Source organism: Magnolia sinica, chromosome 6, assembly GCF_029962835.1.
Source record: "Magnolia sinica isolate HGM2019 chromosome 6, MsV1, whole genome shotgun sequence".
In the NCBI taxonomy this organism is placed as follows: Eukaryota; Viridiplantae; Streptophyta; class Magnoliopsida; order Magnoliales; family Magnoliaceae; genus Magnolia; species Magnolia sinica.
In genome coordinates this window covers 104,433,470-104,505,558 of record NC_080578.1, presented here as the reverse complement: position 1 = coordinate 104,505,558, position 72,089 = coordinate 104,433,470, and the positions used below count along the sequence as shown (strand labels likewise).

Here is a 72,089-nt window from a genome sequence, read left to right as displayed (position 1 = left end):
GACATAATTTTAGCATTGTTCTTTGTTTTGTGGCCCACCTGAGTTTGGGAGTTTTTAATGGACAGATTGGACATGTAACAACAACATGTTAGGCTGCACAAAGCCTGGTTGTAACCACTTCCTAAAAAATATATAGCATTTCCTAGGGTATTTTAATCTGTCGTTTAATGTTATAGGGTAAAATCTAGACCATAGAGTAGGAAAAATCTGAACCGTGCATTGTTAAGTGTATTATAAATTTAATTAAATTACATAAATGCCCTTTACTTTATTTTTTTTTAAAAAATAATAATAAAAAATTCCCGTATCATCAAAATCAGGTAATGTAAAGTTTTAGGCATCTCAGGAAATAAATCTGCTCGCGCTGCACACTATACTGTAGAGATGCGCATAAGGGGTACCTTTGTAATTTTAATCATCCAGGGGCAAAACTGTAAATTTGCGAGGTACGTGTAATGGTTGCCCCGTCACATCGGGATCGAAACCCCGGGGGGCCCATGTCTTTAAATTCCATGGATGGCAACATCTAGTTAGTATACAAAGAGGTGGGCCCCACCTGAACGCCTGCAAATGACTGTAGGTTGGGAGGGAGAGGTGGAGAGAGTGATTGTGTTGGATGGGCCTTTTCAGGTCTTGGCTCCATCTCAGCCCGACAATTTTGGAGGCCTCCACAGACAAATTTAGAGAATCCTTCTTTATATTATATTTTAACAGCTTCTGCTAACAGAGAGAGAGAGAGAGAGAGAGAGAGAGAGAGAGAGAGAGAGAGAGATAAAAGAGAATGGTTACAAGACAAAAACACTCTGATATTTTAACAGCTTCTGCTAACAGAGAGAGAGAGAGAGAGAGAGAGAGAGAGAGAGAGAGAGAGAGAGAGAGAGAGGTTTGATAGGGAGAGAGATAAAAGAGAATGGTTACAAGACAAAAACACTCTGCCAGTACTACTGCAGCGGATACTCTGCTGCCTTCCTTTTTTAAAATAAAAAATAAAAAATTATCTTTAGCAATGTTGGTGATGAGAAACAAGAGCTGGACTCCTGTGTTAGTTTTGCACCATTAAAAAATGGTGGTTATTCTTTAAAGCTGTCAATGGGCTGGGTTTGGATAGGGTCTTATATTCTTAAGAACCATCAATGCATTGGGTTTGGATCTGATTGAGCCCTATAGTATCCTGACCCAATTGGGTTTGAGTCTTTCTGGGTTTGGATTTGTAGTAGAATATTCAACCTGGGTCTAACCGGGTTTCGGTACCTATCAAATCTTTGAAACTAAGTTTTTGAATTGGGTTTGGAACAAACAAGAGCATTTACAATGTTGAGCCCACCCAAAGGGTAGATTTGATTGTACATACATGTGCTACTTTGGTACATGCATGGTGTGTAGATGGGCTCTCTTTCATGGATGTGGCTTATGCATTCTCATTTTGTTGCATATATATTTATTTATATATTAGTATTATTAAAACTAAGTGGATTTGCCTACGCTCAATGTTATTCTCCGATACCTTAGTTTAATTGAGTCTAAGTTGAGGAACCTAACTCAAGCCTTATCTTATTTTAAATGAGTCTAAGTTAATAGACCTAACACCCAGATCCATATCTCAACTGGCAGACTGAGTGGAGATGCCTCGTTTCAATAGTTGAGGTCTTGGTATCGATCCCTAGTGGGGGTGGCTAACATGGAGTGTGTGTACTGACATGGGTGTGTACTAACAAGCCAACTGTTAAAAAAAAAAAGTTAATAAACCTCACTCAAATCTAACTTTTAATCTGGTCCAAAAAATTAAGACCTAAGCCTCAATCCAATTTCTCAAGGGTCTAAAAATTGAAAGACGAATGTGTTAAAATCAGGTCAAGTCCATTAGGTATCCATTAATAGAGATGTACACAAGCTGAACCTAGTCGAGCTTGGCCTAGTTCAGCTTGGCTCAGCTAGCAGGCTATCCTTAGATCAAACGCAGTTCAGCTTGGTCCCCAAGCCTGACCGGCAGCTAGGCTCGGCTTGGTCAATATCATGGGCCGAGTTTAGGGCTGAGCTTGAGCTTGGTCTTTCAATCCGAGTTCAAGTTCGAGCCTATATGCTAAGCTCGATTTTAGGTTTTATGGTTTTTAATATATAAATAATACAATATATAATATATAATATACGATTTATATAAATATATACAAATTATTTATACTAAGTGAATCCAATCCGAGTCGAATCGATTTGAACCGATTCAAGTTCAAGTCAAGTTTCCAGCTTGAGTCGAGTCGAGTCTGGTATAGCTCAGACTCAGTTTGAAATTTTTGGGAGCTTAAAAAATCAATTCAACTCAGTTGAATCCAGTTGTGAGCTAAGTTGAGTCAAGCTTTTCCAAGTCAAGTCGGGCGAGTTAACCAAGCTAACTCGGTTGGCAGCTCTGCCCATTAATTTGTACTATTCTCTATTTTACTTTTAGCCATCCATTTTTATAATCAATGATTGGATGGATGGGATTGGATGATTGGTGTGATTTTGAAGATATGCTCAATCCACAATGGGACCCACAATTTGGATGATCTGGATAGCTATTCATCATTGCTACATGTGAGAAGGACAAGTCACCACCATTTTCAATATCAGGGCTAACTAACATGGAGTATAGTCTGAGGAGGAATGAGAGCGTGAACGTAGGCGTGCACTGCCTACGTCATTATCTCATGCAGTCCCATGCGTTTACTGTTTTCACATCCTCGACTCACTTTCATTTCCTGTATTCGATTCCAACGTGCAAACAAATAGCTCTTATGATTAACAACACTAGTCCATCAGGAGATGATTCCTCACGATGGACGGTTACCATCTCTTAGAAATTGGTCAATCTGATGATTATTATCTGTTCCACATGGGTAAGTAAAATATGAACCGTTCTTTCATTTCTATCAACGGTTAATTTATTGTGAGAATTCATGGGCCACATGATGATTACATTGCCATGACTTTTCACATGTCCCATCTACCATGTGGGATTCCCATGATGAATGGCTCTGATCTTGTTAATCTGTTTCTCCTTTACACGTGAGTGGCAGTTCTCTTTCAAAGTGCACGTACGAAGGACTACACTTACTAACATCCCGCTTTTCTTTATGCATCTGATTCTACGCTGACCAAAAGCATCGGCTTTGTTTTTTTGTTCACACATCTCTCTCACCATTTGCTGACGTGTATGATTCGGTACACACGTTCAGTGATCCAAACCGTTCATCTGATGATCTGAATAGTTGATGGGGATCTAAACCTAAGATCAAAGGACCCCTAGAGTACGTACTCAGGATACATGGATATTCATATTAAATGGTTCATGATCAACGGTTTAAATAATCCAATCTGGGAATCATTTTTGGGTTTTACGATCCACATTGTAGCCTATCATATAGACGGTTGGGATCATTCAAGCAAGTCCTCTCTTGGACGGAATCCTAACATAGCATCATCATCTGTAATTCCTCTGGCGTTTGCTCTCGTCCTCTAATGAGGGTCCACCAACCTTTTCTAAATAACCGTATTACCCCCACATGTTGCACGAGCCTTTCTTTCTCTTTTTCTGTTCTAAATTCTATCCGCACCGTCTGTAGCTTTCATGATTTTCTTTTGTTTTCTTTCTCTTTTCTCTCTTTTCTCTCTTTGCTCTTTTTATCTTTTTCTCTTCAATTTGAGTGTGAAAACATGTACCAAGGGCATCCAAATATCGCTTATAAGGTTTATCAGCCTCGTGGGTGTTGTATTTTTCTCTAAAGAAAAAGGGGTAATTTAGAAAATAAAGTACTTTATTTTTAAAAGTAAATATATTTTTTATATGGCAACTATTTTCTTTAACCTTCACGTGATTTGATATAAAAAGTAGGTTATATTGCTACAAAAGACCTTGGTTCAAATATTCAAGTCTAAGTAGACTTGCTTATTTGTTGGTAGGGTGATTTGGGTGGTTGTTCCATGTGAATAAGCAGGCTAACCCATTGAGAACCCTATTATGATGTCTTTTACGAATTTTCATTCAGAACATTATCAACCTGGGTGTTTTTTTTTTTCATCCATTATTCATAATGGCAACCATCTCTTGAAGATTGGTTGAAGTTCGATTCAACACTTGGGAGTTTAAATTTTCATGTTTAAATTTGGATCTACACTTGCTTAAATATTTAAAAAAGGGAAACAAATCTTCCTCTAGATTATGATTTTATTCAAGCCAAGATGCTCACAAGCTAGTAATTTTTCTGCTCAAATTTCCTTATTTCATGAATTTATGTGCTACTTTTTCCCATAACAGGCACATGAGTCAAAGTGTTATGTATGTACATATCAGGATGCAATTGTATTTAGGTTAAAACAAAATTCAATCTCAATGGGCAAGCGTTTGTTCAATACAAATTATCTATTAATTGATAAGAATTGATGTTGACTCTATTCTAAGGACATGTACTTAAATATGACTTATTGAGAAGCTTTTACTAATCTAAAAATAAAGTACATTTCAAGTTGTGGTTTGGCACTGTCCCTTAATTATAATTCTTGAGAAAAATTCTTAGATCAAAAGGTAAAATTTAGAAAAAACTAATATATTACAATGAAGAAGATAGAGAAATGAAAATGATGTATAAAACTCTAATCTATTAATTTTCATCTTTAGAGTATCTAGAAGTACGTTCAAGCATACACGAGCACGAAGTATTCCGACAATGCCAGGGAGATAATACATCCAATGCATATAATAACTAAAGTGCCCTAATTAAGGGTGTACGACCTTCCTGGGAGATGTATGAGCTAAATCATGGATCTTAAGTAAGGGAAAAAGAACTCTATGTATTAGGGCGAGTCCTTGGATTCTTCCTTGTTCAACTTGTCTTATTATTGAGGGAGGGTGAAGAGTTGGAAGCAGGAGATCATGAATCACAAGCAAAGCAATAATAATTTCTCGAGAAAAAGATAAACAAATTGCATATGTTGTAAACGAGGTCTAAAAGGCTATTTATAGTGATAGGAAGCTTAATTTCCGTCCAAAACAAATCTTGGATGGCTATTTCCTACTCAAATGATTGTTACGGACATTTCAACACGTTTTTGACAAGCCATGCCACCTTGAGAGGGTTCTCTCCACATTTGAGAGTGTTATACCAATCCATTGTTGAGATGATCAAAGAATTTCATGGCTTGATTATCCATCCATTTCGACTTCCATCTACAGTCCACCAAGCAGATAACTTCTAACCTTTTATGTGTGCGACGTGGGATCTGTCCAATAGGTTGGCCCACCATGAGGATTAACCTATGCAAAAATCAACACATCCTCGCATTGAGTAAACCCCACTTATTGGTATTTATTAATGGCTAGACATTTTTTTCTATGGTGTGGCCCACTTGATGAGTAGATGAAGCTGATATTTGCACTAAGTTAGCCTCTTGGTGGGGTCAACCTGCTAGCAGCTTGGATTTGCATTCTCTTAATACATTGAAATATCCGCTATGTGGACAGTAACTTGTGGTACAACCGGTTGGACTTGAGATCTCACACACACACATGCCCGTATATGTGGCATGTCTGATGCATAAGATTTGGGAAAGATAAGTTGAGTTTATACTCTTGAATAGTGTGATGGTTGATGCTCAGACACTTTGAAATTGTATACATAAGCATATGTTAGCGCAATCAAACTGCCTAAATTGTTCGATAGGTTAGTATCTAAAATTCAATTAATTTAACATTTCTAACATTTGATTAATGACTATTTGTTTGTTGAATTTGGACCTTTGAATGTTTCAATAGGCTGTCCAATAAATGTTAACCAATCAAACGGTTAGAAAATGAAATCAATGTTATTTAAAATTTGTAGCTGGCCGAGCATATGGTTGTGGCTGCAAGAGAATATCGGTACTCTATTATAATCAATATGGATCATTCATTTGCCACTAATCATGTGGTGATCACAGTCATTAGATCATGGTGACTTTTAAGATTGATAGGCAAGCTAATGTGGGTCCCACATTGTGAACAATCTAGATCAATGATTGAACCTTCTCTATTGTAAATCAATATGAACAATCTATCGTCCTAGAAATTTATCAGATGGTTAGGATCTTCGTATGAATTGACTTTTATAGGCAATCAAAGGTAGGTCCCATGTGATGGACCATCTACATTGATGATTGGACCTACTCTATTTTGATCAATATGGACCATCTATTTTCCTACCCAATGGCTATGATAATCCTATCAAAGTGATTTTTAAAAACGTTAGTCCCATATTATGAACATTCCATATCAATCATTGGACCTTCTCTATTTTAATTAATATAGAGCATCTAATTTGATAGCCACTAATTAGATGGTTAAGATCATCAAATCAAAGTGTCTTTAAGAGGGATGGATGATCAAAGGTGCGCCCTATATGATGGATCGACTAGATCACCAATTGAGCATTCTTTATTTTAACCACTGATTGGATGGTTAGGATTATCAAATTGAGTGTCTTTTAAACGGGAAGGATAATCAAAAGTGGGCCTCACATGATGGATGTCTTGATCAATGGTTGGATCTTCTCTATTATAATTAATATGAGATTGCTGAATTATAACAAAAATATCTCTCCCACATTACAAGATTCCAGGACTTTCACACCACTCTGCAATTGTATCCTCTACTCTTCTCCAAGCTCAAAGGTGGGCTCCACTGATAGCCAATTTAAATAATTGATTAGATTTTTTTAGTATAATAAATATTGGCCATTCATTTTCCATACATTGATTTGATGACTAAGGTCAATATATTAAAGTGATTTTGGAGAGGGGTGGGCAATAAAAAGTGGCCCACTTGATGTACAATAATTAGTCCTTTTCTTAACATTGATAATATGGATCTTGCATTTCCTAATAGATAATCTAGTGGTTATGACTCTCTAATCAAAATGACTTTTTAGGAGGCATCAGCAATTAAAAGTGGGCCTCACTTATATCAATCATTATACCTTTTCTATTATAACAAAGATGGACCCTCCCATTTCCATCCATTGATCAAACATTTAACAACTTCATAAGTAATTGGCTTTTAAGAGGGATGGACAGTTAAAGGCATATGATATACAATAATCAAGCATTTTATAGTATAAAAATGGATCATCCATTTCCTAATCTTCGATGTAATGGTTAGGATGACGCGATCAAAGTGAATTGTTGGAAGAGATGGGTAATAGAAGGTTCTTAGACATAATGATGGTCTGGATTAATTATCAACTCTTTAGTATATTTAATATGAATTGTTTATCTTCATGACCATTAGTGGGTTGGTTATGATCATTAAATCAAAGTCACTTTTAAGAGGCACTTACAATGAAGGTGGCCCACATGATAGAAAGTTTAAATCAATGATCCAACCTTCTCTAATATAATCAATATGGCCCATTTGTCTTCCTAGCAACTGATCGGATGGTTTAGATTATTTTATCAAAGATCAAACATTTTCAATTTGACCACTCATGAGGTGACTATTTTTTTGGCCGTTGATCAGCTGTTACGTTAGTATGGCCCAAATTTTAGTCCAGATCATTCATTATGTGGCCCATTTGATGAATGGCTTAGATGAATTTCTTAGACTCAATCAAACATAATTTAACATTTTCTAAAAATTATTAACCCTTTCTTGGATTTCCTCATAAACTTTAAACATAAGAAATAAAATTAATGGTCCAGATTAAAAGATTCTAACCCTAAGGAACAGATTATTGAACCATGGGCCCCACATGGAAAATGATCAGAAGCATGAACTCAAGGATGGACACAAATAACTCAAATATAATCAGAGGCCCACTTTGATGGATGGTAGAGAAAGAGTTAAAGCAAACTGACATTCCATCTGGCCGACAGGTGGAAATCTAGACAGACGGTTAAAATGAAAAATATCTGTGGCCTGAGTTCAAGGAAAAATGTCCACCAATGAGAGGTTAGGTTCATTCAAGCGGTCTGATGTTGAAGTTTGTGACCTTACGTAAGGTGGATGGCATGATTTGGACGGTTCAGTTTTGAGTTATACACAAGGTGTACGACTTCTGACCGCATGCGCATGAACCATCATAATCTGCCAGAGTATCAAATGCTCGTGGAAACAACGTCCCTTTCGTGGTTGAAAGTTCGGAACAGCCATTTACCGTTGTGTCGTACGTACTAACGCGATCAGCGGTCCAAAACCATGTAAAACAAAACGGAGGGAATGATCACGTACATCCGGATGTACGGGAGTTCCCATATGTTCAAGCTTCTGTGGAGCCTAAAGTAGTGTTTATTTGGAATCCAAACCGTTCATCAGGTTCTCCATCCCATTTTCACCGTAATACCAAAAAATTCTGACCCAAAACTCAGTTGGGACAACAATTTAAAATCACACCTAAAACATCAATTTGCGTAGTGGGGGCTATCGACATTATGAAATCGCCTGAATTTTGGAGATTCACCTCATCCTGGAAATATGCGTCTGATGAATGGATTTGATGGTATATACAAAGCACGGTGTGTCCCACACACAACTGAAGTTTCTACGATTGGCATCCGCTCTCCATTGTCCCTATGATGTGGCCCACCTAAAGTTTTTATAGGTTGATTTTAGGCTCTGGTGGAATACGATGGACGAGTTGGATGATACAGATATCTTACAATTGGCCCACACTACTCGAACTCACAGAAACTCACACGTCCCAAAGTATGGGATCATCCATGCAGCTGGCTTGCACCTGAGTACCATGCAAGGACAGTACGCAGCATTGATCTGAACCGTCCATCAAATCCAACCCACCATTCATTGGCCACCATGTGTAAATCATACAGATCAAATAATCTTAACCTAATCAGGAACCCATTTTATTAGGATAGTTAGAAGCGTTGAATAATCATTAACCGTCCAGTAAATGTCCACCAATCAGATATTCTCATAAATACAATAAGCTTGATTTTGGTAATTTTGACAGTTTTAATTTGATTACTTGGATACCATGTGCACAATAGGTGAGTGTCTGCGTATCATCCATCACACTCTGCCAGAGTATCAAAGTTTTTTTATTTGGGTTAATGACTAATAATAATAATAATAACAATAATTACTAACGGGTCTATATAACCTCATTAGATAAACGGTCCAGATCATCAATTGGTGGGCCAGATTGGGAAACATGAGGCATGTGGAATGTGGGGCGTCGGTGTGTGGATGAAGTATTGTATTGAATGAAGAAGGCTGTATTTGCCCCAAGAAATTGAAACAATAGCACGTGAAATGCAGCTGTTAGTTACTGGAACGGCAGGGCTACAATCAGTCATTTTCCTGAAGGTGAGAACGTTCAGTTCTTGTCACTTGCATATGTGGCCAAAGCTTCTTATTTCCTCCCCACAATTTATAAATGAGAAACAAAATAAAATAAAAAAGAAGAAAAAATCTCATTGGATATTCTAGAAAATTCTAACTATAAAAAAGTTATTAAAACATTATTTTCATCATCAATGCTTATTTATTTTTATTTTTTGTACTAGAAAATTCTAACTATAAAAAAATGTAATATATTTTTAGTAAAATCTATCTTTATTAGAATTATCAATAAACAAATCTTACACTGGGCAAAACCCCTTCTTAAATAGGTGCGTCGGAATAGTTCAAATCTAACCCTATTTTAAGGCTGTCAATGAGCTGATACACCGGGCAAAGCCCATTTTTGAATGGGTCCACCTGAATGGTTCAAATCCGTGCCTTTTTTAGGGTTGTCAATGAGTTGATCTTACACCAAGTAAAATCCATTTTTGAATAGGCCCGTGGGAGCAGTTCGATTCCCTGCCTTTTTTAGGGTTGTCAATGATTTTATCTTAAGCTGGGCAAAACTCATTTTTAAATAGGCCCACCCAAATAGTTCAAATCCGTGCCTTTTTTAGGGTTGTCAATTAGTTGATCTTATGGCAAGCAAAACCCATTTTTGAATAGGCCCGCCCGAACAGTTCAAATCCGTGCCTTTTTAGGGTTGTCAATTAGCTGATCTTTTGCCAGGCAAAACCCATTTTTGAATAGGCTCGCCTGAACGGTTCAAATCCTTGCCTTTTTTAGGGTTGTCATTGAGTTGTTCTTATGTAGGCAAAACCATTTTTTGAATAGGCCGCTTGAACGACTCAAATCGGTGCCACAGAGAGAGAGAGAGAGAGAGAGAGAGAGAGAGAATCTTAATCTCTTCTCTATGCTTGCTAAATTGCACTAAAGAAATAAGCATTAGATAATTATTAAAAAAAATAGTTTTTACATTGTCCAAAACAAATAGTAAGAGAGGTGAGCATAAAAATAAAGATAAAATAAAGAGACATTTGGATACTTATAAGTTACTTTCTCTACTTACAACAATAGCTAAATAAGTTTTTTGAGATAAGTAAATTTAGTTAAAGATCAAGATAAACAGAAATGAAGATAAGCTATTTAAGGCATAAGTAATTTATTTTAAGTAAATTAGGATCCAAACACTTCTAAAATATCCTAGATCCATAACGCACCAAATGTTTTTAGCCATGAAAAATAAAATGCCTCTTAAAGAGAGTTGGTCAGCTAAACGCCTATGATAATTCATCGACCTTTTCCAACGAGGAACCGTTGATAGTCTCACAAAATGTGATTGATGATGTGAAACTAGGTTGATTTTAAAACCAAGTGTCCAGGAATTATTAAATAGTCTTATTTAAAATTATTTTAATAGCATTTATTTTAAAAAAGCTAGTGTCCAAGAATTATTTAATAGTCTTATTTTAAAATATTTAATGGTTTATTTTAAAAACAAGTATTAGAAATTAGATTTGTCTAACAAAATTTTATTTATTTATTTTTTTTTTTTTTTAAAAACAATAAGTGCCTATTTGGATACCATCAAATAAGTTACTCTTTAACTTGTAAGTTAATTTTTCTACTTAAGTTAGTTTTGTAAGCTTCTTAGTAAAAGTAACTTATTTACCGCCGTTTCCTTATCTTGATGAGTTTTTTTAATTTTTTTTTTTTTAAAAAAAAAACTTATCATTTACCTACTTTTCTCACATGATTGTTGTCAATGATGGACAATATCATTAATATCGGCCCCACATGATGGATATGAGCTATACATAATGGATGGTGAAAATTAAAAGCCAGACTCCTAATAATGAATGACTCACATTCACGGTAGGCCTTAAATAATAGATGACCCACATTAAAGGTGCACCACACAATAAACAATTCACATGGACGCTTGCCCTCGCATGGACAGTAAATACAAAAGTGAACTAAATAAACTTAGAAATAAATATTTACATGTTATTGAAAACAAAACAAACAAGTAGATAAGAAGATAAACTCCTAAAAGTGTAAGTTCTTTATCTAAAGAAACTTACCATCCAAATACCCTGTAAATTAGTAATATTAGCTTCCACAATTTAGTCAGTTTAATTTGGATATATATATATATATGCCACACCTGCAGTTACTAAGTGCCTGTATATCAATCATCTTAGACTGCTTAAGTATCAAATAACTCACCTTTAAAATGATGGCATAGTTAGATTGCAATCTTGACCATCTAAATCTCTGACTTAATTTTGGATGGAGCATATCTCAAAATTAAGCTTAGATATAGTGAGTTTTCAATTATTATTTTTTCCTCATAATTTGGACCATCTGCTATTTTACTTTTTAACAATCCATTAATTAAATGGTCAATATTACTTGATCAATGCAAATTTAGAGATATGCTCCATCAACAATATCCTCCAATATTTGGACGGTCTGGATGGATGTACTGACCGCTCTATTACAAATGGTGATACCATCCATCCAGCGGATATCTTTCAACACGGCATCTGTGTGAGACATCCAACTCGTCCAATAGGTTGGCCCCACAAAGAAGATCACCCCTATCCATTCATCAGATGACCCACACTTGTATTCTGTTCAATATCAGTGGAAATACAACATCTTATAGTGTGACCCACCTGATCAATGGATGAGGGTGATTTTTGGCTAACGTGATCCTCATGACCTTCCAAACATATTGATTGGAAATGATGTCAAACAAAAATGATAGGTTGGAAGTTATCCATTGGTCAGACCGTAACTTATCATCCAACCCGTCGATGAGAGAAAATTGTGGATTTTTTTTTTATTTATTATTTTTCAATTTTCTTTCCACGTGAAAGACTAGTTTGAGAATTTGGCGTTTGGCAAATGATCATAAGCCTATTCTCTTTTTATCTTTTTGCAGTCACCACCATAATAGGTTCCATGATTGGCAAGTATGGCTGCACTTGAATATTAAATAATAAATTTTATTTTATTTTTTATTATATAATTGAGCCAGAGAGAGATATATATATATATATAGGTGGGCCACAGGCATCTGATTATCATTATTGATGTAATGCCACGTGGACTTAAAATAAAACCTTACCTCTGCAACTCTCATTCCTTGTCTTCAAATGGACCCTACCAAGACCACCTTCCTTAGTACCATGTACCCAGCCTTACTCTCTTTTTCTATAATGACAAAAGTACCCCTTGACCACTACTTTAACTTGAATGGATCAATGGATATGATCCGTTCAAATTCCAAGCAGTTGTCAGGAGACAATATCTTGAATGTCCAGATGCATGTGGGACCCCTCATTTGATCATCGGGAGTGATGATCTGATGTGCACCGGTCTGGATGGGATTCCCATGATTAGAAACGTAGTTTAGAAAGCTATTTGACTCGGCCGAGTTGACTCGACTCGACTCGACCAGATTTCACCATAACTCATTAAAAAGATCGATCTCGTCACGACTCCGTTTGTAGATTTGGGGCCATTGTTCATATATCGAAGCCAATCGATCAACGGCTGTGGATGTGCCATTCCCAAGAAATCACCTCAATTGATCATTTAGACAAAAACTCAATGACTAAGATCTTCCAATTTGAGAGAATTTTTGGAATGGGCCATCAGATTGATGGTGTGGATAGACTAACCATTCAATCAATGCCAAATTACAGGGACCTGGTACATGGGATGCATGAGGTTGTTTTCCAATATCCTGATGGACCCTGTAATGGTCCATTGATCCAGACCGTTGGCTTGATGGGCCCACCATAGATGGGGAACCCCAAAAAATATTCTAAATTGGGAGATCCTAGGCATACAATATCTGGCATTGTTTTACTCAGTCGTAGATCCATTAGTTAAGAGCCTTGGAAGTGAGAGAGGTTTGCGACAAACAACTGTAGCCGTTCAATCCATGGGTAGTTAAAATCATAGAATGGTCAAAGGTCCACATTCAAAGCCCAAAATGGTCAAAATTTAGAACTAGTTTCCCAAAATAAGAAAAGGACCATTCATGACCTATCTAGCGTTGGAGATACATCTTGAATTCAACGGTCCACATTCCCCAACGGGCAAGCTATGATATCACTTCATTATTCCAAGGACCATCCACTTATAGGCCAGACATTGAAGGGTTGGGATCTTCCAAAATGAGATATTTTTAGAGGGCATTCAATGACCCATGGGCCCACTTGAATGGACTGTCAGATCAGGGAACTACTACTCATGGGTGAGAACATGTGATTAGGAGATATTTACGGGACAACCGGACCATTGATAGCTGGTCCATCATTTCAATGGTCTAGATCACAAAATCATGGGGACCACTTCATAGATGGCACAGATAGACCTAATAACTCCTCGACGGGTAAGATTGTCTAGAACATAGTTTAAAAACAAAACAAGAAAACTCGACTAGACTGAGTCGACTCAAACGAGTTTCAGAGTTTTGTACTAATAGACGGTGGATGCTCCAAATATCTAAATCATTGGCCTGATGGACCTCATTGTGGACAGTGGATGATCCAAAAATCTAGATTAGTAGATCCTATCCATCCAATCTTTGACATCTCTAGTTATGTATTTCTTTCTTATCTCTCTGTATTTGTCCACTTAATCAAGGGTTAATATCTTCCCAATGGGAAGTTGTTCGCAAAATCAAACCGTCTGATGTCCATATCCAGGGCCCACCAGTATGTGATGGGCCCATCAATTCATCTCCCAATGCATTGGAACCTGATACATCACAATTGAGTTAACTGAGCAGCCTGAGTAGAGAAAGGGTGGCACACTCGGATGTGTGGGTCCCACCAAATTAGACTGCTGTGATTCTGTGATGTATAGCGGGTCGCGGACAATTCCATGTCCAAGATGGGCTAGAGAAGCCCCGAGTGGAAGTGGAAGTGATTTGGAATGTCAGAATCTTAAAATAGGCTGATCTCATCTCGCAAAACTGAAATAAATTATTTGAATTGATATGTCGGGTTAGTCACGCTGAATTTGCGAGATTCTGACATTTCGAAAGTCTTTTTGAATTTCATTTTGATCATTTATAACAAGTTTTAGTCTGGTCATAACTTTTAAACCTTTAAATTTTAGGAGTTGAGTCTAACATGAAAAGTGCTTAGAAAAAAATAATAGAATAACATGGTTAAGTCAAATAGAACACTTACTATTTTTAACCAAAAACCCTGAAGTCTAATAGAAATACGAAGGTAAGTAAATAATAAGTTTACTATTTATAGTAAATCACGAATTTTAACAAGTTTGAGTTGGAATTTGATTATGAAACTTCTTCTTAATTTAGTATCACTATTTAAAGGATTGTAAATTCACTTTTATTATCAATTAATTAATTAAATTTTAAAATTTTAAAATTTATTACTATTTTCTCATTTTTCATTTTAGATTTGAGGCCTCTTTGTGAGGAGTCCAGATAAGCTTTATAGATTTAGAGTAGTGATACCCTCGGGCCCCTCGGGGAAGACACCGATCAACCTCATCATGTGCTTCCCCGCGTAATTATGTGAGACCATTGAGGATGTGAAACTGTTGCAGGGAGCCCTTGCAACAAAAAGCCCTGTGGAGCCCACTATAATGTGTTTGTGACATCTATTCCGTCCATCATTTGCACCCTATGGCATGATCCCAAAATCAGGCCGATCCAAAACTCAAGTGGGCCACACCACAAGGAATAATGCTACGGGGACCCCATTTTAAACACACACACATCTTTAATCATAAAGGGGTGAGATGTTGTATTACCCAATGATAAGATAGAGTTGGCCTCAAATCTCATCAATGAAGGATTCATGACTAGTCCGAGTCGACTCAGACCTGGTCGAGTCTGAACCGGGTCAGCACCATGAATCTTAATTAAAAACATGGGTGACTCGCGGAGAAATCGGTGAGTCCAGACTCAAATCAGGGCCAAGCAAGTCAGTCCTCAGTCACCGAGTCTTAAAACCATCTTATTCAGATGATGAAATTCTTAATTCCTTATTAGGGTGGAAGTTATCAGTGGGCCACCATGATCAGATGATCAGATCCATTCAAATAACGACCCACAAAATGGACAGCCCTTCTTTAATCAGCTGTGATTATCTAATCATAATTATTTTTGGGCCATGTGCAATCTACGGCGGATTCTTCCTGTCCAATATATAGTCTCAAAAGATAAGAAAGAATTCACATCAAATCATAGCTGATTCTAAAAAATTCTTCTTTTAAATTCTTTAATCGTATTTTATACAAGACATTCTTCTAAGGCTCCTATCATCACACCCATTCCTTTTTAAGAAATGCCAAGTGAACTCACCTGAGCTGTACTTTGTAAAGCACACTCACCTCACACATAAAAATGCAACACACGTGTATCAGATCAGAACCGCCCATCAAGCAATCCCAACTACGTAGATACCAAGTCTCAGAAAACAGCCAGATTAGATCAACAGATGAGCAATACATTCACAAAATAAACGAACGGATTAAATTCCTTATATAAATGTGGCCCAGCTAATGAATCAATAGGCCTGATTTTTGAGATATGGCATCTAAAAAGTGAGAGTTATCTAATGAACGGCTCCGATGTAGCACACATATGCGTCTCTCACACTTATGAGGACATTTATTGAGATGAACATGTTCAGTTAGCTTTTCTCCCTCTATATATATTTATTTATATTTATTATTTAATTTAAAAGAGTAACTGAGGGTGAGACATTTGAAACTTTGGACGGTAGTGGATTATACCTAGGAGAGCATTTATATAGAGTGAGTCAAAAAGAGGTTTTGTATCACTATCAAAGGTGGGGCCCACTTGGGTCTCCTTGGAATCTTGCATAGAATGGGTAAGCCAGATTTATCTTTAAGTGATGAACTCCTTGTGAGAATCTGTCAAGAAGGGGAAGAGGGTGTAGGGCCCACCAGCCCTAAATCTGAGATTCGATAAGATACATCACTCCTAAAAGCTTGCTTCTTGCTGAATATATGTAAGATGCTTTATTTTATTTTATTTTTTATTTTTCCTAATGGGTGGACAGCATAACTTTCAAAAGAATACACATTAATCGATGACTCTTATTCAGTAGTGGTGGAACAGAATTCAAGTAGTCTCCTTGTTTCTTACAAGTGGGCCATGGTTTCTTAAGTTGAGTACAACCTCTCTCCAAAATGATGGTAAAACCATTGCCTTGTGATGTTGGAATATTTCCTAAAGGGTCTTGTTGTTGTTCCCACCTTGATAGGGACATTGCAACCGCATGCGGTGTGACGTATTCTTAATCTGAACCATTCATTTGTTCATGTAATTAAGAGAAAGTCTTGGATGTCTTAATCATTTCAAATGGAGCTAATTCATTATAACCGTCCATTGTTTAGAGCTATAAATCACATTCATCAAATGAAAGTGTTAATTAGAATAGTAAAGAATATAGAGTGGGATCTATCTACTAGATGTTTCAAGATGATGGTTGTACCTATTTTATTTCTTTAGTTAATCTTGACTATTTATTTTCATGCTATTGATTAGAAGTTTAGAATCATTCAGTTGGCATTATTTTTGCACCATAGCGTAATCTTAACTGTAAAAATGAATGAACGGTTCATATCAACAATAAATAACCTCGTTTGCCATTTAAAATGCTTGGAAATGTTACTATAGTTTTTATTAATGCTAGGACTTTAACAAAACCCTATTTTAAATTAATAATTATTGTAACACAAAATTGACAACATTTATTAAAATGTTGGTAATGATTCCCTATACTTTTAGATGATATGTGGATGCCCAATCATCAATCCAAACCATCCATTCTTTCGTATAATTAGGGACGACCATGATGAAAAAAGTATGCCAATCAAATGGCCCTAACAATTATTTAATCAAATTAATGGATAAATGAAATAGCTAGGTCCAATCATCCTAAACCATTCATCTGATAGATCTTAATTTGTATTGCTTATGATTTCAAAAGAGATTATTAGAACAAATTGACTTCATTTATTGGGTTAGAATCATCTAATTGGTATCGTTATTCTTGCCCCCTGGCTTACTTCTCATAAGGTCGACCTCATCTCTCTCTCTCTCTCTCTCTCTCTCTCTCTCTCTCTCTCTCTCTCTCTCTATATATATATATATATATATATATATATATATATATATATATATATATATACTAGTTGGTGTGTGAGGCCCTTATGGTATTTGTATTACATCTTACCTATCTATTAAAATTATTACATCATGAAAATGAGAAGCCTTAAAAATTAGGTTGATTCAACTATTAGGTGGTGTATGTCATAGAAAACGACGAAAGAACACCTAAAAACCCTACATTCACCGAAAGCCTCACATTTTTATGATTGGATCATTCTGATTTTTGGCACATCCTATTTTTATGGCGGGAAAATCTTGTTGGAAAGATAAGATGTCATACAAACACCATAGTGCCCCACACACAAACTAGTTGGACATACAATTAGTTGTGTGTGAGCATTACTCTCTCTCTCTCTCTCCATGTATAGTGATTCCCTACTAACCAAATATAGCCTGCAACCTCCTTTTAAGGTTTTGAAATTGTAGGGTTGAGCCCCCAAAGGCCCTCTCATGCCACAATACACTCTCTACAAGCATGTATAACAAACAAGTTTGTGGGCCCTACATTGTATACCTAAAATTCACCCTATCCGTAAGCTTTAATAATTGATTCTAGGTCTGACTTAGAAGATAAATTTTTATAATGTGAGATACACTAAGTGGAACAATAGGGATGGAATGCTAGTCTAAGTTCTGAATTGAGTTATTAGACGGCAAAATCTCAAAATCTCTCTCTCTCTCTCTCTCTCTCTCTCTCTCTCTCTCTCTCTCTCTCTATACACACACACACACGTTCACTCATGTTCACCTTTGGCCCACCTGAAGATTGGATCGAGTTGATTTTCTAGAGTGTCCACCATAAAATGAGTGGCCCACCTAATGGATGGAGATCATGCTTATTTAAGTGGGGTCCATTTTGGACTATCTACACCATAGGTATGGTTTGATCACCATCCCAGGTCCCATGGGTTTATGTGATGGAAGTTGATTTTCTGGAGTGTCCCCCATAAAATGAGTGGCCCACCTAATGGATGGGTGGGAGATCATGCTTATTTAAGTGGGGTCCATTTTGGACTATCTGCACCATAGGTATGGTTTGATCACCATCCCAGGTCCCATGGGTTTGTGTGATGGACACACACGGTAAAGTTACTACCACAACATTGTGGTGGCCGTAACGACCTGGGTGGGTCCTACCTTGATGTGTTCATGACATTAGCAGAGTGGTTGGGAGGAGACACTGTAAGATGGGATGGATGTCACGCACAGATCATGGTGGGACCCAACTCATCTAGATAATATAGTGGTGTGTTGATGAAGGGATTATTTCTGCGCTGGCCTTCCTCGTATAAGGACTGATAATAGGTGAATCTGGACGTTTTTAGTCCCCCAAACCGGATATTCGGATTCTCAATATCCGGTTTTGGATGATATTTCAAATCATGGATGGACGCATCATGGATAGGCTGTACCCCAAAAATCTCGCAAGTTGGACGACCCCAACCATATCTAATGTCTGGCATTTTTTTCTCCACCGATCATCAGTGTTCTTTTTTTCTCTATCTATCCATTCTGGATATTTCTGGGCAAATATAGAGCACCATATCAACTGCTCACATCTGTGGTGAGATATCCAACCCTTCTGATAGGTGGGCCCCACCGTGAGGATCACCCTATTCAAAAAATAGCCACATTCACTCATTAAGTGGGCCACACCATATAAAACAATAAATATACAGTGATAAATAACAAAAGTACAAGTGTGGTCTATTGAGCCCACTTGCATTATACAGAGAAAATTGTTACATTAAAGATGGTATCTTCCTTACTACACCTTACCCTGTTTCCTTGGATGGCTAGGATTCTACAATGTAGGTAGGGCTGTACACGAGCAGAGTTAGCTCAATAGCTCGCTCGGCTGGACTAGAAAAAGTGTGATTTGACCCGGTTTGAAATTGAGTTTGAGCCAAGTTGAGCTGAATTTTCGAGCTTGCCCAAGGTTGACTCAACTCGAATCAAACTCGGATCGATTCAGATCAGTGACTCGATTGCTTTGTTATTGTTGTTGCTCACAAAGTGTTTGATGAAATGACTCAATGAAGTGTAGCTAGTGGCAAGAAAGGTACATATATGAAACAAATATCATTTTTTTTTCTTGATTTTTATGTTGCTTACAAGATATTTGATAAAATATGTGTAAAACCATTGTTGTTATTTTATATACAGTGAGATTTTGAAGGTGCAGATTATGTGTTTGTGAAAATGCCGCACAGGCAAACTCAACTCAATTTTGGCTCGAACTTGGCTTGAACTGGCCAAGTTGCTAACCGAACCGAGCTGAGCTGGCTAGTCAAGCTCGAGGACAAAGCCGAGCCAAGTATGAGCTGGGGTTAGCAAGTGGCCGAGCTGATTTGAGCTGTGCCAACCTCAACTTGATTCGACTCATGTACACCTCTAAATGTAGGTTAATTGATGGGCCATCCAAGTGGGTCCTATTAAAATGATTTAAATGAAAATCTGAAATTAATATGATAAAATAAATAGTTGGAATGAACAAATACAATACTGTCCTAAAAAATATTTCTTTTTATTACCATCATGAGTTCCCCACACTAATCATTATCAACCAGATAATGTACATTACTACACGTGGGTGTGGCAGATGGATTCAATATCCAAACCATCTATCAGATCACTACCATTGCATATATTCCCCATGCCAAGAATCAGATCGGTTCATTTATCATCTTGGCCACAAATGTACGGTTGTAAAAAGATTACTTGAGTTATTATGATCCATCAACCTAATTATAATATAATAGTACACTCACGGGAAGAACTACCTTTATCTTTGGCAGTATCATGTAAGGTCCACCTGATGGATGCCTCCGATACTTCACCTGGCTGCTGCACCGGCATATGTGGTGGCATGTGGACTGAGCAAAGCTCAGCCGTACAAACTCAAAACTCAGCTGAGCATTGTGTAGTACTCTCCACCATTCATTTCAGTTCGAGACAAACGTGGCCCACCTAATGATAGTACTATGATATCTATGAATAAAACCAAAGGTGATCCTGCTTAGAAAGACTCTTCAATAGTTACATAGAAGATTATCTTTGTCTTATTTGAATTTGAATCATATTTGAAATTACACTACTTAAAGGAAGCTATCTAAACCACTCATCTCGTGTTCTTGAGTATGGCATCTCCGATTAACCGTCCAATTTTGGACATCACCAACCGTTCTTATAAGTTATCTAGGTTAAGGTAATTGCATAGAAAAAAATATGGCACATTCAGTTATCTAGTGGACCACACTTGTATTTTGCTATTTATCAATGGCTAGACATTGGTTCTAAAGTGTGATCCACCTAATTAGTGGACCACATAAGTTACTGTCCACTCATCAGATAACTTACAACCTTACATGTGTGTTTTACATCATCAACCCTTCCTATACATTCTCCATATCATGATGATTGTATGGAAAAAAATCTGCCGCATCCATTCATTTAGTAGATCACACTTGTATTTTGTTGTTAATTGATGGCTAAAAATTATTTTCTATAGTGTTGTCTATTTAGTGAGTGGATGAGGTTGATTTTTACATAAGATGATCTTCAAGATATAGTTACAATCCATTGGAAAGGTTGGATGTCGAGCGATGCACGATGGGTTGAAGTTCTTCAAATGTGTACCATAAATTATAGTTAAACTAATTTGATTTGAGACCACATGGATCATTGGGACCTATGAGTAGAGGTGGGCACAGGATGACTTGGTCCGGCTAACTCGACTTGTCCAACTTGTTTAGATCCAACTCGACCTGAACTGAATGGGTGAGTCGGTCTGAATTAAGTAGGATTCGTCCAATCCAAACTCAAACCGAGTTGAGTTCGAGTTACTTAGTAACTCAATTTAGTTAAAACTAACTTGATCCGAAACCTGACTCTCTAACCCTACCCGCCGCACCCTACCTTGACTCTCTCTCTCTCTCTCTCTCTCTCTCTCTCTCATCCTCCTCATCTTTCAAGCCCTTCCTTTCTCTCTCTCTCCCCCTCATCCTCCTCATCTTCCAAGCCCGGCAACCACCCACCACTATCACCCTCCTCCTCCTCCTCTCTCTCCTCTCCACTCTCTTGGTCTCTCCCTACCTCATCTCTCAATCCAACTCAATTCTTTTGACCGAATCGAACTTGATCGGGATCAGTCCAAGCTAAACCAGACTCGGATCAAGTCAAGCATGTTGGACTCGGTATCGAGTTCAAGTTAGGCCTATTTTTAAATCAGATCGAGTCGAGTCAGCCCTAACTCGGTCCGACTCAACTCGATGCCCAGCTCTACCCAGGAACCCTTAAAAGCCATGGTTTGTAGCAAGGGGATTGCATGCTTAGAAAACTTGGTGGGGTCCACCATGATTTATGTATTTTATTCTCTCCTTCCATCATTTTACAGCTAATTCATCCATGTATGTGTGATCTTATGACAGGTTGGATGACAAATAAACATCACTGTGGGCCCTAGAAAGTTTTCAACAGTGGAAATCAATATTACCACTTTTTCCCATGGTGTGGTCCACTGGAGCTTTGGATATGCTTCAATTTTGGGATCAACTCATAAAATGAGCTGTAAAAACGAATGGACGGCATGGATAAACCACATACATTCACAGTGGCCCAACATAGTTTACTCTAGCTTACTGAGTAACTCAGTACACAATCCGATTTCAATTTTAAGACCCGGATCGGTTGCATCGAGTTGACCTAGACTCGATCAGACCTGATCCAGTTCACTTCACTGAGTCACGCTGACTCAGGCAAGTCAATCGATGGTGAATCCTGAGTTGACTCAGGCCCAAACGAGTCGGGTCGGGTGGTGGAGTCTTTTAACCATGCTAATTCTCAATCGAAAGGAGTGCAAGTTACATTGCACGGTACAAATTAACGGTCCAAAGCACTCACTACCGCAACCTCAATTAGAACACCTAAACGGACGATCCTAACCAATCCAAGTGGGCCGCTCCATCATCAGAACTGTTCATCTTGTGACTTACGATCACATGCTGAGATGGTCCAATGAATCCAACGGCCCATGTTCTCAGTGCTACCACAAATAAGCTATGATACCATTGATCAATGCCGTAAATTCATCTACACGTGGCGATGATCAGAACCATCAACTCAGCCTAAATTTCTTCAGTGGGCCACATGGCATAGAATACAGAATCATTTGACCATTGAGGCCTCTCTGGAAATGGCACAAACTATTCAATAATTACACTCGAATCTAAACCGTTGGCCTTTTTTTACTTTCCATGGGTCAATTGATTATAACCGTTGAAGAGGTGGGGCCCACCATGAATAAGCCGTACACAGAATATCTGTCACTGCAAACGCTCCCACCCAATTGATATCAGTGGACCATCAAGATTAGTTGGGAGTGTTTGCACTAAGAGTTACTGCATGGTGGGGCCCACCTCTTTAGTGGTTATAATCATCCATACAGCAATCCAAAATTAAAATTAAGGGAAAAAAAATCCCAATTATTTTTTCCGAAAATAAAATTAAAATTAGTAATGATTTTTCAAATGAAAATTTCTTTACATATCAGCCATTAGCCCACTCATAAGATGCTAATCATGATATTCTGAAATTTTTTTACTTTTTTCTTCTTTTTTTTTTTACACCACAAAATACCTCAAGAATTTACATTTTTCCAAGAAATGTTTGCTGAGGGTAAAATTACCAAAATGCCCTCGTCTATCTTTTGTTTGGACAGTAATGAATTCCAGATGCGGTTTGCCGTGTGGGATCGGATAAGGTGTTAGCCGGGTGGCACCTGAGTGGGTGTTACCTTCTCCGTGGGGCCCACCTTGAGGATTTTCTGTATATCCACGCCGTCTATCCGTTTCTAAAGATCATTTAAGAACGTTGTACAAAAATCTAAGGAGTTGAAAATCTCAGGTGTATCACACCACAGGAAACAGTGGTGATTGAGTGCTTCACCATTAAAAATTCCAAAGGCTCATCTTAAGGGTTTTTTAATGTTTATTTTCCATCCAAACTGTTGATAACTTCAATAAGACCTTGATAAAATGTAAATACAGATATCGGAATGGTCCAATACTTTTGTGTCCCACAAAAGGTCTTAATGGTCATTCAATACTATTTCTAATGGTGTGGTCCATATGTAATTTTTAACCTCTTAATATATAGGATCGAGTGTAAAATGAGAGGAAAAAACATATGAACGGCATGGATATACAAAAATACATCAAGGTAGGCCTCACACGGTTAGCGTAACACCCACTAAGGTGTTAGCCGGTAACAGCTAATCCTCTCACTTGGCGACGGTGACCCGATCCAGCCAGCTAGCTGATGTCAAAGCTCTGTGGGCCTCACCATCATGTGTTGCTTTAATCCATGCCGTCCATTAATTTTTTTTCATCTTATTTTAGGGCATTACTTGAAAATTGAGGCAAATCCAAACTCAAGTGGACCACACCACAGGAAACAGTGGGAATTTAATCTTAGCGTTGAAAACTTTTCAGGGGCCACATAAGTCTTGCTTCATGCTGATATTTTTTTTCCCTTCATACAGGCCTGTGTGACCTTATCAACGGGTTGGATGGAAAATAAACATTACAGTGGGCCCTAGGAAGTTTTTAATGGTGGACGTTCAATCAACACTGTTTTCCAATGGTGTGGTTCAGCTGAGAGTTGGATCTTCCTAACTTTTATGCTTATAATCTAAAATAAGCTGACAAAATGGATGGACGGCGTGGGTAAAGGACATACATGATGGTGGGGCCCACGGAGCTTTGACACCATTTAGCTGGCTGGTGTGCGAGTCACTAGCCAAACCGCGTCCATGAATTCCGGCATCGTGAGGCCCACGTAGTATCTGTATAACATCGAACCCGTCCAACATATTCATCCGACCAGGACGATTACAAGAATAAAAATTATTTCCAAATGAATAATCAAACGGTCCACATTTTAATTTGGATGTACTTGAGTTGTGTATATTATTTTTTCATAGTTTGGCCCACCTTATGAATGGATCCACCGTATTTTTTGTTGGTACGATAATTTTGGCAGGATACATCTTTTGAACCGGTTGGATGTCAGCAAAATACCATATGGGACCCACAATCTCGATTCTTCACTTTTTAAAGAAAAAATAAATGAGGGCATTTAAGTAACTTCTCTTTGAAAAGCTACAGAGAGAATTTTATGATGGAGCTGCAGCAGTACTTCAGTACTCCTGCAGGGTACGGTTCTTTTATGCAAATGGTAATATTCATCAGAATGCTTGATCATACCTTGAAAAAATTCTCAACCGCACATCCTTCTTTTCATCAGTGGACGACCAAAATCTTAATTATCACACCCTCCAAGTGGCCTGAAGTGATAAATCTCGTTCTCGGCAATTTCACGGACCGGTAATTTCGCCCGATATTTAAAAAAAAATAGAATGACTCAAATACAACGGGTTGGATGATAAGTACGGTCCAAAAAGCAGATAATTTCCAACCATTAATTTTCATGAAAAATCCAACCATTCCAATAGGTTGGACCCACAATGAAGATCACTTATACAAAATATCATCCCTATCTACCTATCATGTGGACATCACTATAGAAAAATATTTCTAGCCATTGATAATATGAAAAGTATAAATACGGTCCAGTAGATGGTTGGTTATTTCTCATTTTTAATGAGGTGATCCAAATGGTATAGAAAACCTATTGTATAGGTTTAATATTACAGATACAATAAATATTAGAAGTATCCACTGATGGACTGTAATGGACGGTACAACCGGTTGGACACGAGACCTTCCCTTAAAAAATTTATGTTCTTCTCGCGATATTATTCGAAAATATCGCTGAAAGTAAAATATTAAAAATAATATTATGAAATAGTGAATGATATTATATTGAGAAAAAATAGCTATAAAATAGATAAAAATAAAAAACTGGAGAGATTTTTCCAATCTCGTGATATTATCGCGATAATACCATTGGATCAAAATGTTGCGATAGTTACCAAGAGTTGCAAAATCTCGGCGATATTTGTGACACCCCTGTAGCTTCCATCACAGACGTCGGCTAAGGGCTCACACGTGTATACTTAGCTCATCTACGCGCTAGCGTATGTCCGGGTATGAAAAACGTTTGAAAAATCTGAGCAGTCCATCAGGTGGCTAACTGTTTTTAAAGTTTCTGGTCCATAAATTATAAAAATCCGCTCATCAGGTGGGCCATTTTGAATCGATGAAATGGACGGATAAAACAAGCTCTTTCATCCCATACATTTGTTTCATACAGCAGCCCATCTAATATGTAGACCTGCCAGATTTTGTGTAAACAGATGGCCCACCTAATGAACTGTCCTGATCTGGAGCGTACCTTCCATATCAGCGTATATGTTGACGTGTGGATGGACAGGATGTGACCTCGCGTGGACCTATCAAGAGAAAGATGAGTTGGTGCTGAGCTGATGCGAGCGTGACTCGCATTTTAATGCGGGCAGTTTCAACGGACCAGAACCCGCTACACCTGTTTTACACGCAGCTGCGTAAAACAACCTATCTGTGGGTCCCACAAGTTATATATGTTCAATCCACTCCGTCCATTAGGATCCATTCCTGATTCTAGTTCATGTGAATAAAAATCAGAAAATTCGCAACTCGAATGGGCCATACTAAGGAGGAAATGGAGATAGGATACCAACCATTGGTTTCTGTGTGGGGCCCCACGGTTTATATATTTCATCGCAACCGTTAATCAGGTATAAATCATAATGATAAAATGAATATACAAAATTAATCGTGAACCAAGATTCAAGTGGACCGCATCGTCTAAACTTACTCGGATTTTTAGCAATTTTACAATTTTCCCATTGGTGTGGCCCTTTTAAATTTTTTATTATTCTAACGTTTTATATGTGCTGTTCAAATAGAGTTTCTAACATGATGGACGGAGTCGATTACATATACAAGATGGTGGACCTCATAGAGCTGGGGTGTTTTTACACAGCTGCCTAAACACAGGTGATATAGAGGATTGAGGTCATTGGGAATAAAACGCACATGCCAGGGTGTCACTTTCCAAGTACTGTACACCTCCACATATGGAGGTGGGCCACCACTGCTTTTCCACAAAATCAATACCTTTCAACAACTGGTTGTAACTATCCAGATTGCTATTTTCAGATACAGATAGCTGGAAAAAGATGGTCCAACCATTTCCTTCTCAATTTCAGCAGCTCCCTGAAAGGGCATACAGACGTCACGATGGACGGAGTGGATGTATCATAGATATCACAGTGGGCCCCACCGAGCCTGGGTTTACAGGGAAGGAGTGGAAAGCAAAAGGCAGTCAGTGAGCCAGCCAGAAAGCGAAGGGAACGGATTAGGTGAGACCCCGGCCTCACCCAAGACGGTACGGCCCTTACCGTGGGGCCCACCTTAGATTTATCTATTCTGTATCCACACCGTCCATCCTTTTTTTAAGATCATCTTAGTGTATGATCCCAAATTTGAAGCAGATCCAATTATCAGGTGGACCATACCATAGGAAACAGTGGTGATAGAACGTCCTACCATTAAAAGCTTCTTAGGCTACACTTTATTGATGCTTCTGTTTATTTACCATCCAAACCGTTGAAAAGGTCACATAAGCGTGGATGAAGGAGAAAAACATATATGAGCTTGATCTTTGCTTTTTTTGCCCTAATGGTCAATCACCACCGTGTCCTATGGCATGGTCCACCTGATAATTGGATCTGCTTAATTTTTTGGATCATGCACTAACGGTGGAAATATCACGGTGCATTAAACCGCAGAGCGAGTGATCTTAGCTGCGCATTATTAGGCCTTTCTCTTGGTTGAATCTGAACCGTCGATGCTTTTCTATTAATTGGCGATCTATTGATGGGTTAACTTCTTGCAACGTGAGGAAATTTTTGATGCATGGGATGTCAGACATAGGGCCCACAATATCAACCGTCTGGATCGCTTCCCCCACTTGTACGGACGGAACACCAACATGCACATAACCTTTGGGCCAAGCATTGCATTGCATGAGGCCTACTCATGTGCCGACTGAGGTTCTTCTATAGCGACACGAACGACAGGTGCCAGACTCGCACGTGGGACACGAGAGAACGACAAGGGAGGTAGGTCCCACCCGTGTAAATGATTTGGCTCGATTATCAAACCAGTCAATTTCCTAGGTAGGGTAGGCTCCCGTACATTAAAAAATATTCGACGGTAACTTTGCGAACTACTTCTAAACCGTCCATCATTCCCGTGTCTACTCGGGCTCTGTTTGGGTGCCACTCATAAAAATTAAAAATAATAATAATAATAATTTTAAAAGAGTTCAGATTCTTTTAATTAACAGTAATTATTTATTAGAGAAGATAGTTTATTTAAATCATGCGATGGTCCAGTGCTCTCAGGGCCCGTTTGGCCGGGTGGATTGGAAGGGATTTTTTTATTTTTATTTTTATTTTATTTTACACACCCCACACACTCACGCTAGTGGAATTTCACCACCTTATGGGTACTCGAACCCTTGACCGGGAGTAGAAACTCCTGAGAGTCTACCACCCGAGCAAGAGCAAGGACCCGGATTGGAAGGGATTGAATGGTATTAGGGTGGATGGCATGGATTTAAAGGTAATGATGGTGTTGTCAGCGGATTGTCTTAAGATACATGGGATTGCTATATCCCGGGATCAGGTCACCCAGTCTGTTTGGAACGCCTGGCCAATCCGGAGATTCAACTTCCAATCCCTTCCACCCACCCGGCCAAACGGGCCCTCATAGCACTTTAAGTTACAGTGCTCCTACTTACATGGGGACTCTTAGGACAGTCCAATTGGCTGATCCATACCGTTCATTAGGGCTTTAACATGGATGGCGGAGACTGTTTACACAAAATAGGCCAATGGTTCTAAAGAATCACTTTCGTCAGGCAATTGTAACCATCCCATCCATTACAGAAAATAAGGCCAAATCAAAGATGGGAGATCATATTAGATCCGTGGATAACCAAACAGGCCCTGAGTTTAGAACTATCCTCAAGATCGGAGGCGGATTCAGTCAGGTTTTCCATGTGGACCCACATTTATGTATGTTTTGTATATCCACGCCGTCCATCCTGTTTGGCCAGCTACATCCAAATCTCAGGTGGCCCACACCACGGGAAACAGCGACCGTTGAAAATCCACCGTTAAAAACTTCCAATGGCACCATCCAAATCTCTCTTTTTTTTCATACACGCTCGCCCTCACACCCCACACACCCACGCACTCACACCACTACCTCTGATACATGGATGAAGGGAAAAACACAGATATCAGCTTTTGCTCCAAAACTAGTGTCGCCCACAGTTTTTAATGATTAATCACCACACTTTCCTGTGGAGTGGTCCACCTGAGACCTGGATCTCCTTCATCGTTGGGTCCATTCCCTAAAATGATCTGGCAAAACGGATGGACGGTATTGATATACAACACATACATCAAGGTAGCCCTACTGACTGAAATTGATTCAGTCCCGACCTGACCGAATTCACGCCCGTCTAAATCACCCAGGTAGGCCAGCAAACCTTCTCTCTCTCTCTCTCTCTCTCTCTCTCTCTATATATATATATATATACACACATAAAATAAAGGAAGAAAATTCACGTGACGGTCCATCCGTCAATCAAGGAAGAAAAAAAAAAAGAGAAGAAAAAAAGAAAAAGGCAAAAAAAAAAAAAGAGGAAAAGGAGAAAAGAGAATGGGAAGGAAGGCGGCCAACAAGGCGCCGGTCGCAAAGAACGAGAAAAGGGCCAGAATTTCAGAAACCGAGGAAAAAGAGATAATTAAAAGCTCCGCAATTATTGAAGTAAAGGAAACCCAGCCAAAATCTAATTCGAGAATTGGCCCGCTCATCCTTTCAAATCAATTAGGAGCTTTATGATACTCTGCCCACCTGTCACACTTCATACGCAGGCACTCCCAAACCTACTTAGATTTCCCAACCTTTACTGTCCTCGCCTCCGGTTGATTTAATTATTCTAACTTCTCATCCCTCGACGCTTGTTTGTGTCGATAGGAAGAGTGAATTCATGTCTAACCGTCCAATACATGTCCTCTAATCCAATACTCATATAATCAAATCAGCTAATTTTTAGGTCCAGATCCATGGTTTGGACAGGTTTGATATGGCTACTTGCATGCCACGTGTGAATTTCTAAGTAATTTGTAAGCGCCCGCGTATCATCCATCACGCTCTGGCAGAGTATCAAAGCTTTTTTCTCAGATCGATTAACAAAATGACGAAAGAAAATATATGACGGCAAAATCCCGGATCTTACTTCCATTTCTACCGTACGCCGCCGAAATTCCGCGCCGTACGAAGGGGTGATGGATTTTCGATTGACAGTCTAGGGATGACCTGATCTGGAGGGTTCTTTGATAGTCTGGCGCTTATGACGATTGGTACGCAAGCACCCAGACAACGTGCACGTCGCGGATAATATCGTACGTCCAAGATCAGACAACCCAACCGCTGGGTCGTGTCCCCCATTATATCGTTGTAGTTTATTCAATCTGAACAACCTGTATACCACTACTTCAAGGCCTGCGTATCAAAATCACTCTGGCAGAGTATCAAAGGCTTCCTCAACATAATACATATTTCCAGGGAGCAAATGACCAGTAGATAAAGCTTGGTGAAGTTACCACCCCACACAGAATTCAATAGCCTTTTTCAGTCTTTTTCTTTTTCTGTTTTTTTCGTTCTTTCCTGGGTCTTGCACAACATTGAATATCCTGCAAGCATTACCTCTCAAATGGGATTCCGAAAATGTCATTTCGGAGCGCACGTTGGGATTCCCGCCAACTGCCTTTTTGAAGGTTTGGGAACTGTGTGCATGGGCTCTCGGTGATGTGCGTGTACACAATAATTTTCCATTTTCTTTTTTTTTTTTCCTTATAAGTATTTGGGTGGCGGCCAGTTAATGATCCTCGACCTTCTTCAACCCCTTCATATCCGTCGTTTCCACCCTGAAAAAAATCACAAAGGATGAAAGGTCAAGGTAGATCATTACCAGATAAAAAGTCCATCCATCTCAAGTTTAAAATACTGTTCAAGAAGGTCACAGAAACAGTCTTTAAAATAAAAACTGAAAAAGAAATGACAGTTAAATTCTCAGCAAAACATGATAACATAATAACGGGCAACCCATTCTCTCCAATAAATAAATAAATAACAAAACCAACAAAAAAAAAAAGCCTCTTCCCATTTTAATGGGTTGGGTTTGGCTACAGGTGGATCCTAACCTGCCCATTTATCTAATGGGTCGGTTTGGGTCCTCTTTACACCCAAAGCCAACCCATGAAAGAGTTGATCAGGCTCATTTTCAAGAAAGGTGATTTCATTTCATGTTTGGCCCACGGACTACATAGCATTGATGAGCTATGCTAACAACACTTTGGAATTAAGGACAGTACCGCCCAGGCAAGTTACACTGCAGCTGGTTGTTGGATGTTCAAAACTCTCTTTTATAAAAGAATAAAACGAAGAAGAATGCACCAAGGTAGACTCGGCAATTAGACATCGGTGATCTGGGTCGGGTCTTGGTCTAGGTTGGTACATTTAAAAAACTCCACCAGTGGGAATGAGCACTTTCATTGTTGCTCCCAAGCCAGACAGAGGGCTGCATCAAGTTGGGCGCTTGTATCAAGCTTCCGCCACAACTTTCTCATGAATCTTGACAATCTGGCATTTCCATTTAAAGAAGGTAATCATGGTTGGGTTAGATCTTTTGGACCCAGACCCGCTTCAACAAGTCCAAATTTTGACTCGGACCCATTCATTGCTAGACATTTCCATTTTAAAAATAATAATAAAGCTCTAAGGATCTAACCCCTTTCAGTAATTGGATTAGATCTTTTGAACCCAAACCCACTCCAACAGGTCCAAATTTTGACTTCGATCCATTTTATTACTAGGCATTTCCATTTAAAATAGTAACGAAGCTCTAAGGATCTAAACCTTTCAGTAATTGGGTTAGATCTTTTGGACCCAGATCCGCTCCAACATGGCCAAATTTTGACTCCGACCCATTTTATTGTCAGTCCAGCGATCCATCTGGTCACATTCCACGTTTGGTTTAGGTTGCTACCAGCTGCAATACTCCAAAACCTATGGTTTGTATGATTTTTAACAGAAAAACATCTTTTAGTCTGAGGAGGGCGCAAGGCACCACATTCAACTGCAAAGGGCTGAATGGTCCTTTAACACCCACTCCCAACTGAGTAGAAAGGCTAGCATGGCCCTAGTTAGGTTTAGTTTTGCATCCTATTAGTGGTCTTTTAGATAATCTCCTTCCACATGCTATGGAAAATGACAAAATTGCCCTTCTACTTTCTCTCTCTTGTGATGAATAGATGAATCAAGGTACGTCCCACCCACCTTGTATGGCCCTAAGGAAAAAGTTCACATGATGCATATTGTTCCTACAGGCTTTTAATGGAAAGAGATTTCTGTTGTGACCAATAGGAATATATATTGACCCTTTTGGAAACATTCGGCCCGTACCTTTTATACCTGACCATGACCCAACCTAAACCCCAAACCCACCCATTAAATAAATGGGTAAAGCTTATTTTGACATGGACCCAACCTCTCCGACTAGGTCCAAGATGAAGACCCAGTTATTAAATGGGTCCGGTGCTGGGCTCCCCTTGACCCAACCCATTTTCACCTTAGCTTAAACAACTCATCATCCAACCACACCCACCCCCACGAAAAAAAAAAAAAAACTTTCATTTCAGGAGCAAACTCAGGACCCTTGCTTTCCAAGCAGCAGCATGAGTATTAGCCTTTTGCCCAGCAATGGGCAATTTTCCAGGGAAAGTTAACTCCACATTTACATGGTCCCTAGAATGATCTAACATGATAATAATCAGGCTCAACCAGTTTGAGGCAGCTGCTAAGTGCGGAGACCATCTGAAAATGGTACAGCTGGGACAATGTTGGAATGGTATATGTTTGCATGTGGGGTCCCTGGGATTCAGATCTGGCTTGTTCTGCGAATTGCTAAGGACAATTCTCTATATGCATATGCCGCACATGTGGTATACGTGCGTGTTGATATCTATCCGATCACTCATCACAAGGCTCCATCAATGAACCACACACACACACACACACACACACATATATAAAGCCACATTGATCGAAAAATCCTGATCGCATTTTTCTATCAATCAGAAAAAAAAAATTATTAGAAAGAAGCCCAAGGTGGGGAAACTAGAACCCACAGTGAGGAACCGCTAATCCATTACATGAGGACTCCCATCCAATCCCTGAAGAAATTATCTCCTCAAGTCCAAAAAATCCTTTTAAGATCAAAACACCTAATAGCTGATGCAACATTCCAACTCATTCGATCACCTCGGATGCCCATTCATTTCTTATTAAAGGATCTACTCTTTTTTTTCCCCAAAGGGCCCAAAGAACTGCTAGGAAGCATATATCCCATTAGAATTTTCCCTTGCAAGCTTTAGGGCCATCTGCCCATCAACCCATACTTTCAGGAGCAAAATTGTAGAGCTGGGCATCATCCATGATAGACCAACTGATCAAGGCACCATCTCCACACTCTTGAAGCTCATGTACAATAAATGAAAAGGTGATTTATACTTTCAGTGCTCATTGTGCAGCGCCAATAATCATATTACTAACCCAAAAGAGATCAAACCATAGCACTTGACAGTGACCAACTGGTGCTTTAGGGTCTAGGCCTACACCCGGCTCACCACTTAAGACCCCAAAGCCAGGCCTAGCATAGAAAGCCCAGAAAATGGTTCGGCCTAGGCCTGGACCTGACCCAACCTAACTAGGCCCGAAAACTGATAAAATCCTTATTTCAAGCTTGAATATCCCTAATATATCTATTGATTGAGTGGGCTACACATGCACAAAGAAATAAACATTTAGAGGAATGAAACCAATGGTCTACATTCAAGATAGATGGGTTGCCTAACTTGGGATTAGAATGGCATATTTGTAGGATGCAACAAAAAGTACATATAAAGTCAGATCAAGCTGGGCTGGGCCACGCTGGGTTGGGCTAAAATTGCTCCTGTCCAAGCCTGAACCAAAAATTGATAAGTCCATGTATGCGTGGGTAAAGCCCAGCAACAGGCCAAGTTAGTAGGTCCAAGCATGGCCCAAAGCCAGGGCGGGCTCATCGGGTCAGACGGGGTACCAGCCCATTGCCACCCTTAACTAGGGCCCACGTGCAATGACCCTAGAAGGGCCATTACTCTCCAAATCTATGTTCTAGGGGCACACCCACGCCCACAATCCAACTTATGGTAAAGTGATTTTACCAGTAAGTCTCAAGAGTCCCACTTCCACAATTTACTGTCTAAACTACGGTGGTCGATCACCACACTTTCAAGAAGCCCATAAGACTACAAGCTACTCTTCGAACTCGCTGAAGTTTCATTTGAATAAGGGGGACCAAACAACCTAAGAGCACATCCTCCCATAGTCACTAATTTTTGGCATCCTTAAGTGAACTGGTTTACCTAAGATCTGATGTAGAACATGTCACAGATACATCCCTAGCATGGTTAGACCAAAAGAAGATGGACCGTAAATTGATCATAACTTTTGATCTGGATATCGTTACGGCGCACCGGACCAAGTATCATGAACCGAAGCAACACGAGAACTCCATGACGAGTTTTTTTGAAGTGGAGGGGACTGATGTAGAGCGGGTCGCGGACAGTTTCATGGCCAAGATGGATCAGAAAAGGCCCGGTCGACGACAGAAGTCATCAAGACCGTCAGAACCTTAAAACAGGCATATCTCGCAAACCGGAATGAATTACTCGACGTACCATATATGATTTTGGGGTAGGACAACACCCAAATCCATAGCTCAACTGGTAGACTAAGTGGAGATACCTCGTTTCAACCCTTGAGGTCTTGGTATCGATCCCTAGTGGGGGTGGCAAACATGGAGTGTGTGTACTGACATGGGTGTGTACAAAAAAAAAAAAAAAAAAAAAAGGAGGGTGTAAAACCAGCTACTTTAGCCAACCAACCCGGCATAGCCTGGTTGCCCATGCCGAATTTGCGAGATTCCATCAGATCGACGGTCAAATTCCATGTTTATTTCCGTTTTTACTATTTTTAGTAAGTTTTAGTTTGATTATAACTCTTCATCCGTTGGGCTTTAGGAGTTGTGTCCAACATGAAAAGTTTTTAGAAAAATTAGGAAAATAACGTGGTTAAGCCACATAGGACACTAACTATAAAAAATAAATTTACTATTTATAGTAAGTTACGAATTTTAGGGAGTTTTATTTATAGTTTAACTCTGAAATTTCTTCCAATGCTTGTTATCCCTATTTAAAGGGTTGTAAATTCGTTTTTAATCATCAATCTATCAATTTACAAATTTTCATGAATACTATTTCTATTTTCTTACTTTTTCCTCGTGGATTTGAGAAGTCTTTGTGAGGAGTCCAGAGAAGCTTCGTGGATTCGAAGTAATTATCCTTGAGGAAGATGGTGATCGACCTCATCACATTCATCCCTGCGTCAAGATCCCATCCTCCCAAAGTAGTCACTAACTCTGGCTTCCTAAGGTGAGCTAGATTATAGTCTCCGAAACGTAATGCATAGTGGATAGTTAACTAGACCAACTATACTCACAAAATTGGATCTATGAACAAGATCAGGCATCCAATGGGACCTATCAATTGTCATGATTGATTTCCACGGTCCTGAAGTTCTGTACCTCGACAACTTGGGGTGTGCCTCAACTATCATCTTGGATGTTGTATATTGCTAGTATCTTCTCCATAATGAAATCCCTACCTCTCGAAACCTCCAAAATCATCTAACCACAAGGCTTTATTCATGAATTTCAGGGATTTAATACCAGCAACACCATGGATAATTTGTTTACACACCTTCACTCCATTAAGGGCATGGTTTGATAAAAGGAAACCCATGGGAAAAAAAAAATGAAAAAAGAAAAGAAAAAGGAAGAGGTTATTCATTGATGTGAGCTTTTGTGTTGTTTGGATAGCAAAGAAAACGGTGGATTCCACCAAGCAATCATTAGCCTTTTGAAAAGTTTGAATATCCCCGATATTATCTGCATCTCTAGCTCGGCGATACCGATAACATTGGTAGAATCAGAAATTTCATGCATCGGTGATGTATCACTAAGTATCGCCAATGTATCGCCAATATTTCCAACTGTATAAATTCCAGGTGTCACTTTTATTGCCAATGTATCGCCAATATTTTCAATTGTGTAAATTCCAGGTATCACTCGTCTCACCAATGTATCGAAAAAATTTCTATAATATTGCCAATGTATCAAATATCAACAAAATCTGTTTATAAAAAAAAAAAAACTTCTGTTTCATTTTTTTTTTAATGGCAGCATGGTTGTATCATGTGTTCAATTTGTCAACAATAATATCAATAATATCATAACATTATCATTATCACAACATGGGCAATATCGAGACCACAATCTTCATTTCCTTACTAGTTGCTGACGATTTCTCAATGATATCGAGGCCACAATCTTCGTTTCCTTGCTAGTTCTAACGATTTCTCGGAGCAATATCTTGTGTTGTCAGTATTCTGAAATATCGATGGATATTTGGATGGATAGTTGGATAGATAGATAGGATGGGATGGTTAGACTGATTGCTTATGACAGAAAATGCTTTTAAGCCCCCATTAAAGGGAAACTTATTATGCATGCAACTATGCATTCTTTTTACAATTTTTTGATTCCTAAATATGCAAATATGTGTATTTTAGCAACTCCTGAAGTTCCACTAAAAAATTCTATCATTTTCCTTATTTTTCCCCAACGTTTCCTTGCATTTCCAGTAATCGGTGATATTATCGATGATATCGATGTTGTTTCCATATCCCCGGCCAACAAAACTTGTGGCGATACTGATACTTCGAACACTAGCCTTTTCCATAGTTTGGATTCTCAAGCACAAGATACAAGGCGAAAGTTGTACGAGGAATATGAGATTCCCAATTGCTATTCAAACAACCCTAAAAATATAATCCATGTTTGTGTAGTGCCTTATGAAATAATCATCCCATAATGATTAAGATGACCAACCCACACCAAGGATTCAACTAATCCAAACATGCCTTAAGTAGGATTTGTGTTTTTTCACTCTTTGCCATAGGAATTTAAAAAGCGTGAAAGTACACTGGCATTCTAGTCATGGAAGCTTTATAAAAGTAACCTTACCTCCCATGGATAGGTGTCTCCTTTACAAGTGGCTAACCTTCTCTCTCCATTCTTTTAAATAATAGGATCCCACCTCTTACGGAGAACCCACAAATAGTGGTAAGTTGATGGAAGGGCAAGCTCCCGCCCTAATTGCCAATAGATGCCAACTCACAACTCATCTTCACCACCAAAGAATTTGATAGAAGGCTCCCTCACAACCCATTAGTTGATACAATTTGCAAGTGCTCCCACTTCATCCAGCCTCACCTCTAGCATCTTACTCTTTAACAAAATGACTTTCTTGCCCAAAACCACTTCAAAGTACCTAAGGATGCAACAAATATTCCACATCTCTCCCACAAGCATCACAGAAGATGAGGTATCATCAACCAACTGCAAGTGAAACACCTGGAAATCAAATAGGTCCACTCTAAAGCCCTTGACTAAACCAGCCTTCCTTTTTAAAAATTGATTATCATACTAATATAAGATAAAAGCATTACCCTCTCATTACTCGTGGATTAGGCCAGCCTAAAATAGACACATCAAAAGAAAATTCGTTTTAAAAAAAAAAAAATTAAAATTTAAAAGGCCCAGATAAAGTTGTTAGAAACATTCCACTACAAGACCTGCCAATTACTCAATAACTCTGTCTTGGAATAACCTCGAAAATCCAGTCTTGAAAGTATCCAATTGACAATCATTCAAAAGATCCATCTTCTAATTGTTGCAACCTTAGGGAAGGTATTCTCAAAAGTTCTAGCATCTCTCCCTCCATGTAGGCAATAAAATCCAAAACAAAAACATCTTCCGAATACTCCTTGTGACCATTGAATAGGGAAGCCAACCATGATCATCAATGTCGTCATTTCCAATCACATAAGCAATTATGCCATGCATATGCCACCGTGGCATATGCAGTCATTGTCACGTCAAGGCTTATGTGGTCGCATAGAGAAGTTTGCAACCACATAAGCCATAGTTATGCAGTTATGCCATCGCATACGCATAACCCCAAAGCTAGAAAGGAAGAAAGCCCTTCATTAAACCTTGCCGTATCAAGTATATTACTAAGAGCTTCCACAATTACAACAGCAGCAACAACAACAACAAAAAGAACCAAAGCAGATCCCATTGCCTTATTACTCTTGATCCTCCAAAGATACCTTTATGACCGTGGCATGATCTTAGTCTAAAATGAGTTTTTAAGCTTTTCTCTAGGGTCTAATGGAAAAAAGAGTGAAAACCTTTTTTTTATTTTTTTGAAAGGTAACACCACCAGGGATTGAACCCTGGATCACTCACACACACTACATTATCACTACCAGCTCATCTAACGAGTAGGAGACAAGAGGGCCTTTATGGCCCCATATCAGACACAATACAGCCCAATTTCTTGGTTGACTGATTCACCCTTAGACAAACCTTTTATCTGAAATTGACTGTCAGTTAGTGTACTGGTCTGTGCCAAACAGCTGAGTTGGCTGACCTGTTTTTTTATTTTCAAGCAACAAATTTTATTAAAGTAAATCAGGGACAATGACGATATAGGAAACTGCAGAAAACAGCATGCAGTATAAATGAGAGATGACCTTCTGTCCAGTATAGAAATAAAATGAGGGAACAACAGAAATACAAAAACAGCAGTGTAAAGAAAGCCACATCCAAATTATGAAAGTATTGTACTTACGTTGTCCCATAGAGAATAATCTTTTGAATTTTAGTGATGTCAGCACCACATTGATTGTCTTCAATGAAAATGGTCAGGCTGAGAGAAAAATCATTCAATTAGATAATCTATTTTCCTACAATAGAAACAATCAGAGAGATGAAGTCATAAAAGTATGGAAAACAGAAAAAAATAAATAAAATTGCACATACCTACGAACATTCTGAAACTTGACATACTTCAGAACAACTGGCTTTCCCTGTAAACAAGACAGAATGAATTGCTGCAGGAGGATCTTTCAAATAATACATTGTCAAAAGTTAACAAGTTATATAACCCTTATCCATGATCAGGTTCCCGATTTTGCAGCAGTGTATGCATGGATGCAGAAATGTTACCTTGAGATTATCCAGGGATAAAACAGCTGAATCACTTGGTGGGAAATCATTGACGTTACTGTAGAAATCATCACAATGAATAAGAAATTTTGAACAATGCATCAGAGCAAGACATGAATGATAAATCTCCATTAAATGTAGAACTAATACAAAATAACCACATCCCTCAAACTCAATAAAACATACCTAAAACCCATATGCTCCTTGTTTGCAAAAAGTTTCACCATCCTAGGACCTGTCCAAACAGCTCTTGCGTGAAATATTTTTCTTTTTCGTTTTTTCTTTTTGAACGGTCTCATGTGAAATACTATTAATCTATTTCATCAATCATATCATCATATCATCAAAGCCTTGACCCAACTAATTGGGCTAGCAAATTGATCATCGTATATAATTATATAGATAAAGAGAGGCAGACAAATGATCATGGTTCACATAGCACTACAGACAATATTGCTTTGAGTTGCTCAATTCAGATATGTATGCCAATCAAATAAACCTAATCATCCCATTAAGAATATGTATCTATGTAATGTATGTCATGTATCTAAGTGTCTATGCATGTATGTGTGCGTGCATGCGTAATGTATGTACGCATGTATATGCATCTACGTGTACTTTGTGTGTGTGTGTGTGCGCGCGCGTGCGTGCTATATATAATAGCAGCTTTTGGACGTTTGTGCCCTTACGATAAGTTGTGGGGACGGGATATGTAACATCCTAGATTTTCACTGTTTTGGATTTCTAAAAATCCTTAAATTTTATTTTTTTAATGTAATTAACTTATATTATCACTTACTGACTATTGGCACTCAATGTTAGTTTATACATGGGTGATACCAGTAAAAAACCACACAAGTCCAATTAATCAACCGTAGGAAGCCAACGAATCAGCCCGATCACTTGAACATCAAGTTTAGCCCCATGATTTACTCATGTAGGGCCCAAATCTAATCAACCCATCGCTAACTAATCAAAACAATCATAACTAAATTAAAGATCTAACCAAAGCCGAGTCAGATAAGGCCCGAATTTTGACTAATAGACCAAATTAACCCCGTTACTCTTTTAACCTAAAACCGACGGTTTAGAGTAATCATGACCAAATCTCCACTTTCACTAGTTATAAATAGGCCACATAGGGGTGTACATCGGGCCGAACCGAGTCGAACTTGGCTCAACCTGGCCCGGCCTGCTCACTAGCCAAAGCAGCCCGAACCCGGCCCGGTCACCAGGCCAACATGTCCAGCCCAAACCCAACCCGGTCAGCAATCGGGCGAGTTCGGGCCAGTTTCAGACCCACGATTTGGACGGCTTTGATTTTTTGACTCTGGTCCATCTACTCTATGGGAAGAACTTTGGTAGGTAACTTGAATGGCCTTGATTTTTGGGAACGGCTTTTGTCATAGATTTTTGGGACTTTGCTCCATCTACAAAGGGACCCACGATTTGGACGGCCTGGATTGCTATGAATGGTTAGGGTAATTGGGTAAGAATTTAGAAAAAATATACATATATATATATATTTATATATATAGGCCGGGTCAGGCCGAGTCGGGCCGAACTGGAACCTATCCGAACTCGGCTCGAACTCAGTTTCGGGCCGAAGAAAATGGCCCGTCCCGACCCGAACTCAGTTCTGAGTCGAGCGAGCTAATTGGGCTAGCCCGGTTTGTGTACAGCCCTAAGGCCACACTATGAACATAATTAATCCAAACCCTAATCATTGCGTACAAGAAATCTCACTACCCAATTCATTCCAGAAATGCCCCGATTATCCAAACAGGCTGTAGACCACTCGTTAATGGGCTACTAAACCCGTGGCTATAGAAATATATTCGTCTTAGTGGGCTTGACGTCCATCACGGGACATTGAGCCAAGATCTCGTCTCGAATCATTCAACTTGGACTTGCAAGGCGAGTGCTTGAGTTGTGCGAATACCTTAAATGAAAATCTAAAACTTGAATGAAATAAGTCCATTACTCTTTCGCAAAGTTGTAACTTTCGGATCGTCGGCTCATGACCAAATTCGGGATACTGACTAAAGATAGTTCTCCACACATCCGTATAGCCGCGGCCCCGATCGACTATCGGTGACCGTTGAACAAACTTCTAATCGTATCTGTCAATCGGCGCATCCAAATGGCGGGCCGATTGTGTCTGTGCGTAGATCATCACTAGGGCCAACTATCCAACGATGGGTATCGACTCCTACGCCCCGTAGTGGCCCCTAAATGGTAGAAAAACATTCCCCTACAGCTAGTATAGTAAAAACTCAACCCTTAGGGCCATTTACACAAAATCTGGCACTATATAAAGGCCTTATTTGGGCACCCCCTCCTCCCATACGAATTTCATGCCCTAGAGCAAGAGAAAAAAAAAAAGAGAAAGAGAGAAGAAAGAGAGGAGAAAGGAGAAGAGAGAGACCTTGGGGTGTGGGTGTTGGTGCACCTCCGCCCTCTCATCCCCTCTTTAGCCGCCTCGCCGTAGCCGGAGTCGTCGTTGGAGCTTTCCCGACAATGGTTGGAGATAAGTATTGAATCTCAAATATAATTTAGGATTTTAATAGTTGTTTATCCCAAATCTCATAAGCTTATATGTTTGTTTAGGTCTTTCAACAATTTTCTCTAAAAACCTAACCCTAGGAGCTCAAAATCGGAGATTCCTTCTTAAAGGCGCGGACTATTATTCTTAGTTGGCCTAGCACCAATTTTAGTATGAATCTAATGATTATGTTTGATTGGGTAATGTATTTGGATAATCTAGAGAAAATTTAGGCAAGACCTTACATTTTAGATCCTCTCAATCAACATAGAATGATTATGGAATGTTTGTTGTTTCTCAATATGATTGGGTATGAATTTGATGATTGTTTGTTCATTCTTTGCTTGATTTTTGTACAATGTTTCCTTATAACATGTATGATGCATTAACCCTTGTGTATTTTATACTATGAGATACATGAAATTCTTAGTTTCCTTACTAACTCACACAACGCACTTGCACATTTATTTCGTAATAATGTTAGTATTTGCATTTATAGAGAAACTTGAATTTATACGTTTAATGTATGATTACTTGACATCACTTGTGCTAGATGATAAACCCTAATTTGTTGAAGTGCTATTGAATACCATCAAATCCCTAGGTTGCTCAGGAAACTTAGGTGAGAGAAGGTGGTTCCGTTGGTAGGACTATCCTGAGGCTAGACCAACGGATTTGGGCGGATGCGAACGGGCGACAGTAGTTGGACTACATGGGTCGCTTGTACTTGATGCTGTCTATTACATACTCGCCTAAACTCGCACAGTCTAGTCCACTTACTAACCAACCATGTTTGTTAACCATGTCTGCTCACGCCTGTATGGAACCTGGAACACCCTTCAACCACTGAAGCCCATTGATAACCATCTGAAACTGATCCACTGACTTGAGAGCCGGAGATGGTGGAATGGGACACTGTGTCCAAGTTGTCGGCCTACGCTGGGGTGACAAGCCTCCCTGTAGTGACCGCGAGCAATCCCTCCTCTCTGTACTCCCCATGTGCTTTAATCAGGGATGGGGAACCCAATGGGATCAAGGATCGTGGGGTCCTGGCCTCGCACGTTGAGGGGCCTTGGCCTCGCAACCAGCTGAGGGCAATGATATGTAGGGTGTACCAGTTTCCCAAATCTGCTGGATGAACGGAATTAACTAAATACTCGGCTAACATTATTCACGCATCGCATTAGCTAGAATTTGGCGACTCGGCAGTTGAGGTCGCAATGAAGGAGTGTTGGTCATGCGCGATCATTAGACGAAATCGCTCGAGAGAGTGTTGTTGCGAGGTCATGCATCATATCATAATACATGCATATGCATTAACAAGACTATTTAGGGATCTGTGAATGTATGCCTTTCATTAAATTCATCATATAATTGCTGCTAGTTGTAACTTAAGGCTAATATAACCACTGAGTTAGCTACTCACTCCCACTCTGGGATGGTGTTTTAAAACATCAACTAGATCCTTTACTAGATGCAAGTGAGGTGGAGCTTGACTAGCCGAGCGAAGTGAGCAAGGATAGAGAAGAGGAACTTCCCTGCTTCCAGACTTTCGGCGGATCCTTTTAGTTTGAATTCGAGCTACCGCGGGGTATGGACCAGGGCCCTAGTCGCTTTGGGTCATGTATGGGTGGGACTAGTTCCCTATTTAAATGATTTTGGATTCGTGGTTTGGATATTTTTATATTTAGTAGCAATTGATACTGCTTTATAACGTACTTATGCTTCATGTCTTGCTAAATCCTCCATTATTTATGAGATCATCCAAATGCAATTAAAATATGAAGCCCATTAGGGCACCCATAACACCTAGGAATTCGGGAGCCGAGTTCTTACACGGCCCCTGAAAACCTGGGGTGTTACAGGATAAGGCTTCGGTTTTAACTTTGCGTGGCCCTTCAACCTGAGGGAATTTTTGTCCTTTCAACTCCTTCCTGAGAGTAGCTTGCACCACTTCTCTTCTTTGCATGTAGCCACACAGAAGGCGTAGCGTTAGGAAGCCGACTTTGTGGGTCCCACTGTGATAAATCTGCAACATCCACATCGTATATTTATTGCACTGGCTCATGTAGTTCTCTTAGGATGGAGGCCAAAAAATGAGGCGGATCTAAAGCTCGAGTGGGTCCCAGCCAAGGTATTCCATAATGGTAACCGTGACCGTAACCATTGTTGTCAAAATCCTATGATTTACAATTTGAGTAGAATCTTAAGTAAAATGATTTGAATCCCATTTTATATTAAATCCTACAATTCTATAATTTGAATCATATGATTTATGATTCAAATCCCGATTTCTATTCAAATTATGCTTGTGCTCTTCTATTTAAGATTCTCTTGGCTTTCATTTTATATTTTTAAATTGGTGGGGGGCTTTAAGAATCCTTTAGAAAAGCTAAATTATTTTATTGTGTTCTTTATAAGAGATTAAATAATATATATTCTCTACAATATTAAATCGTGGAGCTTTTTTTATGATTTCTTACTTCTTAACTGGTCGAAACACCAAATTGATGTATGACTTATCTAGAATGTTTTCATGGATGTTTACGAACATGATGACTTGTCTGTATTGTGGAATAATGGTTACAAATCAAAATATCGTTAGTCTACATAATGAAATGCCGTTTTTCCAACGTGATTCTACATTCATAAAAGGTAACAAGAACATAAATTATTAAAGGATCCTTGAATGTTTTTTGAGGAAAATTTCTTAAAAGACAAAAATAATAATAATAAAGGAAAGATAAGCATCCTTTAACATTATCATGACATGGTATTATTACTCGGTGCATATTGATAGCAAAAGGATGATTGATGAGTTTTTTTTTTTTTTTCCTTATTTATTTATATTTTTAATAATTTTTTCAATTTTTTAAGAGAAACATTAAAAAAAATCTTATGATTTTCGATTTGATACAATTCAACCCCTATTACAATTTGCGATGTAATAACGATTTTGACAGGACTGGTCCCATAACAAACCATTACAATAGGCTCATTATGACTGTTACAGGACCGTTATGGGTCAATTTTTCTGTAATGGCCATTACAGCCGTTATGACCCCGTAATGCGTAATGGTTACCACCGTTAACATATGCAATGGCCATCGTGGCCTTTATTTGACCATTTTGGAATAACTAGGTCCTAGCACAACAAAAGGTGCACATGAGTTGCCCATCATCAAAATCTCTCTCTCTCTCTCTCTCTCTCTCTCTCTCTCTCTCTCAGTGTAGCACGCATGTGTCTAGATGCACCCGTTCCCTTAGTCTCTTTCTTTGTGTTGCACACGCCATAACCCTAGTGTGTATAATGTGTGTATGTGAATCTGTGTCTATGTCCATGTCTACGTCTGTGTATGCACACGCGTGACCCCTGCTAGTGTGCATGCATATAGTTGAGTTGTTTGAGGGCCCGCCATGATATGTGTATGCTATCCAACCTGTGGATTACTTGGTAAGCCCCACCATGAAGATGGGATGCCCAAAAAATGAGGATAATCAACCATCAGGTGGGCCCCACCATGAAATAGAACTAGAGGGTGGCTTAGCTTTGTTTCAAATATAATTCTTCATCATCTTTGTTTGTAATATCAGATGATTGGGCCATTCTTTTCATGAAATCTTTGTTGCCTTTCACCGAAAACAACCAAAAAAGGTATGGCACTATAAATTGGCATAGAGATTGAAAAGGAGAAGAAAGAAAGAGAAAACACGAGAGGAGAAAAAAAAGAAGAAAAAAAGATGAAGGAAGAAAGGAATAAGTTAGGGTTGCACGCCCCCCACCCCTTTTCTCTTTTATTGAAGTAATCAAAAGAAAATAAGACAAAAATGCCCCTGTACGATAAACTTTATGTCCAGCATCGAATCATACGATTCGTATGTACGATTTAAAAAATGGTTTAATGTACGATTCGATACTGAATCATACGACTTTATCATGAATCTTACAATTCGATATTTTTTCTAAAAAACAGGCAGCGTCCGGTGGAAAATTCAATTTCATTTTTTCAGTTATTTGCAATTTTTGTTTAGGGCTTCTGTGTTTAAAAGCTATTTATGCCCCACATACATTATAATATCACTTCTTTTCTTTTTTGAGAGAGATAATGGTGAGATTTGAAGTTTATCTGGGCCTAAATAGTTTTTTTTTTTTTCAAGTGTTTTCTCATTTATTTCAAAATTTCACTATTTTCTCATTTTTAATCAATTTATAATCTTCTATGTTTGTGTGGGGCCTAAATGTTTTTTTTTTTCCCTTAATATAGAGGCTTGTCACTTGTGTGTTGGTTGGTTCTTTTTAAGCATTGGAGATGGGAAAGAAATCAAAGACCAAGGACAATGATCTTAGTTGGGAATATTGTTCAAAGATGGATAAGGTCCATAATCTCCACCTAAGATGTATTTTTTGTGGGAAAGAATATTGGGGAGGTGTGTTTCGAATGAAACATCACACAGCCCGAACAAAAAATGTAGCGGCATGTCCCCAAGTCAGTGATGATATAGTGGAAAAATTCAAGAATTTATTGGGATGGTATTGTTAGTGAGAAGAAGCAACAAGAAGAAATGACGTATGATGTTGGAAGGGTTCCTATTATTGATGATGTTGATGAAATGGGTGAAGGTAAAAAGAAAAGGGACCATGAATGATTTTATGGGAAGAAAGAGTGAGACAAAAGAAAAACAACAAGCCACTCTAGACAAAACCTAGAAAAAGGGAGATAGAGATAGTGTGCCTATCTATTTCTCGTTTCCAATATGTAAATGCTCTACCATTTAACCTTGTAAAGAGCCCATTCTCCACACCTATGATGGAAGCAGTTGCTGCATTTGGGTTGGAATTGAAGCTTTTGTCATATCACGAAGGAATAATTTTTTGAAGATGGAGATTGAGTTGATAGAGAAATCTATTGATTTTATAACGAGGAATGTGGGAAGACCGGATGCATGATTATGTCAAATGGGTGGATCGATGAAGTGAATCGGCTGATTACAATTTTTTTAACGAGTCCAAGCAGTACTATACTTTTTAGATCTGTTAATTAGAGTTGTACACGAACTGAGTTAGCTCGGTTAACTCGCTCGACTTGACTTGAAAAAGCTCAATTCAACTCGGTTTGAAACTGAGTTCGAGCCAAGTCGAGCTGATTTTTGGAGCTCGAAAAAATTTTGAGCCGATTTCGAGCTTGTCTGAGATTGAATTGACTCAGATAGAACCAGCTTCAGTGACTCAGTTATTTTGATATTGATGTTGCTCACAAAGTATTTGACGAAATGACTCAACGAAGTGTTGTTTTGGGTGCATACATTCTTCGCAGGATCGGCTAGCAGCGAGGAAGGTAAGGATATGAAACAAATCACTATTTATAAATAAATAAATAAACATTACATTATAAAAATACCATTTATCTTGATTTTGATGCTGCCTACTAAGTGTTTGATGAAATTCTTGTAAAATGTTGCTACTATTTTGCATACTATGAGAAATTGAAGGTGCACTCCATGTGTTTGAGAAAATGCCGCACACGCTCGAACTGGCTCGAGTTGCTAACCAAGTCGAGCTGCCCAATTAGGCTCAAGGACCGAGCCAAGCTGAGTTTAAGCCGGGGTTGGCTAATGGCCAAGCCGAGTCGAGTTGTGCCAAGCTTGACTCGATTCGACTCATGTACAACTCTACTGTTGATACATTTGATATTTCAAAAAATGCGAACAATTTGTTGGGCTTACTATTCAAATGGTTACCAAGAGGATAATCATAGGACTTACCCCCATTGGACCTTACCCCTCCACCTTCAGGGGGATCTAACGACCTCCATCATTGGTTTCTAGGCATATAGCCTGATTCCACAAGATAAGGCCAGCCATTTAAGGCAATCTCCTCCCCTACTTCACTAGAGGAAATATGTACCAAAGTTTAGGGACATTAGGGTTTTTTACCCAATACCCCGAATTGTGAGCATGTGCCCACCCAATTAGCTGGTCCTTTTCAATCAAATCTAGAGCGTTCTTTTATTTCCCTCTTAACCATCTATTGCAAACCAGCAATAGAAAGGCTAGGATTGTTCAATCAGGCCAATTTTTAGAATCCCCATTCGTGGTGGTCCCATCATGCCCACAATCTAAAGAACCCCCAAGGGTCCACTTGCCAAAACCTAAGGCGCAGAGTCGCATACACTATGATATCTTGCTCAAGGTTCAAAGAGAAGGAGTCTTCTTGGGATGCTTTTGGGAACTAGGATTGAGGAATTCTTTTTTGCGTTTGTTGAGACTAAAGATTTCTTTTCATTGTTTTAAATTCACTTACATACCCTGACAGTGAAAATAATCAATTCATCGATTCCAAACATGGACGGTTCCAATTATCATACAACCAAGAATGTGGGCCCTGATCCTAAGTTGTGACAGAGGTAAGACATTGGGATGGAGATGCACCAAACATGTCCCGCCTAATCTGCTCCCTTTTTTTTAACTAACCTCTGACCATGGTAAAAAGCCTAGGTCGAAATAACTAATAGGTAGTTTCGGGATTTTAAAAATACAGCTCCTTGTACGTATGGTTTAACAACGATAGGGTTCAGCATGTCTAATGGCACAAAATATAGGCGGTTTACTTTAAATATTTTAGAAGTATGCAGTTTTTGATCCATAGCACAAAGGGCAGCCAGTTATAAGGAAAAATCTTCTTTTTTTTTTTTCTTTCAAAACCCTGGCTGGCTTCCTTTCCTTTGTTTTCCAAACCCTAGCTAGCTCCAAAATTCACCCAGATCCAACTCAAAATTTTACAAGGAATACCACCTCCCTACTTTCCTAAAGTAGACCCCACCATAGATCTCCTTTATTCCAAATTACACCAAATCGACCTCCACTGAGGCACGAATTTGAAACCCCAATGGATTCCTCCATCTCTTTCTATAACTTGAAAAAAAATAAAATCCCTTCCTATGAATCATCAACAACTCTCTCACAAAATCCATTTTCGATAATATTTCATCTCTACATATCTAACAACAAAACTTCCACTTTCCGGATTTTAAAGGGAATCCCATTTCTCTTCCCCTCTCTCACAAATTCTTCTTTACATGTCTCATTTTTATTTTTTTTAAAGCTCACAATATTTGTATTAAAAAGCAAGAAGAAAATACAGAAATTGGAGAGAGGATTCGCTGAGAAAGCAGACTCTACTGGACTCCAAGAAATAGAAGGTCATAGCCCTTAAGAAAATCTACATAAACAGCCCATTCTATCATTAAACACTTTGCCTTAGAAGCTACAGCCATACATGTCTCATTTTTTCTACATGACTTTCTCCTTCTTTTAGCAAATCCTAATTTCAATCGAGGCAACTCAAATAGACACGCAACATCCATTCTAGTTTTTTCACAAGGCCTCCACAGCCTACCCTTCATCATGTGATAGTTTGACAATCATAGAGGTGGGCATCGGTCCGGATCGGAGCGGATTAGGTTCAACCCGATCAGATCCGAAATGGTAATGGTTTGACCCGAACCCGATCAGATCCGGAATCAAATCCGGGTCACCTGACCCGAACAGATCCGATACATGATTCGCCTGACCCAAACCGAGTCCAACTCGGTCAGAGAAACCGAGTCGGATCGAGTTGGGTACGATTCGGATCTATGTGAATATAATTTAACTTTTCATATAATGTGGTCCACTTCAACATTTAATATATGCAATTTTTTAACTCAAGGCCTAAATTGATATGTCAAAATGGATGAACGGCTTAGATAAAACATATACGTCAAGGTGAGCCCCACATGGCTCTGAAAGAGCATTTCACGTGCATATTCATATTTTCACTGGACGTTAATTACTTTACGTGCACGGCAAGACTTGCTTCTCATGCAAGCACATGCATAGTTTTGGTTTTTATATATATTAGTGAGTTGTGTGGGTTTAATCATGGGGTATGTGTTATATCCAAACCGTCCATCCATTTGGTGACCTCGTATTAAGGTTTGAGACGAAAAATAGGACAAATCTAACTATCAAGTAGACAACACGAATTGTTTAACGGCGAAAATCATTCTCTACAGCTATTTTTGGTGTGGTCGAGATGATCTTTTGATATTATTCATTTTTTGGATAATGTCCTATAATGATCTCTAAAAGTATATGAACAGTGTAGATATAATAAATACATCACTGTGGGGCCCATGTAACTTTGACATCCTTTGAACCGTTCGTACAACTCGGACTCGAGGAGCATCAGTGCTCGACTTCTCACAACACGTAACTACAGCAACTCTGTCAATCCCCCATTTTTCTCAAAAAAGGAGCACTTCGATACTCTGGCAGAGTGTGATCGTTGATACGCAGACACTAATAAATTACACAGGTGTTATACAGTTAAATAAAATCAAGCCATTCAAATATTGGCTCTAATTTAGATGGACCTTAACTTAAAATTACAGCTATTTATTTAAATTAATTTGTGATCTGAATGGAAAACAGGAAACGCCTCCTATCTAACGTACAAATAAGTGAATGACCACTAATCAGAAGTTATAATTTTTAAATGAAGTTATTTTTTTCCTGACAACCTATTTGCAATAGGTTCCAGAATTCAAACGGTTAGATTGACCTTGTATATGCCACCGTACACTTCCTGGACACCTGCATGTCAACCATCATAATGTGCCAGAGTATCAAATAGCTCCCTCTCTTTATTTCTTTTTGAGAGATTTACTACTGTATTCCGGGTCGGGTTTGCTTAGGTCGGTTCGGACCCATTCGGTCCGGGTAATCGGACCGGATCTGTTCGGATACAGTATTATCCGAACCTGACTCGAAATAACATCGAATCTGGATGATCAGAATCGATCAGGTCCGATCAGACCGTCGGTTCTGTTCGGAACGGTACCGATTCGGGTCTGGTCGGATCGGATCCACCGGATCAGGCCCAAGTTGCCCACCTCTAGACAATCATCTCTACATCAACCCACAAGGAAGCTCCTTTGGAGCTCCCATGACCATGGGTGATAATGATTGTTAATTCAAAATTTTGGGGAATAACTAAAATCATTTGATTACTCTCCTCTAATTTTCCCAAATGATGCTTATTCACTAATATGATGGTGTCGAGTAATTACCCTATTTTCAGGTTACATTTTTTTTCTATATTGTTTTCCCATCGCCCAAATTCAGTGTTTTTGCTAGAATAACTATTTGGCTTTACATTGTGTTAATCCAGATCATATAGAAGCTAGGTAGACTTCTTTCTATTTAGAAATATAGACAAATCAATATCTAAAGATTGCAAAGTTATGCTAGGATAGACTTCAAGTATTAATCAATATCCAATAACGAGGTGGTTGAATTAAATGGAGAGAATAGTTTTATTGAATATTAAATTGATGGAAGAAGGAAAGTTGAAGTTAAGGAAGATGTTATGCAGAACAAGATGGTTACATGGATTATGAAAGTGGAAAAAGAAGCGTAAGTATCCAAAGGGCAAGGCCACCCATATAAGGAAACTTGGTGGTGAAATGTTAAGGTCCAAAAGGATTTAATGGAAACGATCACGTTTCAAGGCCTGACAAGGGACTTAAAACGAGGAATATTTAGAAGAACATAGAAACACCAAAATGAATGCTAAAAAAGTAATAACTAAGGCTGAACTTGAGACGTAGGAACCTAGGTCGGGGGCAAGGGAAGGTAAAAAAAAATTACAAAAATGAGAGAAAGGGTGGGGACCTAGATCATGTGATCTCTCTCTCTCTCTCTCTCTCTCTCTCTCTCTCTCTCTCTCTGAGGATGATTATCCATATTTTTTGATGTTTTGTCAATAAATTATTTGTTAGTTTAAACAAAGGTGCTCTGCATTGGTTACATAGCGGTCGCATTGGTCATTACATAACAGCATCGGCTAAGACCCTTAACAGGATTTGGGGTCGAACCAGTGATGGTGAGAAAAACGACACAGCGATGCATTATGATAGGGGCCAATGGTCAGAAAACGGCTTTTTTATATATAAAAATGCTGAAATCCACATTTTTTCCATTGTTTTGTAATTGTTCTTCATCTCTCATCTTTCCTAATGCATTTTTGACCAACATTGTGCACATATTACGGATTAAAACTCTAGATTAGAGAGATTTGAATGGATTGAAGCTCCGTGGGACATTTTGGGAAATTTTAGAAAGAGAGTTAAGTGTTCAATTTTTTATTTTTTTTAAATTTCTTGCTATTGATAGTTTTATAATGATTACAACACCAAATTAACCACATCTTACTAGATTCATGGTCAGTTTGATGGGTTTTTTGCAATTTTCTAATATTTTTTTAAATATTGTTGTTTTTTACATGAAAATAGCAAAAATCAGCTTATTTATCATATTTGAGTGTGGATGCTTCAAACAGATGTAAATGCTTACACGCACAACATCATGCCATAGATTAGGATTTTTTGTGATTCTTTTATTTTTGTTAATTTTCACATGAACAATAAGTATGAGGAAAAACTCCAAGATTTTTTTTATATTGAATGTGGACGTTTCAAATAGATGTAAGATGCTTACATGTACAACATCTACAAATACCAAAGCAACCACCTAATCCACCATCCCAAGCCCAAAGTAGACCATCAATTGTATCATGTGCATTATCTCTCTTGGCACGTTGTTGCACCCCGTGACTTGACCCTTTTGATGTGTCAAATGTAGTTTGGGTCGCATGATTCCACCAGTTATCACTCAACCACAATAGTTGCACTTCATTGAATACCTAGTACCACCCACCCTATCATAGCCATCCAACATCTTCACTTCAGTTCTAGTTCCAGATTTCGAGTGGCCGGCCATTTTCTCACTACTCCATACGTGTGTGTGTGTGTGTGTTATCAACATAAAATTTTAGAAAAACAATTTGTTCACATGTTTATTCACAAGTCCACAGTCAGTCGGTCATAAAAACAACAGAATTTTAAAATAATAATAATAATAACAAAAATAAAATGGGGTTAAAATTCCTAATCTAGGGCATGGTATTGTAAATGTAAACATCCTACATCTGTTTGAAGCATCACCATTCAGTATTAAACAAAAAAAATTAATTTTTTTGAGGCTTTTTCTTCAAAGTTACTGTTCATCCAACAATGCCTTCCTCTGCTTTTGCTATGGATGCAAATCTAACAAAAGCAATGCCCATTCAGAATCTCAACTCCCTGTTGATGTGTATTACTATTACCACATCCCAAGTGCCAGGAGAACTCTATCCAGTTCCAACCTTCCAAGATGCCTTTCACAAATAGGGTGAAGAACTCCACACGTTCACCACGAGCTGGGAGCCCCCTCAATGGCTTGTCACCACTTGTCCTCCTGGTATCAACACTCCCATTTCTCATTCAGAGAAGTTCCTTCGCCATCTCCTATTCCTTTCTTGTTCATCCCCTATGAAATCTCCTCTCCATCACTTGTTGATCAAATGCCATAATTCCTTAACTGAATGCACCTTAAATATACTTTTTATGCCCTATAATTGTATTATTCTAAGAGCAATTAGTACTTCAATTAAGAGGCAGTTTGGATACAATACCAATCTTGGAAGTTGGAACTAGTTAAAAATAAGACTAGAACAACAAATAACAGTCAAATTTTGTTCTATACAAAATATGAAGTCAATTTGTTAAACACAAGTTACTGAGATTGAACAAATATGAGCTGTGTTTGGAAAACAATGTGCTTATGAAATTAAATACCAAAACAACTTCCAAGACCCAATTGCACATTCACAAATTGACCATTTGAAATATAATTTCACTTATGCTCCATCCAAAGTGGGGCCCACCATTTGGACGATTTAATTCATGTTACATGTTTACAACATCTGGTTGTGGGTGAACAATCTATATGTACAAGACCGGCCCTCAAAGTAAAACCTAAGCTCAACATAGGGCCCATGACAGGCCAAAACAAACAAGCCTGAGCAATGCCGCCTACTTTTGTGCAAGATCCAGGCTGTTCATCAAGGGCGCCCCATCATTCATTATATTTCAAAATTGCCCTTGAAACCCTCAATGGGTTTGGGTTGTTGATCGCCATCATCACCATGCTCATCATTATCATTGTTGTCGTCATTCCAGTTGCCAAATTCTGCCAATGGCTGAACGGAGAGAGTTAATGGATACCCATAGCCAACCAGTGTAAGTGAGCTCCAACATTGATCACCAGTGGTCAATGGATGTTGGTGGGGTTGCGAAGTTACAGCTAAGCAAAGGAAAGAAGCGGAGAAATTTTTAACCAGTTAAAAAGACAAAAACAAAAAAAAACAAAAAAACAAAAAAACAAAAAAAAAAAACAAAAAAAAAAAAAAACAAAAAAAAACAAAACAAAACAAAACAAAAAAAAATAACTTTTTATATATAACATCTTAACCAAAAAGTGGGCTATTTTGGGTCAATTTTAACCAAGGGGAAAATTTCTCCACTTCCCATTAGTATACCAAACATAATTAATTACAAGCTACCTCTTTTGTTTTTAGGAGTGTAATGGTGGTCTGCTTCCTCAGCAGCCCCTCTTTTGTTTGTTTTTTTCCTTCCCCTTTAATGAAATCATCTCACCTTTCAAAAAAAAATAATAATTACAAGCTACCTGGTTACATTTTCAACTTAAAATTTCTCCAAAACTTGGGCCATGTTGAAACTTTTTTATGTCAATCTCTGTGCATGAAGGAATCAATAGTTGCACACAGTTTCAATTACAAACAACAGCATATCAGCACAAATGCAGCGATTCATTTATTGGCAAGAAAACATGTTTCTATAGACAGAAGATTCAATAAAATACATGTCAGAATCCGCCTGCTCACTCCCTTCTGTTAAAAGGAAAAGGAACCAAAAGAAGGGGGAAAAAAGAAGCAAGAATTAAAAGCAGCAACTCAATCTCCCAATCAATAAATAAACATCTCATATAGGCAGAAAAAGTTTTTTTTTAAAAGAAGAAGAAGAAGAAAAGGAAAAAAAAAAAAAGAAGCTCAACTGCAAGAGAATCGACAGTACCTTCCTCTTCAGGCCCAATGATAACAACCGAATGCAACTTAACAACTTGCATGAAAGGAATATAAATCAGCAACTGTTCATCAGCGTCACTCTCGAGATGCAACCCCTCATCTTCCCTGTAACCCTGATTTAGAAGGGGGAAAAAAAGAAAGAGGGCAAGGTATGCAACATTAAGAGGTGTGCAAATAGATCTTACTGTGCAAGGCTAATAGGTGTAAGGTTATACCAAGAGGGAGTCTGACTACACAACATAGGTTAATGGTCATGGAATGTCATGGAACATGAAGGGGCATGAGAAAGGGAGTGAAATTAATAGGTGTCCAAAAATTAGGGGGTGGAATTTAAAAGAAGAGAAAACAATGTTAGTTGAAAATAAATCGATAGAAATAGGAAAGTGGAATGTCGAGGAAGAAGTGAATTTTATGTGGAATGAGATGGCTAAGTGCATTAGGAAAGTGGCAATGGATGTTTTAAGAGTATCTAGAGGGAAAAACTAATCATATAAAGAAACTTGGTGGTGGAATGATGACATAGAAAAAGCTATTATTGAGAAACATTGATGTTTCGAAGCTTTGTAAGGGACTAGAAGCAATGAAAATTTTGAATAATATAAAAATGCCAAAAAGATTGCAAAGGAAGTGGTAAGCGAGGTTAAGCTTAAGGCTTATAATGATATTTACAATAGATTGGACACAAGAGAAGGTGAGAAAGATGTCTTCAAACTTGCAAAAATGAAAGAAAGGAATGTCGGGAACCTAGATCATGTTAGATGCATTTAGAACCATAACTAGAGCGTACTAGTCAAGGAGAATCAGATGAGATCAATCGAAGGTGGAAAATCTATTTTCAAAAGTTGTTACACAAGAACCACTCTATAAGCATGGAAATAGAAGGAACCATAAATTCATATGGTGTTAGAGACCACTGATCCTTTCTTAAGATTATGGTATCTGAAGTGAAAGAAGCTTTGGGAAAGATGAAAACAAAAATGCCCTCAAACAAAATGCTATACCAAAAGATGTTTGGAATTGTATGAGAGATATCGGGCTACTTTGGTTGACAAAGTTGTTAAACAAGATTGTAAAATCTATGAAAATGCCAGACAAATGGAGGAGAAGTACTATGGTACCTATTTATAAGAATAAAGTAGACAAACAAAGTTGCACTAACTATCGTGAGATTAAACTTATGAACAATGATATAAAACTTTGGAAGAAGATGATTAAGCAAAGACGAAGACATGAGACGAATGAATGAGAAAATAGTTTGGTACTTTGGTTTCATGCCATGGAGGTCTACCATTGCAGCTATTTTCGTACTTAGACAATTGATGGAGAAACATAGGGAGAGGAAGATCTCCACATTGTCTTTATTGACTTAGAGAAAGCATACGATAGGATCCCTATGGTGTTAATTTGAGTGTTGGGAAAGAAAAGAGTTTCAAGAGGGCATATTGACGTGATTAAGGATATGTATGAGGAAGTGGTAACAAATGTGAGAACCACTAGTGGAGAGACAAGTAAGTTCCCAATATTGTAGCCTTACATCAAGGATCAGCATTAAGCCCGTACCTTTTCGCATTAGTTATGGACAAGTTAACGAAGCATCTGAAAGATGATATTCCATGGTGTATATTGTTTGCAAATGATGTAGTTTTAATTGACAATAAGTGGGAGGACGTAAACATAAAGCTAGATTTATGGAGGTGTGCTTTAGAATCTAAAGGACTTAAAATTAGTCACACTAAAACTAAGGAATTCAATAACATTAATGGTGGTTCATGTAGATCTAACGAGCGATTCACCGACCATTTAGCGAGACGTACTCCTAAATGAGTCCTATGAATCATCCCGGTCGAGCGGTCGATGCGGCTGTGCGGGATATTGCTTTTGCGTTGCTTGATTAACAGCCCTCGAAGGTGGGGGATTGGAGGTTGCCCCCCTTGGTTCTCAACCGTTGGATAGTAATTGTGTGGCATCGACTATGCAACCAGTTGCTCCCCAAGATTATCAATGCTGGCTTGAAGTTGCCTTCGGGTATATAAAGATTCTAGGTATCAACAAACTCCAGCCAGCCATAAGGCCAGTCGTTTCAGCCATTCTTCCTTGCCACTGATGGCGGTGGTACAGGACAACCTCGAGGTTCATTCTGGCTAGCCTTTATAGGGTGTTCAACTACCCGTTCTGCTTCCAGTTCCAGGGGAAAACTAGGTGCAAGCTGGATATTCAGCGTTATCGAAAGTCTCTCGAAAAAACTTTCGATCACCCTTTCAAAATTCTCTGCTTGTGCCCTGTTACCCTCTGCGATTTGTCGTATGTCTCTTTGCATCTGAAGGAAATGCATTACGACATCTCCAAGGGATGGTTGAGAATGCATCTACATCAACAAGTTCCATCTACTATCCCTCGTCCTGTGGTTCTTCTATAGCGTCAGGGATAAAACTAGCCTTTTCGATTTAGGAAGCATCTTGCTTTATTTGGAAATACCAAAGATAGAATATTGTGTTCCACTGGGCATGCCAAAAAATATTTTATGCTATTCAATCAAACACGAGGCCACACGTGTTAATGAAGGCCCGTATTCGATCAAACATGTGTGGCTAGGATAGTGCAGGCATGCTAGAGTTGTACTTGACTCGAGTTCGATTGAATGCTGGTGACCCAGCGCTGAGAAAGACCGATTAAGACTAGATCAATGGATCGAACACCTTATCAACCCCTAATTGTTACAGCGATCGGGCGATTTAGAAGGGGCGGGGTTAGTCCTTCTGAATGGGTACTTTTTTCTTTATGTTTAGGACTTTTCTTTCAACGGTGATTGTAGGCTTTGTATTTCTAAATAGAACAATGATGAAAAGAAATAAAACTAAAAGGGCTAACAATGATAATTTTATTGATTTGTATTTGAATCTCTATACAATCAGCAAATAAATAAAATCATCAGAGAAATAAATGAAAGATAAATACACGTGATCGCTTGTATGGACAAACAATCGAGGCGAATGGTCAGCAAGATATGACCGGGGTGTGATCTTCCAAGTAAGGATTCGGTTGATAGGGATCCAACAACGGTAGGTGGTGGATATTTATACTACTCCTAAGCATACTACAGTGATAGTGCTGGACAGTAGCGATTTACGCTAACCTAAACTCTGGGCATTCTACAGCATAGCTGGATAGAAGTGGGGGAACTAGAAACTAAGATAAGCAGGGTTGCGTTGTGTAGATTGATTGTGTTTGTCTTGGGGCCCCGAGCTCTTCGTCACGTGCTTATATAACTTGGGAGGTGGCAAACCCTTGCTGGGTTTCCTAGCTGGTTTAAGATCCTTGGCAATCACGATGTGGAGTTGTTTTCCGATCTTCCTAGCCTGACCAAAGAGATCTTCAAGAGTTGCAGTACCAAACCATTTTTATATCACCGTGACAACATGACTGCAGAGACCCATGGACGTTACGGGATCAGTTTCACTGGACCTGGATTCCTCCAAGTGTCTTTGATTTCCTTCTGCTTTGAAAAGAATCCACTTCTCGACCCTTGTAATCGCCACGAGAGCACTAATTGTCTCTAGGAGGATCTCTCATTTTGGCAGGATTATGTGAGACGGCCTTGCCGAGCATATCTAGATTGCGATAGGATCCCTATCTCGGCAGTCTTTATAAACTTGTCAGCCACGTTGCTTCAACTACACATGTCACTCATGTTAGTGTCTTATCTGCAAACGTGCATACGGCTTTGTGCCGTTCTGCTTTTGACAAGTGACGTGCCACCGAAGGATGTGAGGCAAAAGATATCATCGGAACACGAGCAGGATTTTGTCTATCATTTAGTGCATAGTGCCGACACGTGGTGGCATCTTATTGGTCCGCATGGACATGCCGAGACAGCTGTAAACAGTAATATACTAACTAATGTACATTACGTGTCAAGTGATTGGTTGGAAAATATATTCACTCGGATGCAATGTTATAAATGGCAATATCGGTGGGAATAGAAGTTTCCATTTGAAAATTGCAACCCAAACAATGGACAAATAGAGCTCAAGGTGCGAATTGGCAAAGAATTCCGATCGAATCAAACCAGAGGAGGGAGAGAGGGAGCGAGAGCGAAGGAAAAAAAAAAACCCTAGATTATATTGAGCTCAAGTACCTGTTTGAGGGCGTTGGAAAGGGAATGGCCAGTGTTCTGATTGAGGCATTCGACTCCAGTCCAATCTATGAAGTCGAGAAGATCCACCTGATCAGAAAAGCCGCAGAAAAAAGAGGGAGGTTAGATCGTTCTTCTTTCTGGAAGATAGATGCAGAAATCGAATGAGTGATGATAGCCAGATTAGGGTTTTTTCATGCACCTGACTTCTCTGGATTGCCGTAGCAGATTGTGCAGACATGGCGGAGCAGTTGCAGGCAGGAGAGAGAGAGAGAGAGAGAGAGAGAGATTGCTAAATTGCTAAATCCTTTCTCCTTTTATCTCGTTGAAATCAGGAGAAATCACTTTTTCTCCGGATTTCGGTGCGGGTCGGGTCGGGTTAAATTTACGAGGACCCGACTTGTTTACTAATTCGAGCCGAACATTTTGGACCCGGACCCGTTCCATTGGTCTAAATTTTAGACCCAAGCCCACATTCCACCGTTCGGGTCCTATGACCCATTGGGTCAACCTGACCCATTTGTACCCCTCCAATGGAAGAACCGTACCTTATGTAGTAGTGGTGTCAATGGGCCGGGCTGGACTGTCGGGCTTCCAGGCCTGTCTTGCCTCGGGCCAGACTTGGGCTGAAGTACACAAAATCGGGAGTGGATTAGGTGCGGCGCTGACCATAGGCCCCACCTTAATGTATATTTTGTATATCCAACCTATCAGTCTGTTTTTTTCAAGCTCATGCCGAAGAACGAAGCATATCCAAATCCCAGGTCGACCACACCATATGAAATAGTAGTGATTAAATGGCCACCATTAAAGTTTTCTACAGCCCACTTTAATACCCAAATCTCAGGTGGACCACACCACATGAAACAACATCGATCAAATGCCCACCTTTAAAATTTTTCCCACAGCTCACTTTAATACCCACCATAATGTTTATTTGTCATCGAATCTATTGATACGGTTGCACATACATGGATGAAAGGAAAAATAAATAAATATCTTGATCCAATATTGATACGGTTGCACATACATGGGTAAAAGGAAAAATAAATAAATATCTTGATCCAAAGCTTTTGTGGCTTGTAATAAGTTTTTAGTGGTCACTCTCTATGCTGTGGTCTACTTGAGATTTTGATATGCTTCATTTTTGGGCTCACTCACTTAAAATGACTTGAAAAAACAGATGGATAGCATGGCTATACAATTCATACATCAAAGTGGCCCTATGGTCAAGGTTGCATTTATGTTAGTGAGGCAGAGGCGCACCTAATTTGCTCCCCACAAAGCTACCACATCTATCCATACAATACCTATAACACTTTCTGTACACTAAAAATAAAAATAATAAAAATAATAAAACTAATAAAAAAATAAAAAAGAATTTCAACCCAAATTTGTTTGTTTTGGATCACGCTTTATACATTTCCTTCGTCTAGGTCCAATAAAAGATACACACAATGGTGCCCCACACACAAACCTATGGTTGGTATTCCATCTCTATTATTTCTTGTGATGTGGCCCACCTGAGTTATTGACCTGGATGATCTTAATGCACGCGATGGACAATTAATTTTACATACTCGACATGGTGACCCTTATGTTCATCGCACATACAAAAGATTTAACTCAAGAACAAACATAAATGATGAGGACATGTTCTAAGTGCATGGATTCCACCAATAATCATTTCTTTTATCAATGGTCAAAATTCTCTAATCCAAGAAACAAAATGAGAGTTGTTTAACGTTTTAAAAGATTTCACTTGCTATCCAAACATACCCTTATTTTTTAATTCTTATTTTATATTGTGACCCATAGAATGATAGAAATTATCATTGGATATTCATCACATTATCCATGTAATACAAACGGATTCCATGATCCCAAATAGGCCATAAAATTACTCCCAAAACCTTTAAGTTTACATGGTGTGGCCCATCTGAGTTTAGGATCAAGCTGATTTTGATACCTTCTCTTCATGCTAGTCAATGAAACTTGAATAAGAAGCATGCATCTCCATTTTTTCCTCTATTGTGGCCTGTGTGAGTTGTGAACATGGTTGATTTTTTGGTCTAAACACCTAAATCTAACTTTGCAACTTATGGACGGACTGGATTACCATAGAAAATATGATGGCCCACAGAGAATGGGTGTTTTACAGGCCGAGTATAGATGCTGTAGATGATATCCATCTCAAATATTCACTCCATGTCCTTACAAATTAGGGTCCAACATCCTTAAAAAAGAACTTTGGATATTAAATTGTGTGTGGTTTAATGAAATGCTATAAATTTATTTTGTGAGTTCTACAGGTGGGCCCCACCAATTGTGTGTATTGGCATCAAACCTGTTCAACAGGGTCACATGTTATAAAAGTTGAATGGTTAAAAATTGAGGGCTATCCAACATCATGCGCGGCACATGTGATTTTAGTGTATTTTAGATTATTGTCCACTGCTTTCTATTTTAAATTATCATCCACAATTTTTTGTAGGCCGGTTTATATAATGATTGTATATGCTTAATTTTTAGGGTATCATATCATAATTATGGCCACTTCATGAGATTTATGAACGGGTTGAATGGCATATACTCTAAGATAGCCCACCATACGATATATTGATGTTGCACATATATCTATAAGGGGCCCTCTGTTTTGACGGCGTATAATTTCTCTATCAGAAATTCTACCTAATAACTGTGTGGAATTCAATTATGTTTGTCTACTTACTAAGAAACGACATAATCTATTAAATATTTTAACATACATTTAATTTTAAAATTTTAAAAATGCATAAAAAGATTTAAAATATTTGCCAACAGATTTACAACTATTAAATAGGTACTGGGATTTTAAAGTGTTTGAAGCTTCAATAATTTTAAAATGCTGAAATTTAAATAGTCTTAAAATATTGCATACTAAATATTTAATTAGAAAATTTGTAATTATAAAAATTAATAATTTTCGTGGTTAAATAAGTTATTTATTTTAAATATTTTTAAATTAGTGAAATAAAGTGGTAATTGTAAAGTTATGATACATCATTCTATGTGGTATTTCTCTCTAATAAAATGATAATTGTATCAATTTGTACTATTTTTCTCTTTTTAGATGCTTAATTATAATCAAATAAAATTAAGGGGTGGGAATGGGTTGCGAATGGCTCAGACCCAACATGTCACTTAAGACCCAAAGCCCAAGCCTGGGCTAAACCTGCTTGCACTAGCATAGCAAACCCAAGCCTGAGCTGAACCGACATGGACCCAGCATAGCAAGCCTAAGCCCAAGCCGAATTGACATGGACCTAGCGTTGCAAGCCCAAGCCCAAGCCCGACCTGAAAATTTTTTAGTTGGGCATGAGCCCAACATGGACCAGAGTTTTAGATCAGGGTGAAAATTGGTACCTTGGGGTTTCATGTGATGCCGCATCACATAGACCATTCAGATTGGACGCCCATAACACGTGTGCAAAGGTGCGCAAGTGTGCACGCATGCCTATATGTGTGTACGTGCGCCATTCAACACACACATTAAAGACAGTCCCAACACAATTATGGGAAGCCCTAAAAATAAGCCTGCCCAATAATTAAAAAGGCCATACCAAAAGCAATGAACAGCCATTCCGAAACCCTTAAATTGACAAGCTGGCCCAGGTTGGTTGGATCTTGGGGTATCCAATTTTCATGGTAGGGCGAACATTGTTGTACAGGTTGGATGCTATACACATAAAAAAGTAGGCCCCACATGCAGCCCTTGTAAAATAAACTTATTCTAGAATGACTGGTAGAAGAGCAGACCTCAATAAGTAATCCCTAGAAACACCGTTTTCGGTTCAAATTTTGAACTATGTTGGTTCCATTACAATTTTGAACTATGTTTGGAAAAGAAATGTAATTTCTAAGAATTGGAACTAAAATACTAAGAACACGTCCATCATACGTCCACCAATATGCCATTTAAGATGCAATTTCATTTTATTTATCGGTTTATTACCCATCAAAAGTGGACCCCATGATTTGGACGGTTTATTTTGAACTATATGTTTATGCATAGACAATATCCACCGCACGCTCTCTCTCCCACTAAGTTATCATCGCCACCTTCTTTTAATGGCACACACAACTAGCAATCCACATTACAAGGTTCCAAATCCATCTAATGGGAGACCCACCATGCAAATGATCCAGATCACTGGAAGATGGACCCCACATATACAATTTGTTGGCTAAACAAAAGAGTGATTGAACATAGAAGACACTCAATAAATTTTATTTACTACACAAAATATTACAAAACAGATTTTTCTTTCAAACTGAATTTCACATGAAAATATCAAATAGGAATGATAGAAAATCATAATATAAAATCTGTCTCGGTCTAAAGCTATGTCCGAATAAAGGAGATATCTAGTGCTGATACTGTGTATTCTAAAGCAATGGAACCATTGCTAAAGAAATCACGAAGATAGTCGACCAAACCGCATTTCTCAAAGGACTAGAGCCATCTGAAAAGGTGAAAAAAAGAAGTAATATTAGCTTGGTGTTTGATTTCGGTCTCAAAGACCGACCTAAACGGCAAGAAAATTAATAAAATCCCTATTTCCTACTTGAATATTCATGATCTATTCATTAATCAAGTGGGCCACATATGCATAAAGAAATAAACATTTTAGAAGAATAAAATCAACAGTTACATTAACAATGGATGGATTGTCTATGCAAGGATTGTTGTAGTATATAGTAGTGTGCATGTAAAGTTAGGCAGACCAAGCTCGACCAAAGTCCACGGGCTAAGCTAGTTGGTCCAAGCACGGACCAAAGCATGGTCGGGCAGGCTACCAGCTTATTGCCACTGTTAGGGCCTGTTTGGATGCACTTCCTCAAAAGCGGCTTTCAGTCAACTTGGCTTTTGCCCCGCTTATGTTTAAGTGCCTATTTTGTCAAGCCAGAGATGATATTGGTGTTTGAAGTTTGGATTGACATTGTGTTTCAGCCTCAAAAGCTCCTTTGGAGGGTGCATTGGCCCACCTTGGGCTGAAATTTCATGTAAAATTGTGTGATTCCATTTCCCCCGAATCTAATTATCACTGATTTGCAAGTCACGGTTTTATTTCTTACCATCTCTACACCAATACATTATTAAATATAGGTTACCAAATATATTTATATGAATTCCAGTGGCTTTCAATTAGTACCAAATACAACTAGTGATTTAAAGCGGATTTCAATTACTACTACATACAACTGATGATTCTAATTCACATGAATTTCGTAATAATTACCAATGTATATCAAATACATGCTCCCAAACAAAGCATTCACTTATGCATCACTGTGAGATGTGTGTGCCCTCTCAAGTATTCCCATTCATTTAGCCCGAGTCATGGACTACGCTGATTTTTAGGCCCAAGGCCAAAAGAGGAATAGTGTGCATGATGGTCGTGAAAACATTAAAGTGGGGCCCACACAACTCAATCCCACTTAATTATAATGCCGAGGTTTGTAATAAATCATGACCACACACCCAACTGACCTTGGTTTGATGCGCCACCATTCTCGGACAAACTAGGCGTAGAAGATGATCGGTTCGATACTCCAATGCCAAGGGTCTTACAATCTGCTCCAACTCCACCTGCAACCCAATCTCAAAAGCATTATGATAGTTCATCTTACAATGCCTATGCGGCCGAGTTTTGCATGACATAAACAGAGAGATTAGGTGCTGAGGGGCCTTTCATCTTGTTCACAGCATGTAACTCAAATCAAATCCAAGCCACCCAAATAGTGGGACCCACTTTAGATCAGTTGGTATCCCAAAACACACCAAGTGTATGATCCTAATTCTCTCATGATTGGTGGACAACTAAAATGGCTGATCCAAATTCAACAAAAAAATGTCCATCAGCCAGAAATCAGGATGATTAACCAATGTGAAAATGACCACTCTACGGTAGTAGTAGTCTGCACTATTTTGGTGATTGGAATTTAGGACATGTCACTTGTAGAGTAGGGGTGGCCCACCCCACCATTTCCCTTGATTCAATACAGATGCAGAGATTTTAAGGAGTGAAATAATTTTCTTACAGTCACTAAAGCATGGGAAGTTGGTAACATTGAGAATATTGGTGAATCCTTCTTTACAGTCACAACGGTGCCCGAATTGCGACGTTCTCACGCATGTACCTTCGCCGCAGTAAGACCACTTGCATGCTATACAACCATGTGAAACCGAACATTAGTACATATATTTCAGTGATACTGATAATGATGATAATAATGATAAGTGTCGTAAGATGTTTACGATCGATAATGGAATGATTAGTGTGGTCCGGTAAGGATGATGGAGCCGGAGCTAAAGCCGACGCATTGTTGCAGTCGTAATTCAGAGAACCTGGCAAATTCAAAGTATGACAGGAAGATAAAAATTAAAATTATTATTTAATTTATTGGATAATATTAAAACTACATTTTTATTTTTACTAATGAATTTATTTTGAAAGAAGAAATTTCTTAGATAACATTCATTTTAAATATAATTTCATAGAATTATAATCGTGAAAAAGACTTCAACTACTACAGATATTATTTTTTATGGGACACCTAGGAAATCAATTAATTATAGTGTGAATGACTGGGATCTACTGTAATGTGGTGTAATGTCATGTAAATGAGTAATGATAACCACTACCATAATAGTAAGAAGTAAAGCCTTATGTAATACTACTACCATTCTTGCAACTTTAATTTTTTTTTTATATGCATGTAATGTACTCACATGATTACATGCATGAAAATGTAACTTGCCTAATATATGTTATATCCACATGGTAGGGCATGACTCCAAATATCAACTTCATCCAGCACTTGTGTGGGCTGCAGGAAGTTTGTAATGGTAGACATTTAATCCACTACTTTCTATGGTATGGCCAACTTTCATTTTGAATGTCTTAATTTGTCTCTTTTTATAAAATGATCTTGCAAAATGAATAGATGGTGTGGATATAATACATATATCATGGTGGGGCCTATGAAACTATGCCACACCAAAGCATCTCAACTCATCTAAGTCGGTGGTAATTCTCACAAACTATTGGTTCATTTCTTACCATTTACCTTACCCAATGCACCTCTCTCTCTCTCTCTCTCTCTCTCTCCCACTCGCCCGAACTCAACTCAGCATCTACCCGACTTCTCTCAGTCATATGGCCTGCACTCGGCCACTCTCCTGGGCTCTCTTTCTATCCATACTCATAATAAAGTACTTTCATAGCTTCATCTAATATTATATATATAATTGAATATTTGATTTGGGGGTTGGGTTAGTTGGGTCGGGTGGCTGGGTTGAGTCAGGTGCGGGTTGGGTGTTGGGTTGAGTCGGGTGCGGGTTAGGTGTTGGGTCCTAGGTCGAGTCAGGTGTGGGTGCTAGTAGATGGGTTAGGTTGGGTGTGGGTGCTAGGTTGGGTCGGATTGGGTATTGGCAGATATGTTGGGTTGGGTTGAGTTGAGTGTGGGAGCAGGCTTGACCCAACTCGAGGTAAGCTCACCTTTACTCGATCCACTAGCTCACCTCAAAAGGTTTGACAAACAAGCCAAGTTTCAATATTAAGCTTGAAAGCAAGCTCAAGCTCAAGCTCTGTGTTCTACACGGACGAGTCAAGCTAAGCTTAGCTTACCTCGACCCAACTCAACTCAATATACAAACCTAATCTCAAAACTCATGTCATCCAAATAGGCCATGAGACTTTTAACAATCAACCAGCCTACACTCAAGCATAACATTTAAGGGAGGGTGTGGGCTAACATTTCCCTCACCTCCTCTCTCCACGTGTAGGATGCGATTTGGTTGGTGACCTTAACATCAGCTAGATAGCGTCACAGCATTGTGTGCCTACCATGTTTTTTGTGTTTTATTCATGCCATCCTTCCATCTTGCCTGTTCATTTTAGGGCACGAGCCAAAATTAGGCAGATACAAAGCTAAAGTGCACCACACTATAAGAAACAATGGCGACTCAATATTTATTGTTAAAAACATTTTTGGGTACACAAGTTTTGGATTAAGCTGATATTTGTGTTTTCCGTTTTATCAGGTTACGTGACTTTATGAACCGCTTGGATGGCAAATAAACATTGCAATGTGCTAGTAAGAAGCTTTAATGGCAAGTATTCAATCCCCACTGTTCCCTATGGTGTGATCCACCTGAGCTTCAGATCTGCCTCATTTTCGACCTTATGCCCTAGAAAGATCTGGAAAAATGGATGGACGGTGTGGATAAAACACATAAATCATGGTGGGGCCCACAGATTTGATACAAGCTCTCATGCTGGTATTGGGGTCACCATCTAAGCTGCGTCCCACGTATGTGCCATACCCTAATCTAGCCTAACGAGATCCATGCTGTATCTAAATTACAAACTATAATAAAAATGTTCAAGCATCTACACCTGTTGCATACTTCAATATGGACCGTCCATTCATTCCATACCACTCCCAATAGACCATGTCCAAAAGCACACCCCGATCAGATGATCCTAACCCTTGGAATGATCAAAGGGTCATTTCGTGAGAAAGTCCAACTTCGATGGCATTGGCTTATTAAAGTGCCTATTTATAATCACAAGTAATCTAGGCTGGGCCCGTCGGGTTTCTTTTTACCCGACAAACCATAACTATCTAAACTTGCACGCAATTGATCGAGCGGTTAGGATCATCCAATTGGCTTGACTCGTGCATCTTAGCCTGTCAATGGTGACGTGGATTGAATGTACAGTCCAGATCGATGATTGGAGTGTTCCAAGTGTCATCTAAAAGCTTTGATCACAATGCTAACGTGTGATTTTCCGTATGACAAAGACAGAATATGAAGTCTCGGACAAGTAACAAAAGGTGTGCGATGATACGTACAAGAAACCTATTACAGATCTATTTTATTTATTTATGGCCACTTGAAGCAGTGGGGCCCACCTATTCTCTTTTAATCTATTTATTAATGCCGGCCAAATCGTTGAAGCAGTGGGCCCCACACGGGTTTGAACGGAAGAAGCCTATCACAAGCGGCGGACTATGTGTCTGTCCGCCGCGTGGATACGAGAGATGGCATAGAAAAAAGCTGGGGCTTACATACGGCAATCACCACCGTCCATATGAGCTGATGATTTTTTGTTTGGGGCCACCTTGTGTGAAGGTATGAAATAGAGGGTCGACGATGTGTTTCCCTGTTGGGCATACTGGCGGACGGTCTGATTAGGAAATCAAATTCCAGGTGCTACTTTGGACGGACATGAAGTATGCTGTGTGATTCTGACCTACAAGGAAGTATGTGGGGCCCATTGTAATGTGGAAACAACATCTGATCCGTCCATCATGTGTAGTCACTCTTTTTCTCCTTCATTACCAAAATTTGGTATAAATCCAGACTCAGGTGGGCCACTCCTAGTAAAACCATGCCCAAAACCTCTAAAATCATATGTTATGGCCCACCTGAACGTTGGAATGGCCTGATTTTCGAGGTCCATTCATCCGTTGGAGTGTATCTTATGGATGGATTGGATGGCATATACTTAATACGGTAGCCCCAGCACACAATCTGAAGGATTTTACTGGTGGGCATCCACATCCCAACCGTTTCCTGCATTGTGGCCCACATGAGTTTTGGATTCACCTGATTTCTGGGTTACAAAGAGGACATGATGGGATCCACATGATAGACAGATTGGATGTCATGTACACATCACAGTGGGCTCCTCTTATTGCATTGTAGGTTGAGCTTAACCCACAAAGCTTTGTAGTGGACCCGGCCTCGACTGACCAATGATAGAAGTATCTAGATGTGGACCGGTGAATCAACGATCATGATCATCACACGGTCTCTAGATACGGGCTATATTGAGTTAATAGATGCAACTTGTACAATTTCCAAGTGCCTGCGTATCAAGCTTCCTATTCCAGCAGAGTATTCAAATAACTCTCCTAGAAGAAGAAGCGCATTTCAAAAGAGAAATAAATGCTTGTTCAACCAAAAAAAGAGAAATAAATGTTAGTTTAAAGAGGCCATTTGCAGAGCATTTGCCAAAATGTTATAGATCTAGACGATCTCGACCATTGATCAGGTGGGTCACACGGTAAACATGGCCTAGATGAAAAATCAGACGGGTCCACACTCATCAGGTGTCCGATTGATCCTCCTTGAACGAAAACAATGTTCATTTACATCTAACGGTCCATTTTTGTCATGCATATGTGGCCCACCAGAACATTACACCAACCTGTTTTATAGACGAGATCATGTAATTTTGTGTGACCCACCTGATGAATGGTTATTATCTCACACATGGGTTGCAAACAGCACGTGTTTCGAGAATCGCAATTTCAATCTCTCCGCGCGAAAGCATTTCCCAAGATTACGAGTCGCCAAAACTTCTATTTCCAACGCGCATTAACGACAAAACTACTCGCGATTGACTGCAAGACCCTTCGAGGGTATGGCTACATCCAACCAATCCCACGTGGCAGAGAACGTGCATCAGATCCAACGGGTTCATCAGGTTCCGGCCACATTTTCACCGTGGATACAAGACTTAGTTGGGCTACTTAACAGGCGATGGTGTAAGATAATGCCAGAAAACTCTTAAATTCACATGGTGTGGTCCACATGAGTCTTAAAATGTCCTAATTTTTGGGGAATCTATTCATCCTAGTGTGGGACGTCAGATGAGCGGATTGGATGGAATACACACACCACAGTACACCCTACGCACATCTCAATTTCCCGTGGTGCAGTCTACCTGAGTTTTGAATCAGCATGCTTTTTTTGGAAGCGGATTAAGTGAGGCCCGGTAACAGCTTAGTAGAGGGGGCCTGACTGTGGGGCCCACCTTGATGTATGTGTGTTGTATATCCATGCCGTCCATTAGTTTTTCCATCTCATTTTACAGCATAGTCTAAAAAATTCCTAGGGCCCACCGTAATATTTATTTGTCTTCAACCTGTTGATAAGGTCACACAGGCCTAGATGAAGGGAAAACATAAATATCAGGTTGATACAAAACTTTTGTTGGCCCCAACATATTTTTAACGGTGGGTGTTCAATCCCTACTGTGTGGTCCACTTGAGATTTGGATATGCTTCATTTTTGAAGCCATACTTTAAGATGAGTTTAGAAAACTGATGGATGGCATGGATATAGGACACATACAACGAGGTGGGCCCCATAGTCAGGTCCTCACCTAATCCTCTCTCCTTGTTTTGGTATATGTCCAAACGCGGCCCACCTGCTGAACAGAGTGATCTCATTAACATCAATTCATCCGTTCACGTCAGCAAAATAGCCATGGTTGGATTTTTCAAACAGAAACCGTACATGACTTGTTAGGTTGACCGGAGCTACTTCTAGAGAACGACTTTAGATGCATCAGATCCACCCCATTCATACAACCCCTTTTTGTGGTTCTGATTCAACAGTAAGTGGGTCACTGTGAAGGAATTGTACCTAAAATCTCTAAATTCACTTGTTAGGTCCCACAGGAATTTGAAATATTACATGACCTTTTAGGATGTGTTTTATCTTATGAGGCAAAGTTAGACAAATGAACGTAGACATCACAATGGGCCTTGCACAAACTAACAATGAGTATTCCATTCCAGCCATTTTCTTATAGTGTGGCTTACTGACTTCTGGATTTTCAATGATTTTTAGTTCCTAAAATGAATGAGAAGTGGCTTACCTGATTAAGGGGTTCGACCTGTGAAAGTTTCACCCACATCACCGTGGACATGCTTCTCACATAAGGTTGCAGATTGCATGGTAGCTCCTACCATATAGTTTGGTGGTGTTGGGATACGATGAAATTTGATTGAGCCTTATGCTATTAATAGAGATGGAGTCACGCAGAATATGCTTGAAAGTTGTTACATTGAATATGTGGTTAATAGAATTTCATGACCCAATCAAATTTCATCATAACCCCTCCACATGCTTGACCTTGAGCCTTGATGTGCATTAGGGCTTGGGTCAAGCTAGGGCAAGGTCTTAGAGCTCTAGTACATGGTTAGAGCCGAGGCTTAGAGTTGTAGGGCCTGACCAGGACTAATCTCACTCTAGCACTATCTTTACCCATTGCCACGCGCAGAGATAATAGAGAAGTAAGAGATCTTACAGTTGGGAATAACACAGGGCATGAACTTGAAGTCATCACCAATATGGAACTGACTCCACCCTGGATTGCATTCGCATGTAAACGTGAAATTCGAAGAAGCATTGCAAGTCCCCTTTCCACACTCAATTGCATCACATATACCATCTGAAACAATCACACCCACCAACAAAAAACCAATATTACTAACATACAACCCATGTACCAATTTCAACCATCAAAGCCCAAAAAATAAAAATAAAAATAAATAAAGACACTCACATATGCACACGTGTGTATATAGACACATGCATATGTATGTATGTGTAGTCATACATACATATGATGCATCTATGTAGACATACTACATACATATAAATAGAAATGGACATTAACATGCATCCAATAACTAAAATAAAACCCATGTAGCAAATGAGACGATAGACATACATGCATGTTTATGTGCAGACATACATACATAGATACATTTGTTTGTTTAGAGACACTGCATAAACATCTATAGAAGTTTACACACATAGCACTGTAGACACATACATGCATGTGTCTATAAACATTCACATCTGTAGGTATGTGTACAACCACACCAACCAAAAATAAAACCCATGTACAAAAATTCAAAAGAAAGACATACAATCAAACATATAGATATATAAAAGAGGAATGCTTATGAGCACCGTGCACACCTTTGCATCAACTGTTTAGATTCTTTGCCCATGACACATGTGTAAAGGTGTGCACGTGTGTAAAAGTGTGCATATTGCTCATATATATAAGAAAGTGCGCAGGCTTGCACACCTTCTTACATAAGCACCCACACCTGTCATGGACACAAAATTTGAATGGTCCACGTGATGCGGCACCCTTGAAGCCATATGGGCTAAATTTTCAGCCTGATTCAAAACTCTAGTGGACCATGGTAAAGAGAAATGCAAATTAAGAGAAAACTATTTCCTTTTGTCATAGCCCAAAAGAGTTCTATACCTGGCTGAAAGTTGGGCTTGTGAGGTTTCAAGGGAAGCCGCATCACATGGACCATTCAGATTCTGTGCCCATGACATGTATGTAAAGGCGCACACAGGTGCTCGTGTAAGAAGGTGCGCATGTGAGCATTCTTCTATATAAAAACATACACACATACACGTGTGTGTGGAGAGATTGGGAGATACACATAATCATGTATAGACATACATACATATGCACGTGTGGAGAGAGAGAGAGAGAGAGAGAGAGGCAGTACTAAAAACAGGAGCAAAAACAGGAGATAAGGCGTGGTCTGATGCTACGATTGGTTGTATGAAGAGGAAAGAGGCTGCCAAGTAAGATATGAGAACACCCAAACCCATCTTTCCTCCTCTGTTCTTCTTCTTTTCCTCCTTATACACACACACACAGAGAGAGAGAGAGAGAGAGAGAGAGA

The 72,089-nt window shown here is 38.9% G+C and overlaps 2 protein-coding genes across 2 annotated transcripts in view; both read right to left on the bottom strand.

Moving 5' to 3' along the window:
• Positions 1-30,243: 30,243 nt before the first annotated feature.
• Positions 30,244-58,878, bottom strand: LOC131249400 (PITH domain-containing protein At3g04780). The gene is made up of 8 exons (XM_058250155.1): positions 58,723-58,878; positions 58,524-58,610; positions 54,378-54,501; positions 39,003-39,051; positions 38,817-38,874; positions 38,631-38,677; positions 38,440-38,517; positions 30,244-30,510 (listed from the first exon to the last, which is right to left on the bottom strand). The coding sequence occupies exons 1-8, from the start codon at positions 58,759-58,761 to the stop codon at positions 30,462-30,464; spliced, it is 531 nt and encodes a 176-aa protein (XP_058106138.1). The 5' UTR covers positions 58,762-58,878; the 3' UTR covers positions 30,244-30,461.
• Positions 58,879-62,762: 3,884 nt separating this feature from the next.
• The window catches only part of LOC131249399 (uncharacterized), a 9,505-nt gene continuing 178 nt past the window's right edge, over positions 62,763-72,089 (bottom strand). The window contains exons 1-6 of the mRNA XM_058250154.1: positions 71,910-72,089; positions 70,676-70,819; positions 64,822-64,911; positions 64,605-64,730; positions 64,054-64,152; positions 62,763-63,025 (exon numbers count right to left, since the gene is read on the bottom strand). The exon at positions 71,910-72,089 is cut by the window's right edge and continues 178 nt beyond it. Coding sequence (XP_058106137.1) covers positions 62,949-63,025; positions 64,054-64,152; positions 64,605-64,730; positions 64,822-64,911; positions 70,676-70,819; positions 71,910-72,015 — 642 coding nt within the window. The 5' untranslated portion in view covers positions 72,016-72,089 and the 3' untranslated portion in view covers positions 62,763-62,948. The remainder of the gene's footprint in view (positions 63,026-64,053; positions 64,153-64,604; positions 64,731-64,821; positions 64,912-70,675; positions 70,820-71,909) is intronic.

Excerpts from the sequence above, each read along its gene's own strand:
- LOC131249400 (XM_058250155.1), bottom strand. The coding sequence starts at position 58,761 with ATGTCTGCACAATCTGCTACGGCAATCCAGAGAAGTCAG. Across the intron at positions 54,502-58,523 it reads TTTCCAACGCCCTCAAACAG|GGTTACAGGGAAGATGAGGG; the intron begins GTACTTGAGCTC and ends CTTCTAAATCAG. Across the intron at positions 38,518-38,630 it reads AAGTTTCAGAATGTTCGTAG|CCTGACCATTTTCATTGAAG; the intron begins GTATGTGCAATT and ends TTTTTCTCTCAG.